At 38.0% G+C, this 72,089-nt stretch overlaps 1 protein-coding gene, 1 long non-coding RNA gene and 1 other non-coding gene across 3 annotated transcripts; all 3 read left to right on the top strand.

The window, feature by feature from the left end:
* Nucleotides 1–12,563: 12,563 nt before the first annotated feature.
* Nucleotides 12,564–12,667, top strand: LOC112713890 (small nucleolar RNA R71). The gene has a single exon (XR_003158849.1). It is a non-coding gene; the product is annotated as a small nucleolar RNA R71 (small nucleolar RNA).
* Nucleotides 12,668–31,629: 18,962 nt separating this feature from the next.
* Nucleotides 31,630–34,862, top strand: LOC112711024 (uncharacterized). The gene is made up of 2 exons (XR_003157167.3): nucleotides 31,630–34,061; nucleotides 34,373–34,862. It is a non-coding gene; the product is annotated as an uncharacterized lncRNA (long non-coding RNA).
* A 2,294-nt stretch (nucleotides 34,863–37,156) lies between these two features.
* Nucleotides 37,157–40,787, top strand: LOC112711023 (putative F-box protein PP2-B12). The gene is made up of 3 exons (XM_025763555.3): nucleotides 37,157–38,362; nucleotides 39,248–39,366; nucleotides 39,880–40,787. The coding sequence occupies exons 1-3, from the start codon at nucleotides 38,078–38,080 to the stop codon at nucleotides 40,400–40,402; spliced, it is 927 nt and encodes a 308-aa protein (XP_025619340.1). The 5' UTR covers nucleotides 37,157–38,077; the 3' UTR covers nucleotides 40,403–40,787.
* Nucleotides 40,788–72,089: the final 31,302 nt, after the last annotated feature.

Genomic DNA, 72,089 nt, shown 5'->3' with positions numbered 1-72,089 from the left:
CCTTCTTCATAGTGAAGCGCGAATGAACATCTTAGATAGGAACAAGCATGTTTGAATGGAAAACAGAAATAATTGCGTTAATTCATCGAGACGCTGCAGAGCTCCTCACCCCCAACAATGGAGTTTAGAGACTCATGCCATCCAAAGGTATATAATTTAGATCTAAAAATGTCATGAGATACAAAATAAGTCTCTAAAAGTTGTTTAAATACTAAACTAGTAACCTAGGTTTACAGAAAATGAGTAAACTAAGATGGATAGTGCAGAAATCCACTTCTGGGGCTCACTTGGTGTGTGCTGGGGCTGAGACTTAAGCTTCTCACGTGCCTGGGCTGTTTTTGGAGTTGAACGCCAGGTTGTAACCTATTTCTGGCGTTGAACTCCAACTTGCTACCTATTTCTGGCGCTGAACGCTAGACTGCAACATGGAACTGGCATTGAACGCCAGTTAACGTCATCTATCTTCACGCAAAGTATGAACTATTATATATTGCTGGAAAGCCCTAGATGTCTACTTTCCAACCCAATTGAGAGCGTGCCAATTGGACTCTTGTAGCTCCAAAAAATTCATTCCGAGTGCAGGGAGGTCAGAATCCAACAGCATCAGCAGTCCTTTTTCAGCCTAACTAATAAAAATCTACTAATAAACATACTAAAAACTAATAAAAATCTACTAAAAATCAACTAAAACATACTAAAATCTACATGAAATTACCCCCAAAAAGTATATAAAATATCTGCTCATCAGGCAACAACACCCTCCTAGATATCATGGACAACGACCATTCTACAATGCATACCAAGCTGATAGATATGGTGGACCCCCTTGTAGCTACCAACAAGCCCCACGCTATGCTCAGAGACCATCATCCCATCATAGCTTCGAACCACTACACTCACAAGCTTCTTTTCGCCATTCACCACCGTATGATCCTTATCCGCCCCAACACTAATCCAATTACTCCCAAGAACCGCCACTCCCCTATGCACCATGTCCATATCCATCAAGCCAAGAATCACAGGTTCGCTTCAAAGAATCAGTAGACCAATTTCATGCAAACCTTCATCAACTGGAGCAAGCAATAAATCAATTATCTTCCAGACGTTCGGACACTCAACAAACTCCCATGGCTTCACGTGGAGAATCTAATGAAGAACGTATCATTAAGAAGACACTAGAAACTCCAGTGGACAGTATAGAGCATAACTTCGTACTAGAACAAGTAGAGGAAGGTGTCATTATAGAAGAAAAAGAGTTGGTTGAAGATTTAGGAGATGTCGAACCTCCGCATGAATCCAGAGTGTTGGAGAATTCCGTCAAGGATGTTACAATTGACGCTAAGGAGGATTTTGCACAGCCTCCAATGCAGGTATCTTATGAAGAACTGGACGGAATAACCCAAGATGCAAGTTTCCTTGAGGACGAAAATCACAAGTCAAGTTCTCCTAGTAATGGACTTGCATCCGCAAATGAATTCTGCGAGATAAAAGAATCTTCCCCAACTGAATACGAAGATGATGCAGAGATAGACTTTTCTCAACCTCCTAATTATGACTCGAGTGATGAGGAAGATATCAAAGACTTTGATCAAGACATGGCTGAATTCGAAGAATTTTGCAAAGAAGTGGAGGAATTCACAAAAGACCATAAGGGAGTAGCGCTTGCAGAACCACTGGAAACACCTATCCCAAGGCCATTACCGCCCAATACAAACTTCAAGTGGGTAAAATCCTTAACTTTCATCTTTACTTTTCCGCTTGAATATGGTTTACTTGAGACAGATGGTCAGCTTAGAGCTCTTTGCGGCTTTAAGAGAAAAAGGGAAATGACTCGCGCTCAGAGCTGGTATGCAAGATTTAATGAGGTTTCACACTTCAATTTGAGGTGCAAGGATTGGTGTCAAGCTCAACTGAAAGGATCTCGGAAGCTATTTGGTCACTACAGTGAGAATTCAGATTACTTATCACCCAGTTGAAAAAATGTAGATCAAGACAAACACGGGTGCAAAAGTAGAGTTTGGGATCTTAGAATCTATTCTGACTTTCAATATCCCGGGAGCCTTGAAGCCTGTTTGAACTCACCTAAGGGCTTTACGTACCTTGTTTGGGACCCCGGAGGCTGTTGGCATTCCCAACATTGGTGGAGATTTCTGGACGAATTCAAACACAAGCCACCATAACAGGAAGCTCATCAAACATCCAACTTAAGGACTTTAACTAAAAGTGCTAGGTGGGAGACAACCTACCATGGTATGATCGTTCCTTCTCCATTTTACTCTGTTTATGAATTTTGATTGAACCTGAAATTTTTGCATGACATTCATTTCAAAAAAAAAATTCACACCACGCGAGCATGCAGGCCACGTGTGGGCGTGGAATGGACATCGGCGTAAAGACCCAGAAAGTTGGGCTGGAATCGTCTGGCTACTGTGCGCTTGGCACAAAATGGCCCACACGTTCGCGTCCCTGACGCGAATGCGTCACTTGCACAACACCCATCCCACGCGAAAGCGTGAGCGACGCGTTCACGTCGCATGGATATTATGGCCCCCTAAATTAAACAGAGAGTTGCGCGAAAACGATGCTGGAACCGTGCGTCTAGCACAACTCACCCTGACGCGTTCGCGTGCCTCACGCGTCCGTGCCACTCATCTTTTCCTAACTTACGCCATCGCGTCAATCACGCGACTGCGTCGTACCCCTTCTTGCCCTACCCGCGCGATCGCCTACTCCACGCGTTCGCGTGGTTTTGAAATCACTTAACCCACCTACGCGAAACCCTACCCCTTCGCGTCACCCAACCCCCTCTACGCTCCCATCCCCTCTTCCCCTCCCCTCCTTCTTCTCCCCCCTCCACTACCTCCCTCCACCGCACCATCCAGAACTGTCGGCACCACCAAGAACTGCCGCCACCACCCAGACCGCAACACCCCCTTTTCTTCTTCCCCTCCCTTCCCTCTCAACCACCTCCTCCACCACTGCCCCAACCCGCGACCACCAACCACCGCGCCGCCACCTCCGCCGCCAAACACCCCTTCCAGCGCCGCCACCCACAACAGCCCCAAACACTCGCCCCCTTTCCCCTCTCCCTCTCTTCCGTTACCCTAGCCCGCCCCTGCTCCACCGCCACACCGCCGTGCTCCCCCCAGCGCCGCCGTATCACCACCACCTTTCCTCTGCCCTATCCCTGGTTCTTACACATACCAAGTTCCGCCGTACACCGGTTTCTTTCTTATTCCTCGTTAGTTGCGTATTTATCAGAATTTGTTCAATTTAGGATAGTTAGAGATGCATGTTTGTAGTGGATTCTAGGTGGTTAGGAAGCTAGGATGTGGTTAGCGGATTTAGGCCTGATAATTGCGTTGTTCTTGTTACCTGTTTATCTATTCTGCAATTTTAATCTGGCTGTAATGCTCATCATGTTCATATGCTGTTCTTCTATGTTTCATGCTGCTATTACACTGTTCTTTCTTGTTCATGTTAATTGTGTCTCTTTGTAGCATTATTTAACTTTTATATGAACTGATTTATCCTGCTATGTATTTCCCGGGAACATCCAATTTTAGCCGGAATGCTACCCAATTTTCTGCAAGTTATTTCCTTTTTTCCATTCATGTATTGGTTTTAGCAAACTTGAATTTTCCACTACTTGGCTACAACCAAACCAATTCATGAATGAACGGGCTGGCATTCTTATTCCATTTGATTCCCTGGTTAATACTTTGCATCATTGATGATTTCAAATTCTCCTTTTCCACTTCCTCAATCTATATGAATTATCATCAATTAACTGCAACCCTTGCTTGAATATGATTGCTTATTCTTTCAATTTGTGGATTTCTTGTTAACTAGGAAACCAATCATCATGCCACTTACTCTAACCTTCTTTTTACTAACTCACTGCTTTCACTTTCTAACTTCCTTTTTCACTTATTAACCATTTTAACCTTCTATCTTCTCTTTTTACCTGCCTACTTTCACTTTTAACGCAGGGCATGATCACTATTTTTCCTTATTAACATGCATTCCACTTATCATGTATTTTGGATTGTCATTTTTCTTTTTTGACTTTTTCATTTGAACACAATCCTGAATGCACTTTATTTGACTCAATTCATGCTTCTCTTGCTCTTTTGCCACTCTGTGCTTATATTGCTATTATCCTATCTGCCTACTTATTTTCTTGCTTCTATTCTTTAATTATATCCTGGACTTTCTACTTTTCAGGATGTCTGACTCTCAAAGCAGAGGTAAGGACAAAGTAACCACTGGCAAAAGGAAAAGAGGTGAATCCTCTATATCCAACCTTGGCATCTTACATGATGATTCCTGGTGAGAGAAGAACTTTACTCCGTAGGAAAAAGCTGATCAGTTGGTACCTGCGGCTGACCCAACTAAATTTGCAAACAAATACTGTGAGCTGAAGTACCCAATTTTTGCCACATCTAGGAACATATACCTGGAAAGGACACTTAAAATTCCAAAAGAACTCAACCAGTACACTTCAGACCAAATTAAACAGAGAGGCTGGTTCTTCCTGGAGAGAAACTTGACTGAGATCAACTCATCCTGGGTTAGAGAATTCTATTGTAACTACTTTTATCATCCCTGGATGCAGTACAGCTCAGATGCAAGCAAGTTCTGGTTACTGAGGAAGCAATTGAAGACATCCTCTAGCTTCCACCTAAATCAGATCAGCCAAATGGTTACCAGAGAGCTGAGGAGGATATGAGACTCATGAGGTTTGACTGGGATGCAGTGAAACAGGCTATCACTCTTGATCCTACTGTCCCATGGGTCATGGGAAAGAGCACAGTGGTACCCAAGGAAATCAGGCTAATTTATCTGAATGATGAGGCTCGACTATGGCAATAGATTCTGAGTAACTACATGATGCCGAGCACTCACGAGACGGAGGTGCCAGCTGCCATGATTACCCTCATCTGGTGTGTGATGATGGGTAAGGACCTATATCTACCCTGCTTCATCCGGCATTACATGGCTAGGGTCTATGTTAGAGGCACCCTCCCCTTTCCATTCCAGATTACTCAGTTGGGTCGCCGAGCTGAGGTACCTTGGGAGGTTGCTGATGAAAAGCCATCTGCCACAGACTGCCGAAAGATCATCCCTCACAGTCGGAAGTTTCAGGCTTTGGGCTACCGACCTCCGTTTCTCACTAACTCTGCTGAGGCAGCTACATCTTCAGCTGTTCCTTCTGCTTCCACTGCCCCAACACCACCCACTACACACCCACCTGCTCCTGAGCCCGTCTATCTTCTGGTGCACCGACTCTTTGACTGCTTAGACCAGATGGAGCGCCGCCACCAGCAGCAATTTGAGAGATCCGAATGTCGCAACAGGCGACGTTTTGAGAAGGCCGAGCGTCGCCACAAGCAACACTATGAGCACCTCAAGCTGATGATCCGAGCCGGTGGCGACATCCTCTCCGAGCCAGACACACCATCAGACACATCTGAGGAGGAGGCGAGCGATCATGAGGAGGAGGTACCTACCCAGGCTGAGCAGGGAGTACCCAAGCATACTGTCCCACATCATGAGGAGCACCACTAGCTACAGACTGCTGATCTAGAGATTTCTCTACGGACAGAGCCTCTGCTTTAGCAGACAGCTCCTTCTACACTCACAGAGACTGCAGACCTTCAGCCTACCACTGAGACACCGGCAGCCCATCCTTTCGGAGATGATACTTCTTCACACCCAGTTTGAGTGAGCATCGAGGACGATGCTATTATTTAAGTGTGGGGAGGTTGCCATCTCTGGCATATTTTTTGGTGAACCACTACAGATTCTTATCTTATTTTGTTCATTTTCTGTATTTTATTTACACATTTTTTCTCTTTTTTTACTTTTCTTGTACTTTTGTATTCTGCACTTTGGGCTGTATATATCTTGGATATTTTAGCTTAATTTTCACCTTAGTTTACTAGATATATATTAAGTGGATTAATTAGTATAGTTTACCCTTTTTAGCATATGATAGTTTGGTTTAATTGAAAAAAATAAAAAGAGTAAGCTAGGAACCGTAGTATATTAAAACAATCCACACACCTTGTATATATAGCATTACACGTTAGTTAGTTAACAACATTTCTTCAAGGAGAAACACTAAGATTTTAAGGGGCACGTTAAAGATTTACATTGAGTTGAATGGAAACTCTTAATTTCTACTTGCATGACATACATAACTGATATGTGATTTATGAGCTTAAGAACACACAGCCCGTGAGTTTTGAGCTTAATTGTATGGTTACATCAAACCATAAATTTTATTCCTGTGTGTTTCGCACTTCTTTTCTATGCTTGCAATCTTTATTTTGTTTTAATCTATATGTCCAATTATAGAGCATAGATACATACCAAGAGATGATTGAGGTCATTATTTGTATTTGTGCCCACTTGTCCCAAATAAACCTACCTTTATGCCATCCTTGTTAGCCCCCTTGAGCTTTTTAATCCCCCTTCATTTTATAACCACATTACGAGCCTTAAGCAGAAAAATAATTTAAAAATCCCAAGTTGAATCCTTGGTTAGCTTAAGATAGATATTGTGTATAATTTAAGTGTGGGAAAACTTTATGGGAATATGGGATGATAGAAAAAAAAGTAGGGATTTACACTAAACAAGATGTTTCAAAAAATTTGGGAAGCATGCTTATGTGAAATCAGAATAATTAAATTACCATGTGCATGAAAAAAAATAATTTTTAGTATTTAAATAAGGGAATACAAAAATTATCCCGAATGCAATTACAAAAAAAAATTAATGCACATGGGACAAAAGTAAAAAATAAAATGCATGAGCATGTAACACAAAAATGGAAAGATTTGGGTAGCTAGGTGAAGAATTATGAAATTATATATGTATATGTTAGGTGAGATCTTAGATTAGTCAAGGATTCACCTTGTTAGCTCACTTAGCCTTATATATACATCCTTACCCTTACTTCAACCCCATTACAACCTAGGAAAAGACCTCATGATTTTTGTATGTCTATATTCAATAATTGTTGATTGATTAGAGGAAAAACAAAGTTTTAGAAAGCATGACTAGAAAAAAGGAGAGTGATTAACCCCAAACACTGAGTGACTAGAGAGTAAACACACAATCCAGTGAGGGTTCAATAGCTCATTCTCATATGTCCATGTTTAATTATTAATTGTCTTGCAAGTTGTGAACTATCTAAACTCAACTCAATTGTAATTGTACTTTAATATGGTTTGGCCCTAATTGTACATACATGATTCTTTGAAGATATGAATTAATTTAACTACATGTATGATTTATATATAGGTGAATAATAACTAGAATTGCATGACTCATTTAGGTAGTTGCATTTAGAATAGATTGCATTGCATATGATTCCACCATTTTGCCTTTACTCTTTTCTCTTGGATTTAGCATGAGGACATGCTATTGTTTAAGTGTGAGGAGGTTGATAAACCACTATTTTATGATATATCTTGTGCTTAAATTGAATGATTTTATCAACTCTTCACCTACTTATTCATATGAATTTGCATGGTTTTACAATTCCTTCCTTAGGATATGATATATGAGAAAACATGTTTTCTATGCTTTAAAATAATCAAATTTAATTATCCTTTATTACCATTCAATGCCGTGATTTGTGTGTTGAGTACTTTTAGGTTTTCTAGGGCAGGAATGACTTAAAGGATGGAAAGGAAACATACAAAAATGGAAAAAAATCACAAATTGGAGTTTTTGGAGAGACTGGAAGCGACGCGTTCGCATGGACGACGCGAACGCGTGCTTAGCGCAAAAGAGAATCGACGCGAGCGCATGGATGATGCGAACGCGTGACCTGCGAAACACAACTAACGCGGCCGCATGACTGACGCGACCGTATGGAAGAGCAAAACTTCAGATGACGCGACCGCGTGACCCACGCAGACGCGTGACGTGTGCGATCTACAGAATTTGCAGAAGTCGGTCCCAGCGACTTCTGGGCCCTTTTTGGTCCAGATCCAAGCCCAAAGAGCACAGATTAAAGCACTATAAATGGAGGAATCCATGCATTCATCAATATACACTAGAGACTGGATACAATACACAACATACATTCATACATAGTTTTAGGATTTAGATGTAGTTTTTAGAGAGAGAGAAGTTCTCTCCTCTCTCTTAGGATTAGGATTAAGACTCCTCTTAAAGGACTTAGGATTATTTTCATCTTATTCAATTACAGATTCAATGTTCCTTTTATTTCTCTTTTCAATCTAATTTATGAAACTTGTCCATGATAGAATTTATATCTTCATTTAATATAATTTGAGGTATTTCAGACCCATGATTGTTTTCTTCTATTTATTATATAAATAATTTAGATTTTCCCCTTTTGATTTTGGTTGATTAATTGGTAACTCCTAAGTTTTCAAACTCATCGTGATTGATAATTGTTATCTTTGCTGATTAATTTAGATTCCTATAACTCTAGTCTTTCCTTAAGGAGTTGACTAGGACTTTAGGTGTTAAATTAATTTGTCCACTTAATTGACCTTCATAGTTAGAGGTTGACTTAGTGGTAGCAGAAATATAATTCTCATCACCATTGATAAGGATAACTAGGATAGGACTTCCAGTTTTCATACCTTGCCAAGAGATTTTTTAGTTATTAATTTATTAATTCCTGCAAGTCATTTCTCTTGTTCAAAACCCGAAAACACTATTTTCCATAACCAGTAGTAAAACACACTTCCTTGTAATTCCTTGAGAAGACAACCCGAGGTTTGAATACTTCGGTTTATAAATTTTATTGGGTTTGTTACTTGTGACAACCAAAATTTTTGTAAGACAGGAATTCTTGTCGGTCTAGAAGCTATACTTACAACAGGGAATTTATTTGTGAAAATTCTAGATCGCGCGAGAATTTTGCTCTTCAAGGCATCTCAGAGATTTCTTGTTGAGGCAGCTCCTCACGCTCTTGTTGAGGTGCATGTGTAGGCTCTCTTGTTTGCTCCATCCTTCTTTTAGTGATGGGCTTGTTCTCCTCAATGGGGATGTCTTCTTCTATGATAATTCCAACTGAATTTCATAGGTGACAGATAAGGTGGGGAAAAGCCAACCTTGCTAAGGTGGAAGGCTTTTCAGCTTTTTTGTACAACTCTTAAGGTATTACCTCATGTATCTCCACCTCACTTCCAATCATGATGTAATGAATCATGGTGGCTCTATCAATGGTCACTTCTGACCGATTGCTAGTAGGGATGATAGAGCATTGGATGAATTCCAACCATCCTTTAGCTATAGGCTTGAGGTCAAGCCTTCTTAGTTGGACAGGCTTGCCTTGAGCATCCCTCTTCCACTGAGCTCCTTTCACTCAAATGTCTGAAAGAACTTGGTCCAGCCTTTGATCAAAATTAATTCTTCTAGTATAAGGATGTGGGTCTCGTTGCATCATTGGCAAATGGAACGCCAACCTCACACTTTCTGGGCTGAAATCCAAGGGTCACCCTCAGACCATGGTGCTCCAATTTTTAGGATGTGGGTTCACACTAGTTTCATGGTTTTTAGTGACCCATGCATTAGTGTAGAACTCTTGCACCATCAAGATTCCAACTTTTGGGATAGCATTGGTTAGGACTTCCCAAGCTCTCTTCTAGATTTCTCTTCGGATCTTTGGGTACTCATTCTTTTTTAGCCTAAAAGGGATTTCAGGAATCACCATTTTCTTTGTGACTACGTCATAGAAGTGGTCTTGATGAGCTTTAGTGACGAATCTCTCCATCTCCCAAGGTTCGGAGGTGGAAGCAACAACTTTTCCTTTCCTCTTTCTAGAGGATTCTTCGACTTTGGGTGCCATAAGTATGAATGGAGAGAAAAAAGTAAGGCTTTTCCAACACCAAACTTAAAAGCTTTGCTCGTCCTCAAGAAAAATATGAAGAAAAGAGTAGAAGAAGAACAGAAGTGGTAGTAGAGAAAAGGGGAAAGGAGAATTCGACCAAGTGAGGCTTTAGTGTATGAAATGTGTGTTGGAGAAGTGGTATGAGGGGTTATTTATAGGGGTAGGATAAGGTAGGGTTCGAATGAACGGGTGGGAATTGGATGGAAAATTTTGAATTTGAAGTGGGTGGGTGTTGGTGGGAGTGATGATGGTTTTGTAAAGAGATGTGGATGTGATTGCTTGAGGGTTTATGGGGAAGAGTGTGTAGAGAAGAGTGAAAATAAGAGAGAAAAGAAGGTGGGGTAGTGGAGATTCTATGGGACCCATTGGTCTTGGGAGGCTAGGGAATTCGAGTTCCCTACCCCGTTGTAGGCGTTAAACGCCTATTGAGGGCCTCCTTCCTGGTGTTCAACGCCAAGTCTGTGCCTCTGTTGGGGCGTTGAATGCCCAGTCTCTGCCCCCTGGCTGGCGTTCAACGCCAGCAATGCTGCTCCTCATGGGCGTTGAATGCCCACTCTGGCCCCTTTGTCGGTTAGCTCCTTACGGAGATGGATAGGTGCTAAGAATTTCGTCCCTTATAGTGAACTTCTTGCCTCTGCTTTCATGGATAAGTTCCACATGTTCTAGAGACAGAATCTTATTCACAGTGTGTGGAATAACTGGGTTGTCAGTGAAGACAACTCTCATGCCAGGTAAGAGGCCTTCAGTGGGGATTTTCTTATCCCTCCAACCCTTGGGCACTTTCTTACTGCCATTCTTATTAGAGCTTGATGATGGTTGCCCCACACCAAACCTAAAATTGGTGTTTGGGGGCTCTATTAGGCTCTGTACTGAGATTAGTGGTTGAAGCACTTTATTTTTGTTAATTCTGTTTCCTTCAACTGAGGTAAAATGAGGTTTATGAACCTTGAACACAAGATAGTCCTCATCTGGTTGCAAGACTAGTTCTTCTCGATCTACATCAATCATTGCTTGGCTGTAGCTAGGAAAGGTCTTCCAAGGATGATGGATTCATTCTCTTCCTACTCAGTATCTAGGATTATGAAATCAGTAGGATGTAAATGTCTTCAACTTTTACCAAGACGTCCTCTACCAGTTCATATATAAGCCTTTTTCATGGACTTGTCTGCCATCTCTAGCGAGATTCTTGCAACTTGTACCTCAAAGATTCACAGCCTCTCTATTACAGAGAGAGGCATGAGGTTTAGGCTTGACCCTATGTCACACATAACCTTATCAAAGGTCATGGTACCTATGGTGCAAGGAATTAAGAAGCGTTTGGGATCCGGCTTCTTCTGAGGTAACTTTTGTTGAACCAAGGCATTGAGTTCCTTGGTTAGCACTGGAGGTTATTCCTCCAAAGTCCCTGTTCCAAATAACTTGGCATTGAGCTTTATCAAAATTCCTAGGTACCGAGCAACTTTCTCTTCCCTAGTTTCCTTATCTTCATCAGAGGAAGAGTACTCTTCAGATTCTATGATCCTTAACCAAGCATTCAAGGGAACTTCAATGGGCTCCTCATGAACCTTGGGTTCTATCAGTTCTTCAATAGGAAAGTTCTTAGTGGGCTTAGGGTTGCCAACTACCCCTATTGTGGCGTTCAACGCCAGGACTTGTGTCTCTTTGGGCGTTGAACGCCCAACTTGTATCCCTTTACTAGCGTTCAATGCCAGCTTTTGTGATGCCTTGAGCATTGAACGCCCAGGAATGACTTCCTTACTGGTGTTCAATGCCAGGAATGGTGCTTCTATTGGCATTAAACACCTAGTAATTGTGTTCAACGCCAGTGATGGTGCTTCCTTGGGCATTGAACGCCCAGTAAGAACCTCCTTACTGGCGTTCAACGCTAGAGTATCCCCTTTGAATTCGGCCTCAGCTTCTACAGTGATGGCCTTGCACTCTTCTCTTGGGTTTACTTCAGTGTTTCTTGGGAGAGTGTTAGGAGGGGTCTCAGGGATTCTCTTACTCAGCTGACCAACTTGTACCTCCAGATTTTTTATAGAGGATCTAGTTTCTGTTATGAAACTGTGAGTGGTCTTAGAGAGTTCAGAGACTATGGTTGCTAAGTCAGAAAGGCTCTGATTAGAAGTCTCCATGTTTTGTTGAGAAGAAGGGAATGGTTTATTATTAAACCTTTCTAGTTTCTTCCACCTTGATTAATGTTGAAGCCTTGTTGAGGCTTCTGTTAATCCTTACATGAGAAGTTAGGATGATTTCTCCATGAAGAATTGTAGGTGTTTCCATAGTGTTATCCCATGTAATTCACCTCTTCCATAGTGGTCTAGATCATAGGCATCTCCATCATAGGAGGTGTCTTGAGTGCTGCCAGCTGCAGCTTGCACTCCAGTCAAATACTGAGAGATCATATTGACCTGTTGAGTCAAGATCTTGTTTTGAGCCAATATGGCATTTAGAGTGTCAACCTCCAAGACTCTTTTCTTCTGAGCTACCCCATTGTTCATATGGTTTCTCTCAGAAATATACATAAATTAGTTGTTTGCAACAATTTCAATGAGTTCCTGTGCCTCTATAGGTGTTTTCTTCAAGTGGAGTGATCCACCAGCAGAATGGTCCAATGACATCTTGGACATCTCAAATAGTCCATCATAGAAGATACCTAGGATAGTCCATTCTGAGAGCATGTCAGGAGGACACCCCTTGATCAGTTGCTTGTATCTTTCCCAAGCTTCATAGAGGGATTCACCCTCTTTTTGTCTGAAGGTTTAAACTTTCACCCTGAGCTTGCTCATCTTTTGAGGTGGAAAGAACTTGGCCAAGAAAGCATTTACCAACTTTTCCCAAGAGTCTAGGCTTTCCTTAGGTTGAGAATCTAACCATATCCTAGCTCTATCCCTAACAGCAAAAGGGAAAAGCATAAGCCTGTAGACCTCAGGATCCACTCCATTGGTCTTAACATTATCACAGATTTGCCTGAATTCATATAGGAATTGATGCATGAAATTTGCAATTATGTTGCATTAGAGAGACTAACTGAGGCTTAAACTCAAAGTTATTTTCTCTAATGGTAGGTACGGAGATACTTCTTCCATAAAAGTCAGAAGTGGGTGCAGTGAAGTCACCAAGAACCTTCCTTGCATCTCCTTCATTATTATGTTCGGCTACCATATCTATGTTTTCAGCTTCTTATTCGAATAGATCTGTGAGGTTTCCTCTGGAGTGTTGTGCTTTAGCTTGTTGTAAATGCTTCATTAGGGTCCTCTCAGGTTCAGGATCAGGATCAAAGAGAGGTTCTTTATCTCTGTTCCTGCTCATAAACAAGAAAAAGAAAGACAAGAAAGAAGAAGAATGAAAATCTCTATGTCACAGTATAGAGAATTCCTTGTGAGATTGATAAACCACTATTTTATGGTTTAAAATGTGTTTAATTGTGTGGTTTTATCATGATCTTTACCCACTTATTCATATAATTAGCATGCATTTATATTTCCTTCCTAAAATTATTACATGATTGAAAACATACTTCTTTGGTCTTAATTTAGCTAATCTTAATCCTCTCTTATTACCATTCGATGCCTTGATCTGTGTATTAAGTGTTTCAGGCTTCATAGGGCAAGAATGGCTTAGAGAATGAAGAAGAAGTGTGCAAAGATGGAAGGAATACAAGGAATTGAGGAGATGACCAGCGAAAAGTCACGCGGTCGCATGGCTCACGCGACCGCGTGAAATAGAAGAAATTAGAGTGACGCGATCGCATGGCTCACACGACCGCGTGGATTGGAAAAGCACAAGTGATGCGGAAGCGTGGACGACGCAAACGCGTGGCAGGGAAAAACGCGAATGACGCGATCGCGTGACGTGCGCGATCTGCAGAATTACAAAAGTCGTTGGCAGAGATTCTGGGCCGCATTTCAACCCAGTTTTTGGCCCAGAAACACAGATTAAAGTCAGGGAACTTGCAGAGATTCAGGAGGCTCTCATAATTCACTTTTTATTATTTTAGATGTAGTTTTTAGAGAGAGAGGTTCTGTCCTCTCTCTTAGGATTAGGATTAGGATTCCTCTTAAAGGATTTAGGATTTATTATTATTCCAACTTACAATTTTCTTCTGAATTCCAAGTTTAATATTTCCTTTACTTATTTTCCCAATTTAATTTATGAACTCTTTTATGTTGAATTTGAATTTATGTTTAAACGTAGTTTGATTGCTTTATTTACATGAATACTTTTAATTTAATTTAGATATTTACCCTTTTGGCTTTGGTTGAGTAATTGGTGACTCTTGAGCTGTCAAATAAAGCAGTGGTTGAAATAGGGAGTTGCTAATTAATTTGAGTTCCAATAACTCTTGCCTTTCCAAAGGAAAGACTAGGACTTTAGGTGTCAAATTAATTAGTCCACTTGACCTTCCTTTGTTTAGCAAAGGTTAACTAAGTGGGATTAAAATCCAATTCTCATCACAATTGATAAGGATAGGACTTCGAGTTCTTATACCTTGCCAAGAGTCTATTTTACAGTTATTTATTTATTTTTACTTGTCATTTAAATATGCTTGTGCCCATTGCCCAAACTCCAAAACCCCAAAACACACTTTTTCATAACAAATAATAAGAACATACCTCCCTGCAATTCCTTGAGAAGAATACCCGAGGATTAAATACTCGGTTATCAATTTTAAAGGGGTTTGTTACTTGTGACAACCAAAACGTTTGCACGAAAGGATTTTTGTTGGTTTAGAAACTATATCTACAATGCGACTATTTTTATAAAATTCTTTACTAGCAAAAATCCTAACGTCAAAATGGCGCCGTTGCCGGAGAATTGCAAACGTGTGCCTTATTATTGGTTATTGTAAATATTTTTTCAAAAAAAAAATTCAGATTTTTATTTTAAAATTTTTATCTTATCTTATCTTATTTTTCAAAATTCAAATCTTTTTCAAAAATTATATCTTTTTTAAAATATTTTCTTTTTATTAATTTTTGTTTTTCTTTTCTCTTACTACTATGAACTCTCACCCCTTTGGCTATGAGTCTGGTTATAATTATGTTTCAGGAAGAGGAAATTACAATGAGAACATGCATCAAGGTTGGAACAATCAAAGATGGGAGGAGCCACAAGGATTTGATCAACCCTCATGGCAACAACCACCTCCAATGGACTACCAACAACCATTCTGTGATGCATATCAAGATGATGGCTATGGTGAGCGCTCTTTTGATTATCAACAACCACCACCATATGCCTATGAACCCCCTCCTCAACATGACTTTAGACCACCATACTCACAAGTCCCTTTTCACCATTCACCTCCATATGACCCTAACCCTCATCCACCATACCAACCACCTTATGAGCCAAATGAACCATACACAAAACCACCACCTTTCCAGCACAACTACTCTCATGAACCACCACATCAATATTCACCATCTCCATATCATTATCAAGATGAACCACCTTCCTATTATGAACCCTCTCTCCCAACCAATGAACCCTCATATCCACCCCAACCTCCAATGAATAACAGACTTCATGTTATTCTTCAAAGGCAAGAAAGGATGAATATGAGTGTGCTAAATTTCGTGGCCGCCTTAGGCGAGTTAGTAAATATATTAGCTTCCCAACGTTCGGACACTCAAGGAACCCCATGGCTTCATGTGGACAATCTAATGAAGAACGTATCATGAAGGAGACATTAGAAACTCCGGAGGACAATGAGGAACATGGCTTTGTATTGGAACAAGTGGAGAAAACTATAATAGTTGCAGAGGAAGAAATGATTGAAGATTTAGGAGATGCAGAACCTCCATGGGAGAGTCCAGTCATAGAATCCCTTTCCAAGACGTTTGAAATTGATGCTGAGGAGGGTGTACAACCTCCAAGGAATATCATAGCTAAAGACTTGGAAGAGATTGATCAAGTGACGGAGATTCAAGAAGAAGACGCACAACCTCCCATGCCCTTGGTAAGTAATGAAGAAGAGATCGAATTGGAAGAAATCTACCAAGAGGAAGAGGTTGACATTAAAGAAGCTTGCAAAGAGGTGGTAGTTATCAGAGAAGAGCACAAGGGAGTGGAGCTTGCAATTTCATTAAAGATACCTCCCCCTAGGTTGCCATCATCCTTCACAACATTCAAGTGGGTAAAATTCATATCCCTTAGCTTTCTAATTCCACTTGAATATGGGCTACTTGAGACGGATGGCCAACTTAGAGCTCATTGTGACATTAAGAGTAAGAGGAAGATGGCCAGTGGCAAGAATTATCCTACAAGGTTCATCATGGTTGGAAGCTCAAAGGTTGGTGTAAAGCTCAACTGAATGGGTCTAGGAAGTTGTTTGGCCGCTTACGTGAGAATTCAGATTGCTTGCCACCTGGATGGAACAATATTGCTCAACCAAAAGACGGGTGCAAAGGCAAGGTCTGGGACCCCGAAATCCATTCTACCAATCACCACTCTTGGGGCCTTGTCACTTGCTTCAACTTACTTAAAAGGCTCTCTGCGCCTAGTTTGGGACCCCGGAGTTTACTGGAGATACAAACATCGGTGGAGATTCCTGGATTAGTTCAAGCACAAGCCACCATAACAGGGAGCTCACCAAATGTCCAACTTAAGGACTTTAACTAAAAGTGCAAGGTGGGAGACAACCCACCATGGTATGATCGTTCCATTTTCATTTTTATTTAGTTTTATTTGTTTTTGAGTTTTATTTTATTTTATTATACTGAACCTGGAGTTTTGCATCACATTCATATTAACACTGCATTTTGCATTTTTTCATATTCAAAAAAAAAAAAACACGCACGCGACGCGGCAGCGTCGCTGACGTGTCCGCGTCACCAGTGTAATGGGAAGAAAAGAAAACGAACAAAAAGTCACGCGAGAGCGTGGCTGGAGGTGCGCCTTTAGCATAATTTGACCCCACGCAACCGCGTCGCTTACGCGACCGCGTCATGTGGAACTTTGGCCTCCCACGCGACCGCGTCACCCACGCGGCCGCGTGCCATGAAAATCGACGTAAAAAAGGTGCATGGCTGAAAGTTGTGCTGGAATTGGGCTGGACTCGTGCTAGAAGCCCAAGCCCTCTCACGCGAACGCGTGCTCCACGCGGCCGTGTCGTCTTTCAAAAATGGCCATCCACGCGATCGCGTCGCCCACGCGACCGCGTCACCTAAATTTTTGGCAAAATGCAATTCAAACAGAGAGTTGTGCGAATGCGAGGCTGCACTCGCGCCACTAGCACAAATCAAGTGACGCGATCGCATGACCCACGCATCCGCGTCACCTGACCTTATTGCGCACCACGCGGCCGCGTCAACTACGCGACCGCGTCGCCAGCGTCGCACACCTTAACCGAATATGCCAAACTATTTTATCTTTTCCTTCCCAATCCTAATTTTTCCACCTTCCTTTCTTACTTACTTCTTCTTCGCTTCTTTCCCTTCTCATTCTTCTTATCTTTCATTTTCTCTTACTTAATTGCATACTTTCATTCATTGCATTATTTTCATTGGTGTTGGAATTTTATTTGGGTCATTGTTTTTCTATATTTTTGTGGATTATTTGACAATTATATATTACTTTTTAAAGGGTTGCTTGCATGTTCAATTTAATACTTTCAACCAGCTTTTTTACCATGCATGCTATGTGCTTGTGAAAACGCCTGTATGGCATTGTACACTATTTTTAAGATTTCTTTTAATCTTCTACTATAAATGCTTGCTTTTCACAAAACCCTTTTTATATTTTATTAATTAAATATAATTGTCATTACAAACGTTATTGTTAGTTTCTTAAGACTAACAATACATTAAAGCTTTTGATGCTTGATCTATGCTACTCATGCCCTTGCCGGCATGCTAATAAACATCTTGCATCCAATACTCCCCATGCCTTGCTATATTTCCATTGATGAACTGATCACATGGAATCGCGACCATGTCTTCCATTCACTATTTTCTTTACTTGCCATGATATTCAATCATACCGCCCTCCTCTTTGCTCTACACCTTTGACTTCATATCCCTTTCTTTTCTCTCTTTTTCAGGCTGGCCACCAGAACGGGTAAGGAGAAAGCTTCTACAACGAGCAACAGCTGAGGTACCACAACACCCGCCCACCCGTACTTCTCAGCATGCACCAAGGATGATGCAATCTTTAAGTGTGGGGAGGTCAATACCGATCTCCACGGGTTAGTTAGCCCCTTCTCAACACAAATTTTTGTTTTTCATTGTTGCATTTGCATGTTTGTTTCTTTTTGTGCATATTTTACCACTTGGTTAAAGTAATATTTTCTTTTTCAAGAAATTTTTATATAGTATTTCACTAATTTAAATAAAATTTTTTGAAAAACTTGTTTGAAAAAATATTATTTTGGAACATAGTTTAGAGCTCGAACACACAAAACCAGTGAGATTTTGAGCCTATTTGATTGGTTGCATTTTATCAACCAATATTTATTTTTGGTGTGTGTTTTTCTCTCTAAAATTGTGATCTTTGTCTTGCTTAATTCTATATTTCCATTATTTGATGTATGCATGCACTTATATGATTGAGGCTTTGTTTCACTGAGCTTACATACCCTTATGGCCTTACCTTTTATTATCCTTTGCAAACCCATGTTGAGCCTATTTTACCCCTTGTTCTTTACTTCAGCTCATCACTAACTCTAAGCGAAAAACAATAATGTCCCTAATTTGAATCCTTGATTACCTTAGACTAGTGAGAATGCTCATGAATTAAGTGTGGGGAAAAGTAGGTTTGGAAACGTTTGGTTTGCAAATTGAGTATGTTAGACTTTGTGTGAAAATATGAAAAATGCTAAGAACATGTTTATGCATTCAAAACCTTAATCATATGCATTAAAAAAAAGCAAGTAATGAAAGGGGACAAAATGTCCCAAAATAAATAAGTGAAGTCAATGCATATGAGCTGTACTCAAAACTTGGAATGCATAAATATGTAGTAAACACAGTTGATGGGAAGTTAGATTTTGTATTTTAATTAAATGGATTGTCTTAAGTTAGGTGGAAAGTTTATGTTAATTAAGGATTCAAATTTTAGTCTACTTGGCCAAATACAATCCTACCTTGACCCTAACCCCATTACAACCCTTAAAAGACCTCTTGATTTGTGTATTGGTGCATTAGATTTTTGTTGATTGTTAGATGAAGAGCAAGCTAGAGAAAGCAAGATTAGTAGAGGATTGAGAGAATTGACCCTAGACACTTGAGAGTTAGAATGATATATACTACTAGTAAGGGTTCAGTGCTTAATTCTATGTTCCCTGCTTTTATAAGCTATCTTCTTCTTGCAAGTTATTTATATTGTATTTTGTGATTTGAATTAGTGAAATCCAGTTCATATTTATTCTTGAAATATTTATTTACTTTTTCACCAAGTAGGTAGAATCATTTTAGCATGTAGTTGCATTCACATTCATAGGTTGCATTACATGAGTCCTGCCTTTTCCTACTCATTTATTTGGTCTCCTTGAGTTTAGCATGAGGACATGCTAATGTTTAAGTGTAGAGAGGATGATAAACCACTATTTTATGGTTTACAATGTGTTTAATTGTGTGGTTTTATCATGATCTTTACCCACTTATTCATATAATTAGCATGAATTTATATTTCCTTCCTAAAATTATTACATGATTGAAAACATACTTCTTTGGTCTTAATTTAGCTAATCTTAATCCTCTCTTATTACCATTCGATGCCTTGATCTGTGTATTAAGTGTTTCAAGATTCATAGGGCAGAAATGGCTTAGAGAATGAAGAAGAAGTGTGCAAAGATGGAAGGAATACAAGGAATTGTGGAGATGACCAGCGAAAAGTCACGCGGTCACATGGCTCACGCGACCGCGTGAAATAGAAGAAATCAGAGTGACGCGATCGCATGGCTCACGCAACTGCGCGGATTGGAAAAGCACAAGTGACGCGGAAGCGTGGACGACGCGAACGCGTGGCAGGGAAAAACGCGAATGACGCGTCCGCATGGATGACGCGATCGCGTGACGTGCGCGATCTGCAGAATTACAAAAGTCGCTGGCAGAGATTCTGGGCCGCATTTCAACCCAGTTTTCGGCCCAGAAACACAGATTAAAGTCAGGGAACTTGCAGAGATTCAGGAGGCTCGCATAATTCACTTTTTATTATTTTAGATGTAGTTTTTAAAGAGAGAGGTTCTCTCCTCTCTCTTAGGATTAGGATTAGGATTCCTCTTAAAGGATTTAGGATTTATTATTATTCCAACTTACAATTTTCTTCTAAATTCCAGGTTTAATATTTCCTTTACTTATTTTTTCAATTTAATTTATGAACTCTTTTATGTTGAATTTGAATTTATGTTTAAACGTAGTTTGATTGCTTTATTTACATGAATACTTTTAATTTAATTTAGATATTTACCCTTTTGGCTTTGGTTGAGTAATTGGTGACTCTTGAGCTGTCAAATAAAGCAGTGGTTGAAATTGGGAGTTGCTAATTAATTTGAGTTCCAATAACTCTAGCCTTTCCAAAGGAAAGACTAGGACTTTAGGTGTCAAATTAATTAGTCCACTTGACCTTCCTTTGTTTAGCAAAGGTTAACTAAGTGGGATTAAAATCCAATTCTCATCACAATTGATAAGGATAGGACTTCCAGTTCTTATACCTTGCCAAGAGTCTATTTTACAGTTATTTATTTATTTTTACTTGTCATTTAAATATGCTTGTGCCCATTGTCCAAACTCCAAAACCCCAAAACACACTTTTTCATAACCAATAATAAGAACATACCTTCCTGCAATTCCTTGAGAAGACGACCCGAGGTTTAAATACTCGGTTATCAATTTTAAAGGGGTTTGTTACTTGTGACAACCAAAACGTTTGCACGAAAGGATTTTTGTTGGTTTAGAAACTATATCTACAACGCGACTATTTTTATAAAATTCTTTACTAGCAAAAATCCTAACGTCAGAGATATCTGAAGAAGAAAGAGAATTGAGGTAGAAGAAGAGATAGAATTCGAATATAGGGGTAAGATATTTCTTTTTGGGTTTCCCACGATACCCAACAAGTTAAGCAATAATTCGTCATTAATTTGAATTCCATTTAAAAGTCTGCAATTGGCCGGCAATGAGTTGCTATACATACGACACAGAATTCGAACCCCAATACTTACTTAAGCGGATGACTAAGTGATCACTTAGATGTGTCAAATTAAAACTATACATATTAATAAGAACTAGAAATATACACACAATCACTTATTATAATATTTAAAATAATAAAAATATAATTTCATACACACAATATAATATTCAAAATAACAAAAAAATAATTTATAATAATTTTTTTTTATTTTTAACATGACTAAATATTATTTTTTTTATATATGTTCTTAAATAATTATTTTATTTTTTATTATCTCATATTTAATTGTCAAATCTACTTATTATAGTCTTTAAGGTATAAATAAATTTTTTAACTAAAGTAATTACAATATATTAATATATCAATAATATATTTTTTTATCTTAAATCATTTTTAAAAAATCACAAATAATTTAAGTTGTATTTAATTAAAAGATTAAGTTTCAATTCAATTAACTAATATAATGAAATTAATTATCATTATCTTTTTGAGTTTATTTATTTATTTATTTTTTATACTAAATCAAATTTAATAATATAATTATTATTATATATTAAGTTTAATAAAATATTTTTTAACATAAAATACAAAAAAATTATTTATATTTTATTTTGAGATAAACATAATATAACAAATGATATATATATATATATATATATATATATATATAAGTATTAGTTTTTTCAAAAAAAAATATTGTGGAGGCAAATATCCCCTTTTTATTGAGTTTGGGTTCGTCCCTGCAAATAGGGACATGATATAATACTTCACATACTGCTTTATAACAAGCGGATTAGTCAATGCTATATCATGTGTCGTGTTAACTAGTAACTACAATCCTAAGAATAACATTATAGCCGACTTTCCTTAGATTTTTCAAAACTGAGACGTAGTAAATTTTTAAAAAACGTGACATATATAAAATTTTTAGAAATGAATTTAGAACCAATATTTTTTTGAAAAGGAAAGCTCAACACAACAAGTAGAGTACAGAAAGTAACAAATAGAAAACCATCGGTCAGAAGAAGTAAGTTATACAAAAAATATTAATTGATATCTCCTGTCATCTTTCGCATTGCTATCAACAACAAAAGGGATCTACACCTATCCACTCCTTATAGTTCATGGAGGACTTGTAGATTATTTTGTCAACCCCTTTTCTTTCATTCTGAAAAATTCGCCTATTCCTTTCTAGCCAAATATTACAGATAATCGTACAGAAACATACCATCCACCTCTCGCACTCCTCCTTACTAGTTGATAACTCAGTCCAACTTGGAAAATGTTCCTTTAGCGTTCCTGGGCACGACTATTGCCTTCCAACAAAAGACAGCAATGCACACCAAACCTGCCAAGAAAATCCACAACCAAGAAACAAGTGGTAACTAGATTCAACACCTTCATTACACAACACATAGGCAATATCTTCCTGGTTAACCACTGCCAGCCGACTCAGCCTCTCCTTCATATTGACCCTTCCAGTCAAGACAAACCAGATGAACAATTTAACTCTAGGTGGGACTAAACCCTTCCAAACTGTCCTAGTAAAGTTGTAACTCGCTATATCCTCCGAAAGCATTTCCAGTTGTACAAAGGAGTTAGTAGAAAATACACCCTGTTCATCAAATTTTCACACAACTCTATCCTTTTTGCCATATACAAGATTAACCTGTCTTAATGTTTCATGCAACTGGTTCACTAAGTCCAACTCCCATTGGAAAAGCACTCGCCTCCATTGGAAGTTCCATCTCCATTCTAACCCGTCCCAGAACCCACAATCCCCTATGACAGATCCCTTTTGGTTTGAAATTGAGAAGAGCCTCGTAAAAAGAACTTTCAAGGTCCCACCACGCAACTATACATCCTCCTAGAACCGAGTTCCTCTCCCATCGCCAATCTTCATAGACAACCCATTAATCATCTTCTGTCTTACTTGTTGATTCTTGAACTGTAGTTGGCATATATCCTTCCATGGCCCCCGGACATGTAGCCCCTGGGATGACAACATCACTTTGGGGTTGAGATTGTTACAAGAGCATACCACCTTCTTCTATAAGGGGCAATCCTCCTTCGAAAAGCGCCACCACCACTTAAAGAGGAGTGCTGTGTTACGAACCATGGCATCCCCGACACCTAATCCCCCTAGCTTTCTGGGAGCCTGCACCACCTCCCACCTGACCATTGCCATACCAAACCTACCATCCTCCTTGTCCTATAGAAACCTTCTCTATAGGAAAATCAGTTTCTCTGCAACATCCTTTGGCATTTTATACAAACTCAAATAATAGACTGGGAGGCTGTTCAAAACAGATTTAATAAGCACCAGCTTACCGAATTTGTTGAGAACATTGGCCTTCCAAATGCTCAGCTTCTCCTCCACTTTTTCTATAATGGGCTTCCAAGTCTTCACCAACCTCGGGTTCGTTCCTAACTGGATCCCCAAGTATTTCACTGAAAGTGAGGCTACCTTACAGCCCATCCCTCTAGACATACACTGTATCCACTGAACATCACAATTAATAGGAATTAAGCTAGACTTATCAAAGTTAATAATCATCCCCGACATAAGCTCAAAACAACGCAGGATCCTCGTGTAATTCTTTATGGTTTCTTCCTCCAGAGGGCAGAACAGAACAGTATCATTCGCAAACTGAAGATGTGACAACTCGACATGATCTCTACCCACCAATAACGGCAAAATTCCCCATTTCTCACCGCCTCCCCAAACATCCTATGTAGAACGTCAGCGACAAGTACAAATAGAAATGGAGACAATGGATCCCCCTGCCACAAACCTCTTTCCATCTTAAATGGCTTAGAAGGCGATCCGTTTATCAACACTAATATAGAACTCGTACTTATGTAGGAGTCAACAATTGAAGAGCTCGTTCTTATGTTTTGTTTATATGACAGATACAAGAAGAGCTACACCCATCTTTCATGAACAAGACAAACGAACCCTCAGGAGATTAAGAAGAGCTGAAAGAGGGAAAAACATTGTTGGAGAGGAGGAGTCAGAAGAAGAATTTTAAGACATGGAGGAACATTCAACCAATCCACCAGGTGGAGTAGCTAACAACAACAACAATCCACCACAGAGGAGAGTTTTGGCCTCCTACACATTTGCAAATCCCAGACATTGTGGAAGCAGCATCTTAACTCCAAATGTCAATGCAAACAATTTTGAACTAAAGCCACAACTTATCACTCTAGTTCAAAATAATTGCTCTTACGGAGGAGGACCACTTGAAGACTCCAATCAACACTTATCTACCTTCTTGAAGATTTGTGACACGGTCAAAACCAATGGTGTGCCTCCTGACAGCTACAAGCTACTGCTCTTTCCATTCTCTCTCAGAGATAAAGCCACTCAGTGGTTGGAATCCTTCCCAAGAGACAGCATCAACAATTGGGATAATTTGGTAACCAAGTTTCTTGCCAAATTCTACCCACCTCAAAGGATCATTAGGTTGAAGACTGAGGTACAAACATTCACACAAATGGAGGCTGAACCCATATATGAGGCATGGGAGAGATACAAAGCTCTAATCAGGAAGTGTCCTCCTGAAATGTTCACTGAGTGGGATAAGCTGCAGAATTTTTATGAAGGCTTAACATTGAAATCCCAGGAAGCATTGGATCACTCAGCTGGAGGCTCTTTGCAACTCATGAAAACTGCAGAGGAAGCCCAGAATCTTATTGATATGGTAGCCAACAACCAGTACTTCTTTGCTCACCAAAGGCAACGTCAACCATCACAAAGGAAAGGAGTGATGGAGTTGGAAGGAGTAGATTCGATCCTAGCTCAAAACAAAATGATGCAACAGCAAATTCAACAACAATTTGAGCAAATGGCCAAAAGGATTGACAATCTCCAAGTTGCAGCAGTCAACACAAGCCAACCATCAACCATTTGGGGGCAAAATAAAGAAATTCAACAGGAGCAACAGCAAGAGCAAGTCCAGTACATGCACAACCAAAATTCTGGATCAAATGAAGTCTATGGTGATACTTACAATCCCTCTTGGAAAAACCATCCCAACCTTAGATGGGGGGACAACCACAACCAAAACCAACAACCATGGCAAAGAAACTCAGCTCAAAACACTCCAAGAAACAACCAAAATCACAACTAGCAGCCAACTAACTAAAACTTTTACAGAAAACCCCAAAATAATTACCCCAACTCTAACCATTATCCACCCAATAACCAACCAACTAACCAAAATATTTACCATCATCCATCAACACCCCAAAACCAACCAATCTCACAAGACTCTCAGAGGATTACTAATCTGGAGATGCTCATAGAGAAGATGATGAAGAACCAATAATTGATAACAAAGAACCAAGAAGCCTCCATGAAGAGCCTAGAAAGGTAGATTGGACAAATCTCCAAGCAGATTTCTATTAAGAGACCTTCAAGCTCACTACCAAGTGACACCATTCCTAATCCAAAAGAGGAGTGCAAGGCAATACAGTTAAGGAGTGGAAAAATCCTGCTGAAAGATGAAGAAGCAACCAAGAAACTTACGGAGAGTGACAAAGAACCAACAGAGAAAGATGGAGCTAACAACAAGGACATAATAAGCAAGAATGTCCCAAAAAAGCTCACAGAAGAGAACAACCAACCACAGAATTTAAAGAAGGGAAAGCAGATCATGGAAGAACCAAATCCAAAACAGCAGCAAGTGGAGAAGAGCCTTACACCTCCACTACCCTATCCACAGAGATTCCAAAAAGAAGCAAAGGATCAACATTTTCACAAATTCCTTGAGACTTTCAAAAAGCTAGAGATCAACATACCCTTGGCTGAGGCATTGGAGCAAATGCCTCTATATGCCAAGTTCTTAAAGGAGCTCATCAATAAGAAAAGGAGTTGGAATGAGAAGGAGACTATAATGCTCAGTGAAGAATGCAGTGCACTAATCAAAAAAGGGCTCCCTCCCAAGCTTGAAGATCCTGGAGGTTTCTTCCTACCTTGCACTATTGGAAGTCTATTCATCAACAAGGGGATGTGTGACTTAGGAGCAAGTATAAATCTAATTCCATCTTCTTTAGTGAAAAAGCTTGGCATAGGAGAGGTGAAACCAATACAGATGTCCTTGGAATTGGTGGACCAATCAGTGGTATATCCTAAAGGGTTGATTGAAAACCTTTTAGTTAAGGTTGACAAGTTCATCTTTGCTGCAGACTTTGTGATCCTAGATTCAGCAGAGAATGAGAATGACTCCATAATACTTGGTCGACCATTTTTGGCCACTGCTAGAGCCATTGTAGATATAGAGCAGGGAGAGCTAACCCTCAGGATGCATGAGGAAAGCATCACCTTGAAAGTGTTTCCAGAATCACACAGTAATGAAGGAACAAGCAAGACAAGTAGTGACTATCTTCCAAGGCAAGCAACCAACAACACAGTAGAACAGAAGAATGAGCAGGTGCAAGGAGGAGAAGGAATTCAAAAAGAAGCTGGGATGATAAACAAAAAGGGAGGTATCACAACTCAAGTCACTGCCAAGGGAGATAGATCAAAAAGAAAGAAAAAGAAGAAAAACAAGAAGAAGGCTTACAAAGGGTGGAAGAGTAAAAAATTCCCAACTGAAGGATTTTCCAAAGGTGATAAAGTGCAACTAGTATATCAACAGCTGGGAACAGAAGATCATTACACTGTCAACCAAGTACTCTCTCTTGAGCACATTGAAATTGAGCATCAAGGCACACAGAGAAAGCTTACAGTGAGAGGGGACAAGTTAAGACATCACCAGCATCAACCACCCTAAAGGAAGTTCAATGTCAAGCTAGTGACAATAAAAGAGCGCTTGTTGGGAGGCAACCCAACCTGAGGTAGTTTTCTTTTCATAGCTTTTTCAATAAAAATGTTGAATAATTGGTATGCATTGCAAGGAGCTAAGTTTGGTGTTGCACACCAAAATAATTTAAGGGAGAATGAAAGATTCTAAGTTTGGTGTTCCACCAAAAATCTCATTTAAAAACACATTCTCACCTCTTGCATAATGCTTGCTCCAAGCAATCAAACAAATTATCCAACTATTTAACTACTTTCTAGCTTTAATTCCATAACCTTTAGCAAGAACACAAGGTTTCACAGATGGTTAACTTGTTGCATCAGAGGCAGTGGCAAGCAATTAAGTTTGGTGTTCCCACACCAAAATAAATCCAAGAGCCACACTCAATTTATGCATACTAACCATGCACTTAAGGGCTTGAGAAGCAAGCAACTTTTGAGAATTATGCAGGACATGAGTCAACAATTGAAGATATTCTGCATCTTAACTCAAAGAGAACACAACTGAAGGAAGAATCAAAGGGCTGCAACTTCAAAGGTTGTATCTAAACTTAATCCTTGCTGCTGTGAAGTGTTTTGAATCTGGAAACCATTGTATGTCCTGCTAAAGTGTTTATCTCGTTGCAAGTAGAATTGTTTGTTAAGAATGCTTATTTGCATAAGTGCTTGTCATTCATCACTTAGCTTTAAATTTTGTTTTGTTTCCCATATGCTTGAATAAAAGAGAATGGTTTGAATTAGAAAGTAAATATCCAATGTTGCATAAGTTAGAATGGAAGTTAATGGTGGTATATGTGTTTGATTAAATGCATAACTCATGAAATAATTGCTGCATAATATAATTTTCATTGAAGTGTGAGCTAGCTTGCTGTCATAAAGGTTCCTATCAGTAAAGAAAAAACCCTTGAGAACAAAAATAAAACAGAAAGAAAAGGAAGTAGAAAAAGCCAATGTGGCAAGAAAAACAAAGAATAAAGGCTAGACACCAATAGCTTGGACCCTAGGACACATGCCTGTAGTGTTCTTGTACTAGGATATGCTTGGACAAGTAAATTCTGAGGGGTATTTCAAAACCCGATCACTTAGATCAACTGATTTGGGATGGCCAATTGAAAGTCCACAATAAAGAGCAACCTAGATACAGAACATTTAGTTATCCAAAAAGATGCTGGGCATCAATGATCCTAGGAGGAAATAGTGAGCCATGTGTCTATGGTGGAAAGATGTTGAGTAAAAATAAAGCCAAAGGCTACTACTGCAACATTTGACACCAAGCCTTCAAAGAATAATAAGCTTGTTAAGCAAAATGAGAAAAGAAAAGTTAGCAAGGGAGCAAGTAAAGAGTAAACCTTATAACAGCAAGTTTAGTAAGCCTTTGAGGAAAAGTGTATATTATGTAACAGCAAACAATAACTGAGTTATCATTGTCTGCATCAAAACTCCATGAATCAAGTTCAGCTATATGCCTAATAAGGATATGTATGCTTTTTTTTCTCATTTCATTTCCTCTTAATTTTGATGCTTGCTTGGGGACAAGCAAGATTTAAGTTTGGTGTTGTGATGACAAGTCATCATATACCCATTTTTCAAGCTAATTTCACTTGTTTCACTAGTCTTTATACACTTTCTTGCACTAGAAGTAAGCAATTTAGAGTGGAATTGCATGTTTTATTTGAATCAAACAACCACCATTTAATTGATGCTAACTTATGAGGTTTAAGCTAAATTTAATTGATTTTTAATTGATTTATAAGCCTTGTGAATTTAGTGATACTTTGATTGGTTGTTTTGATTATTTGAAGGTGAAGAAAAGAAGAAAAGAGGAAGCGTGGCTTAAGAAAGCGTGGCCCAAGGAAAAAAAGAATGTGGCGCATGGAAGGGAGGAAGCTACACTGCCCTCCAGGAGAGCACACTGCCCTCCAAGAGAGCAGCATAATGAACCAAGCTTCCAAAGAAATTTTGCCCTGCCCTCCTCAAGAGCAATATTGGGCTCCATGCAAGGAAAAAATCAAAGGAAATTGTCTCCAAGTGCCACCCACGGGTTTCGAACCCAAGAACAAGGAGGAAAGGAGTAGCGCTCAAGCACAAGGAAAACAAGCAAAAATTGGCTTGCTTTCAATCTCCCAGGATCGAACACGGCACCACGAGGAAGCAAGGAACTAGACATTACTTTGGTGCCAAGAAAACCAAGGAAAAGGAGCAGCATGTGCCTCCACCGAGATTCGAACGTGGGACTTCACCATTGGCAACATTGCCCTGCCCTCCACAAGGGCAGGGCAGCATTTTGTGGTGCATGGCCAGCGCACAAAATTGATGCGCACCAAGGGAGTCTCGGCCAGCAGCAGCACGCACGGGCAGCACTTGGCGCACCATGGCAACTCTGCCCTGCCCTCCACAAGGGCAGGGCAGCATCCTGACGCATCACACACACCAAGCACGCGCGCAATGAAGCCGCATGCACCATTTTCTGCTCTGCCCTCCACAAGGGCAGGACAGCCTCCTGGAAGCCAATTTCTCATGGGCTGAAAATTGGATTAAAAATCCAATTTAATTCATTTCTTCACCAAATCAAAAGCCCATCCAAATTCCAAAATCCAAGAATAGAAAGTGTATAAATAGGAGATAGTTTGATGTAATTAGGACCTTTGACCCTTCTTTTGATTTTTGAATTTTTACATTTTGAAACTTCATTTTCTCTGAGAGCTTTGAACTGAGATTTGAGAGAATCGGGAAGGAGAATTTATCTCTCTTCTTCCTCGTTCTTGCTTGAGCATTTTTTACTTTTCTTGTTTGAATCTTGAGTGTGAAGAATTGAGGAATTTCTGTCTTAATCTCCATTCAAGATCACTTAAATTTCTCTTCTGCATAATTGAGTTCAATTACATTTCCTTTACTGCTTCTTCTTTAATTTCTTGTTAATTGCTTTGTGAGTTTGAATCTGGGAAGGCAATTGAGATCTAGACTTTGATATCTAGTTTCTGGAGTCCTGAGATCCCATTTCCCCTTTTGGTTCTTCTGTGAACCTTTGCTGCAATTTAATTTCCCTTTCTGTTTGAGATCTAACCGAATTCAAATCATCTCTTGCTTTGATAATTGCTGCAATTTAATTTCTCTTGCTTAAATTCTGAATTCCCAGTCCTCAACTCCCTTTTTCCATTCAAGCAATTTATATTTCTTGCACTTTAAGTTACTGCAATTTACATTTCTTGCACTTTAAGTTTCAGTCATTTAATTTCTTGTTCTTTAAGATTCAGCACCTTTACTTTCAGTTCTCTTTAATTTCTGCAATTCATCCCTCTCCCTTTACATTTTCTGCTATTTACTTACTGTTGGATACAAAATCACTCAACCAATATTTGATTCGCTTGACTAAATCAACCACTAAACTAAAATTGCTCAATCCTTCAATCCCTGTGGGATCGACCTCACTCCCGTGAGTTTTATTACTTGATGCGACCCGATACACTTGCCGGTGAGTTTTGTGTTGGATCGTTTTCCACACATTAAGCATCATCTTCACCAATCATTTCCTCAGGATTCACATCCTTGCATGATTCACAATCTCACACCGCTTCTTTAATTTCCTCAGGAGTCAGTTGCACCTCTTAAACCAAAGCATCATCTTCACCAATCATTTCCACCAAGCCGTCCCTGAACCCCACCAAAGTAGACGCTTCCTGATGATACAAATTCTTGTAAAATTCTCTAATCGCAATCTTAATCCGAGCTCTATTCCTTACCAATCTTCCATTAATGAGCGACGCATCAATCCTGTTGTTTCTCCTTCTTGCAGAGGCAAGATTGTGGAAGTACCTTGTATTCTTATCAATGTCCTGCGCATGTCTAGAGCGCGTCATCTGCTTCCAATGTATCTCCTTCCTTACATACCATTTCTCACAGCAAGTCACTAACGCCTTTCTTCTTGCCTCCATTGCTCAATCATAAACACTATCACCTACCATGTCATCAATCTTCTTGATCTCTTCCTCAAACTTCATGATTTTCTTGTCCATGTCCCCAAAGTTATCTTTATGCCATCTTCCCAGAGGAACTGTCATAGCCTTCAATTTATCTATGAACTGTGCCTCACGTAGACCTCTACATTCCTCCTTAACCATTCTCAAAAAACCTTCATGTGTAAACCATGAATCAAGACTTCTGAACGGCCTCGGCCCATCTCTCTGCCTTCTACCTTCCACTATAATAGGGCAATGGTCGGACAAACCCCTAGGACCACCTCGCATCCGAGTCTGGAAAATTTTCAAGCCATTCCAGGCTAACCAAAATCTTATCAATACGGCTGTAGGATCGACCTCTGAACCATGTAAACTTGCGGTATGTAATCGGCAAGTCAACCACACCCATGTCATGTATCCAATTCTTGAAGTCTTCGGCTGACAAGGGTAAGCTATCTGTGCCCCGTCTTTCTTCTACATGTACAATCTCATTAAAGTCTTCCATGAAGCAACAGGGACCTGGCATAGACCAGCTATGTAGCTTAGCTCCTCCCATACAACAAGTTTATCATTTCTAGTATGCGACCCATACACCAAAATAAAAGCACAATTAAAATTATACTTCAATAGCTCCCCTTCAATACACATCTATCTCTCCCCTTTGTGGCTATTTCTTATTTTAAAAAAAAAACATCATCCCATATTAACATCAACCCACGAGATGCACCATTAGATTCAACAAAATCCCATTCCGCACAACTAATTCCCCAAATTTTTTGTATATTAAATTTAGTCACTACCTGTCTTTTAATCTCTACCAGGCCTAACATGTTTAATCTAAAATTTTTTTTCAAGTCCTTTATCATCCTTAGCTTCCCATCCCCCCTCAACCCCCTAATATTCCAACAGCTAAAAATCATTTCAACAAATTATTGCACACATTTTTATAAGTTTTGGGTCTGCTCCGCCTCGCTTTTGCCTTTTGTTTCGCCAACCTTTTTTTCAAAGCTATTTCTTCATTCTGTTGCAGAAGGATCGCTATGATGTCTTCTTCTTCGTCATACAACACTGCTCCTGACTCCGTTGCTAAGTCCCAAGCTTTCTTGTTTTCTAACAGCAGCTCCTCGAATGATAGACACTCATTGTCACTGGCTTCAGCATAACTGGTATGAGATTCATCCTCCAATTCGCCCTCGTCTTCGTCACATACATCTTCTTCATTAGGCTCCACAGAAGCTTTCATACCCGGCCAAGGCTTTCCAGGCAGTTCATCATGTTCACCATTGTGTTCGACATCCTTACCGTGACGTATTTTGGCATTGCCTTCTGCGCCTGCAGCTTCTAGACACCCATCAGCCCCTCTTCCATGATCAGCCACTCTGCCTCCTCCCTCCTCCACCGTGCGTGTCCTTGGTCAAGTCTTGTTATGTCCAGCAGCCCGTGTCAGGACCAGCACGTCACAGCGGGAGATTGGGATGTCCTCGGCTGGCATTCATGCGTTGTCAACCTCGCCGTGCTACCCTGGCCAACTCGGCCTCCTTCTCCCCGGTTAGCTCTAACCCCGTTCTCCCAACAATCGTCCCCTATATTGTTAACTGCCAGGCACACAGGATCTGAACAAGCGGTTGCCAGCCAACCTTCATTAGGGCAGATTCGTGCTTCCCCAGCCTTAGGTATCGCAGCCCCCAATTCTCGGAGATCCCCAGGCGCACAGGCGTCATTGGTTGGTTGGCCGAAACCTAACCTACGTACAGATCTCCAACCTAAAATCTGCTGAACCGACCCAGTATAGATCCGACCCGGGATCTCCCCAGCAGGCCCATGTACACCGTCCGCTCCTCCCGTGTTCTTATCTCCTTCTGGCCATAGTCTTTCAAGGCCCAATGTGTTATTATAGCATCTATAACTATTGAGGGGCTTCCTTATATGTACAACTACATCGCGCATTATTTCTCCCCTTCTTGGCCAAAATATTTACGACCGTAATCCCAAAAAATAGTCATTTCAGAATCCACTTCATCATATCCCACCAAATCTGCCATGCTTTTATTAACACTTTTATTAGATTGATAAGAACTTCGATTGATTGTTCCTTAAATTGTCACAATTCCACTCATTCAAAATTGTTTCTGAATTTACCATTCTAGCCTCATCTTCTACCTCCTCTCGCATCACATCAATAATCACTTCCGCTGCCTGATCTGCACTGCCTGTCAAAATTATTGGTCTTGGCGACGTTATAGCTACATCATCATTTCACTTTGTAGATATGTTCTTCTGGTGTTCGCCGTTATCCTTACCATCCCTCATCATTTCTACCTTGACATCCCCTCTATATGTTTCACAACCTACCTCTTTAATCAATATGTCAAAGCCACTAGTGTCTATTGTAATATGGACCTATTCTTTGATCACATCCATTACACATGTATCAATTTGTACACGGTCGACACTAAAAGAGCTGCACGATTTTGTTGCGTTATCACAGCCAACCATCTCACCATATTGGCTGTTTATTAGCCCGAAAGTATCCGCAAACCATGCATGTAAAGGCACCCCAAAGTACTCTAACCACACCCTTCAAGTTTCGCTTCTCTCCGACTCGTCCCACCTTCATATACTGTAGAACAACTGCAGTAAGTTATTCATGTTAAAGACGTAAGCCTCTTCTACATTCAAAAAACTGTCCAAGATCAACGGTGATTTATAAACACCCATTTCTCACACCTGTATAAGATGGAAAAAATTTATCGCAACCGATTTCTTCAGGAGTCAATATAGGATCACATTTAGAATTAGGGTCGCTCTACTGTACAGATGCAATTCTGTACAGATTTACAGATATACCATCTCCTTATGTCTACTGCCAACACGTGTTTTCTCCCTTGTGCGGCTGGGGCAGGCTTTCAGCTAGGTGTGGCCGTGTGGGTGCTCACGGGTGGGCCGAGTGAGCCAGGTAGTTGCGTGAAATGGAACGGGATTTGTGTGCGCCAGTTCCATTGGTTAGACGTTTGCGTTTTGGGCCTAAGTGGACGCAAAAAAAAAACAATGGATGAAAAAAAAGGCAACTTGGGTCTTCACCTCATGCCTCTCCTCTTAGCAGAGCAAAACCAAGCTCCATCTACGAGGGTCGCCGCTGCTAGTCTGCTCGCTGTCGCTGCTGGTGGCACTTGGGATCTGCGTGTGTTCGTCGTGGTGAAGCTCGCTTCCTAGCTCGCAAATCGCTAGTTGCTTCGTTGCAGCGGTGGAGTCGTTGTCCCCCAGCCCTTCACCCTGGTCAGTGGCGTTATTCCCGCCGTTGCTTGTCATTTATGTTTAGTTATTCTCCGTAAATTATTAGCAGACGCATCTTCATGAGATCAAAACAATTTTTTTGCTTATGTCATTCTAGGTTTGCTAGAGTAGAAATATATAATAACCATAGTATTTTTTCAACATAATTGATTTCTTGTTCTTGGTTATGTCATTGTTTATGTGTGAATAAATAGTTGATGTAAGATTAGTTAAGAACTTAAGATAACCAATCTTTTACTGTTGAAGTCGTTAATTGTGGGATCAAACTGTAGGAATAATTTTTTTTTTTGCAGAAAAAATATGAGTGAAAAGGCAAAGAATTGAATGAATAAGCACTGTAATTACAACATGGACAACTATAGATTTGGATGATGATGCTGGGTTTTGAAAGATTTTATTGCTATGGGTACTGCTAGCAAGGTAGGCATGATAATGAATATATAGTTGTTGAGATGGCACTTCCTGGTATTGTCCATGTAGGTTTTTGTCATCTTTTAGTATGCACTTTGATGGTTCACATGTTCTCCATGAAAATTGATATAAGCTGTTAGTTCTATGTGTTGTATTGTAAATTGCTTGGTTAATTCAGAAAAGAATGTTCTATGCTTGATTGCCTCTGAATTAGAGTAGTTGTAGAGTTGAAGACTTGTTGCACTCTACTAAGTATGGGTAACTTCAAAGACAGTAGACACATGGACATGGTAATTCCAAAATTTTGTTTCATAGGGGACAAGCCATATATATAAATTATAATGAAGCTTGTGAATGAGTTATAATTAGATATTAATTTGTTGTTGATATTATAATAGACAATTTTTTTTCTTTTTTAATTTTTGTGATTAAAATCTGGAAAGGGTTTTTACTCTCACGTTAACGATTGTGCTGAGAATTTTGTTGTGCCTAATATGGTGTATAGGCTATTAGTTTCTGTTTTTAAGTTAGTGAAGAAAAATTAAAATTGGTGAGTTTTGTTAAGAAAAAAAATACATTGAACAATTTTTGTTTTCACTCAAGGAAGAAACAGGTGAATTAAGTTCAGTCAGTTAAGTAGAAGACGAGATGGCAGAATAACTATTGCTGGTTTAGTTAAATGAAAAAAAAATATTTTTTTATTCTTTGCGAAAGTGCCGATGAATTCACTAATGATTTAATGAGTGTTAATATGTTAATTATAAGTTGACCAGTGATATAATGTATTTTTTAATTATAGTAAGTTTCTTTTTGTCACTTACAACATTTTCCTTGATGAATTCTATGTTAAAACAGTTTCGATACACTATCTCATGCCAAGCTTTAATAACTAACTAATAACTTCATATTCTTTATATCTGTTTTGTAAATAGAACTCTTAATTTTTTTTTTCTCTTATTAACTGCTTTTAAAATTCTTTTCCAATGTATATATCTCCAAGTATCCGTAAGAAAATTAAATCATCCTCCAGCTAATACCCTGAAAAATACGCAAAATTTAAATTACAAACAAAAATATTCAACTCGATACAATACTTACAAAATGTTATTTTTAAAATTGGTAGAAAATTAGTTCAATCAAACCGTTTCATGGAGAATTCCAAAATTACTGAAGACGTGATCTGAAACAAGTCCTCTTTATTATTGGATGCTTCCTAAATTACCATTAAGCTGTTATTTTTTGTTATTGTATATGCTAATTATTATTTATACAGTTAAAACATAAGATAATTTTGTTAAAAATTATTTTTATTTTATACTCGCTTATATTTAAATTAATCATACTTTTTTATTATTTATAAGGTTGTTCATTATTTGGTTAATTAATCAAATTAATTTTATATGATAAAATTGGTTATTAACCGATTAAAAAAATTTAAAAATCGGTTAAAAACGGATTTTTCAAATTTAGTTTTGGTTAAGCACTTTTTAATAATATTGGAATAAAAAACTGTTACTTTAGCATTAAAATAAAATTATAAATTCTTTATTATAAAAATGTACTACAATTTTATATACTTATGCCATGATTCCTAAACAATAACTTATTATAATTTGTTAAAATTTGATTATTTTTAAAATATTGGTGATGATATCTATTTTAAATTGTCATTTTAGACTTGTGACTATTTTAATTTTTTTACTTGCGTAGGACCGATTCTATCGGTTCAATCAATAACTTATCTATTAAACCAACAAACTAGTAAACCAGTTATCTGACCGATTCAATCATCGCGTTAGTTCTTACAACTATGATTTAGTCCACTCTACTGACCGGTTTATTGGATTGCAGTTTATCGTTTAATGACTATTGATCATGAATTACGGTTTAAAATTTAGGATTTATAATTTACGGTTCAGCTTACATGGTTTATGGTTCACGGTTCATGAATTAGTGTTACAGTGTCCTCTCACAGTCTCACCTAAAGAAATAGACAAATTAACTGCAATTTAGGCTTTAAGGGTATGATAGGCTTTATTGTTCTCGGTTTTTGGGTTTCAAGACTATGGTTCAGGTTTTTTTGGTTTCGAGTTTTCGGGTACTAGATTCAGGTATGATGTTCCGGAATTAGTGCTACATTGTACCTTCTCAACAAGAAATTTACAAATTAGTCGGTTTTTTGGGTTTTGGATTTACTATTTAGGGTTTACTATTATGGTTTAGTGTGACGATTTACTTTCACCACAACAAACAAACAAGTCAAGTGCATTATTCATGAATCTAACCTTCATTTTGTGTCATTGTCACTCCTTTTACTATTTCATAACTTCCACCCAAAATATCCTGAAGACCAACTGTCAACTGTTTTCTGATTTTACTTCTACTCGTCACCAATACTATTTTCACATTAGAGGCCTACTCACATCTATACTAATCAAAGTAACATTTTCTATTGCCTTCTTTTAATTAAAAATAATACTTAAAATACAAAAAAAAATGTCACCCAAACACTCCACATTGAATTAGGGGTTTAGTATTCAGTAATTATAGCGTCAACCAAAAAAATTTTGACTTTTAGACAAAAATAATATACAAAAATATTAAAATATTTAATCTTAATGTATTTATATTTTTGAATCTTCACGTATATTAGTCACACACACCCAGAGATATATTGTTCATTTGGATGATATGCTCTTTCGTTTTTGGTTTAGGAGTCATATACTCTTCAATGTTATATTTCTCCTACATCATAGTTTTTCTTATCTATAATAGCACCTAAAATAACCAAGGCCTTATGTGAAATGTTTTTGGTCTCCCGACCCAATCATTGCAACAGTATGCTTGGCTCCAACTATCCATTTCGATATTTCCAAAAAAAAAAAAAAAAAACCAATGGAGCTATCCACCCTTCCAGCTTCAGTAGCTCGGCTCTGTATCATTCTACACAAACTACCACGCTGCTCCCAATTACATTGCTCTTGGACATCTGTCACCTCTAAATTCTTCCAATTCGAATATCTGTAAATCTTTATACAATGAAATCTGTACACTATAATTATCCTTAACTTCTATGTCAGAAACGTTAAAAAATACTGCGCCCACCAAGACAGACCGACACAACAATGAATACAAACTAAGGTGGTATAAGCAACGTTATGATGACCCAAAGAAATATCTGGGAGAAAACGTGTGTACCAGTGCGGGTGGTGATAAATTAGAAAAATCATAGATATTTATTCACTCACACAATCATCATCCGGCACCAAATTTCCTTTCCTGCGGGCAAATGTGCCACTGCCACACAAACGATGCCAAGGCAGACTTAACCGCTAAGCTTTCCCTTTCAGCTTTCAATTCAACTCGATAAATAAATAAATATCTCTCTCTAGTCTCTTCCCCAATTCCTATCTAATAATAATATCTGTAACCATAACCACTACCCACCGCTATATACGGACACACCCCACAACCAAAATCAATAACGTTAATAATAACTGGAGCACCCTCTACTCTGCACAGATTCACACCAAAACGCAGCATCCTCTTGGCGTCGTTTAATTATTTAGTTACTATTTGTTGTTGTGATGATGGTGATGGTGATGGTGGGTGAAGGCGTGGGGTTTCAGGACCTACCGGAAGGCTGCATAGCGAACGTTGTGTCGTTGACGACTCCTCGGGACGCGTGCAGCCTTGCGCTGGTGTCGTCTACATTCCGATCCGCCGCTGAATCAGATTCCGTTTGGGATCGCTTCCTTCCCTCCGATTACAACGACATTGTTTCACAGTCCACCTCCTCCTCTTGCCGTTCCAAGAAGCAGCTCTATCTCTCTCTTTGCGAAAATCCGATACTCGTTGATGATGGCAAAAAGGTAATTTCCTTGTATAATGTGATTTGATGAGATCTCTGCTAGTTTGTTCAATCTTGTCTGTTTTGTTGGCTGAGTTCTATTATTATCTAATCTAATATAAAATGTTTCTGTATCGGTCTTCATTTTTATATTATTTTATTTTTAATACTGAAATTACATGCAAATTAGATCCATTCTTAATTTCGTTTAGGTAGTTGATTTCTATATAGTTGAAGGAATATTGTTGAGGAAAAGCTTGTTATGTGACTTACGGGAATAGCATGATTTTGAACAAACCATAATTTTGGGAGTTCAAAAATGGAAGATTGGGAATGTGAAAACACACTCAAATTAACTGAAGAGAAATGTGATTAGCAGCTCTTTTTTTTTTTTTTTTCTTTGAGGCGTGTGGATTGTGAAGTACATCTAAAACTGATTGGATTGATGAAACAAGGTGGAATGTAACGGAATAGAAAAGGGAATTTATTCGGTTCTATTGTTTGGATTGAATAGAAATGAGATGTAGTGGAATGGATAAGGATAAGGATCGAATAGATTCTATGTATCTGATAGCATCTTTTTTCTTGCCTTCCGTTTTGGGAAGAATGAAATGGAATTTTAAATGCTATCTTATTCTCTCATAATTATTATATTCCATTGATGTCTACTTGTATATCTTAAGTGTACAGATTCGTTTTTCTTTTTTAATATTAAAATCTAAAATTTATTACATTCTCTGTTGTTCATTTTTAATGCTAAAAAAAAAAATGTTGATGCATATAGCATTCCTCCCCAATGCCCATACATCCCATCTTATTTCACTCTATTCCATTTAACACTATATACTTTATACATTCAAAAAAACTATATACTTTATTAATTTATGTTTTCAAATGAATGTTTCAGAGCTTTCAACTGGATAAAGCTTATGGGAAGAAATGCTACATGCTATCTCCAAGGATGCTCTCTATAGTATGGGGAGACACTCCCAGGTATTGGAAGTGGACTCCTCTTCCGGAGGCAAGGTAATTTATTTGCTACTTACTAATTATTCTATCTTCCCTGTCTCTATCTTGATAAATTTCAACTAGAAAAGATTACTTGTACCCCTATAAAGACAAGAAATGATATTTGTACTATCTTCTGTGTACACCTCTTTTATACAGAATCTTTATATGGTATACAAGACAAATTTTTTTATCTTGTTTGTTATCAATCACTTTTAATACCAAAAGTAAAAGGTCTGGGAGGTGTACAAAAGAGATGTAATAAAGGCTGGACATACAAGATTCTTCTATAAAATCAAAGGTATCAAGGAAAATCTATTATGTATTTTAAGTGTTACATTAAGTAGATGGTTTTCCTGTTTTTTGAGGAATATCTATTTTTAACAGCCATCATAACCTCATTGTTGTTAATATGGTTTAACAAAAGTAATTGGAACTAATTATGTTAAAAGATTTGTAGTAAAGCACCACATATATTGCACTATTGCAGGTGAGTTTGTGATCATAGTTTGAATTCCAACATAATCGCAGGTTTTCCGAGGTGGCCGAACTTGTGAGTGTGTGCTGGTTGGAAATCAGGGGTTGGATCAATACTCACATGCTATCGCCAGACACATTGTATGGGGCATACCTTGTGTTCAAGCCAAGCTCTGCAGGGGCCTATGGTTTCGAGTACCAATCAATTGAGGTCTCCATTGCAGTTGCTGGAGGCGAAACCCACAAGAGAACCGTGTTCCTTGATCCGGAAAGGGGAAAGAGGCTAAGGTATCAGATCGTCCCTCGTCGGGTAGGGATATTCAACCGAACTCGCATGGTGGCTGCAGCCGGACCACCACAACCACCTAGAGATAACCTTGATGATCAGTATCCAAAGGATCGGAAAGATGGGTGGTTGGAAATGGAATTGGGACAGTTCTTCAGTGAAGGAGGAGAGGACAAGGAGGTGGAGATGGGAGTTTATGAGATCAAGGGTGGTGATTGGAAGGGTGGCCTTCTTGTTCAAGGAATTGAAGTTAGGCCTAAACAATGCGTCCATGCCAATAATACCATATAAATGGAAGAATACAGAAGAGGTGCCTAAACCATGTAGTCTTCATGGTTGTTCATCTTCAAAGCCATGACCAAATTGTTGTCATTTCCAAGTGGTGGTGTCTTTTCTTTGGGTCCAATCTGATGCTTTACCATTTACTAGTACGAGCGAAGGAAGGAATATGTTAGATTCTTAGTAAGATTCTGTATTTACAAATCAGTCGAATTATTTACCTTTTGTAATATGATACACAGTAAAGAAATAACATTTTACAATGGTGGAAACTCAGGTGCAGTCGACTTCATATGAAGTTGATACCTGAGAGCCATTAGATAATTTGACGGATTTGACTAAATTTTCATCTAACGGGTATCAAATATCAACTTCACGTGAAGTTGACTTCACCTGAGTTTTCATCTTTTATAATTTTTATCATTTTAACATTTGTTAATAAATCTCACTCTTCAAGTTAATAAAACTTTTAGATATTAGGGCAGTTGTGTTGATCTATTTTTTTATCCTTGCAAACAAAGCTATTATTTATATTTTATAGGCCTTTGCTATGGTGAATATTTTTTGTTTCTCATTTGATGAACTTAGGTGGCTGAAGCTAGAGTGAGATACTTATTCGTGACATGAGAACAGGTTTTTGTGTTTTGGCAAAAGAGTCAATTAGTCAAGTTTGGTGACTCTATTGTCTGATATAATTAATCTTGATGACATATTTAGCAAGTAATTATTTTTACTCTATCGGTTAGTATGGCCTTGAGGCCCCTTTTTTTGTTAATAATTTTTTCAGTAATTTATCGTGATTCTTTTTTGTTATGGACTGGACCTATATTTTATCTTTCACAACTTTGTCATGGTATGGATTTTATCTTTCACAACTTTGCCATGGTATGTCAAATTTGTTAAGAGGTGAATTGTACGTTTGATTACCGAAAACATAATAAAGTATCTGTAGTATTAGGTAATATAAGATTTAGAGTGTAGTTGATATATTGTCAAAAAATTTACGATGCATGTTCATAGTTGTTAAAATCGGATTGATGACGTCATGCTGATGTCAGCGTGCGGGGTTGGAAAACTTTTTTATGTTAAAATCGGATTGATGACGTCATGCTGATGTCAGCGTGTGGGGTTGGAAAATTTCTTAGAAATGGAATGCAAGAAAAGAGTCGAACTTGACTCTTCTCAAATGAAGAGCAAACTAATTACCACTCCACTAATTTGTTCTTTAAATTTAACTTATGCTTTTTATAATATATATTGTATGTTATATAATATCCTAACTATATATATATATATATATATATATATATATATATATATATATATATATATATATGCTTAATTCAATATTTTTATATTCAATATTTTTTAAATTAAATATTTTTTAATTGAAGTATAAATTAACTAATTTTAAAATAAAAAATAATAATTAACATAAAAATAAAATAAAAACCATTTATTCTAAGAAGAAAAATAAATTTATATATAATTATTTAATTATATAAAGATATTTAGATTTTAAAATTATTTTTTGGATATAATTTATAAATTGTTATTCTTATTGTGTCCAATTAAGATACTATTATAGTATTATGGACTAATTTTATATCTATCTTTCTATTAGTTATTTATAAAATTTGAGACTTAATAATTCTTCACATATTAGTAAAAATATGTATTTTAAATTTTAATGTTAAGTTTTTTACTATTTTATATTTTTTATTTACATAAGCGATTTTACCGGTTGGACCAATAACTCATCGGTTGAACCTATAAACTAATAAACCAGTAACTTGACTAGTTCAATCACCGGTTTATACCATATAAATGGAAGAATATAGAAGAGGAGCCTAAACCATGTAGTCTTCATGGTTGTTCATCTTCAAAGCCACGACCAAATTGTTGTCATTTCCAAGTGGTGGTGTCTTTTCTTTGGGTCCAATATGATGCTTTACCATTTACTAGTACGAGCGAAGGAAGGAATATGTTAGATTCCTAATAAGATTCTGTATTTACAAATCAGCCGAATTATTTACCTTTTGTAATGTGATACACAGTAAAGAAATAACATTTTACAATTTTTATCATTTTAACTTTTCCTAATAAATCTCACTCTTCAAGTTAATAAAACTTTTAGATACTAGGGCAGTTGTGTTGATCTATTTCTGTATCCTTGCAAACAAAGCTATTATTTATATTTTATAGGCCTTTGCTACGGTGAATATTTTTTGTTTCACATCTGATGAACTTAGCTGGCTGAAGCTAGAGTGAGATACTTATTCGTGACGTGGGAACATGCTTTTGTGTCTTGGCAGAAGAGTCAACTTGTCAAGTTTGGTGACTCTATTGTCTGATATAATTAATCTTGATGGCATATTTAGCAAGCAATTATTTTTAGTCAAGCGGTTAGTATGGCCTTGAGGCCCCCCTTTTTTGTGAATAATTTTTTCAGTAATTTATCGTGATTCTTCTTTTGTTATGGATTGGACATAGATTTTATCTTTCACAACTTTGTCATGGTATGGATTTTATCTTTCACAACTTTGCCATGGTATGTCAAATTTGTTAAGAGGTGAATTATACGTTTGATTACCGAAAACATAATAAAGTATCTATAGTATTAGGTAATATAAGATTTAGAGTGTAGTTGATATATTGTCTAAAAATTTACGATGCATGTTCAGGAGGGTATTTCTCTCATTTTAGAGCTAAGGGGCAGATAGTAATCTCGTTCATAGTTGTTAAAATCGGACTAGACCGCCGATTCGACCAGAAAACCAGTAAATTAACCATGTACCGATCCGGTTTAATATACTGACCGTTTAACGAATTAACTGGTTAAAATCGATACGGACCAATTAAACCGACACAAATCGATCAAAACTGGCACAAATTTAAACCGAACCGGTCTGGTCAACAAGCGCAGTCAATGGTCAACCCGCGGGGTTGATGACATCATGCTGATGTCAGCGTGCGGAGCTGGGAAATTTTTTAGAAATGGAATGCAAGGAAGGAGTCGAACTTGGCTCTTCTCAAATGAAGACCAAGCTAACTCCCACTACACTAATTTGTTCTTTTAATTTAGCTTATGCTTTTAATAATATATATTGTATGTTATATAATATCCTAACTTATATATATATATATATATATATATATATATATATATATATTTCAACATTTTTTAAATTAAATATTTTTTAATTAAAGTATAAATTAATTAATTTTAAAATAAAAATAATAATTAACATAAAAATAAAATAAAACTATTTATTCTTAGAAGAAAAATAAATTTATATATAATTATTTAATTATATAAAGATATTTAGACTTTAAAATTATTTTTTAGATATAGTTTATAAATTGTTATTCTTATTGTGTCCAATTAAGATACTATTATAGTATTATGGACTAATTTTATATCTATCTTTCTATTAGTTATTTATAAAATTTGAGACTTAATAATTCTTCACATATTAGTAAAAATATGTATTTTAAATTTTAATGTTAAGTTTTTTACTATTTTATATTTTTTATTTACATAAGCGATTTTACCGGTTGGACCAATAACTCATCGGTTGAACCTATAAACTAATAAACTAGAAACTTGACCGGTTCAATCACCGGTTTATACCATATAAATGGAAGAATATAGAAGAGGAGCCTAAACCATGTAGTCTTCATGGTTGTTCATCTTCAAAGCCATGACCAAATTGTTGTCATTTCCAAGTGGTGGTGTCTTTTCTTTGGTCCAATCTGATGCTTTACGATTTACTAGTACGAGCAAAGGAAGGAATATGTTAGATTCCTAGTAAGATTCTGTATTTACAAATCAGCTGAATTATTTACTTTTTGTAATATGATACACAGTAAAGAAATAACATTTTACAATTTTTATCATTTTAACATTTGCTAATAAATCTCACTCTTCAAGTTAATAAAACTTTTAGATACTAGGGTAGTTGTGTTGATCTTTTCTGTATCCTTACAAACAAAGCTATTATTTATATTTTATAGGCCTTTGCTATGGTGAATATTTTTTTGTTTCTCATGTGATGAACTTAGGTGGCTAAAGCTAGAGTGAGATACTTATTCGTGACATGGGAACAGGTTTTTGTCTCTTGGCAGAAGAGTCAACTAGTCAAGTTTGGTGACTCTATTGTCTGATATAATTAATCTTGATGACATATTTAGCAAGCAAGTATTTTTAGTGTATTGGTTAGTATGGGCTTGAGGCTCCCTTTTTTGTGAATAATTTTTTCAGCAATTTATCGTGATTCTTCTTTTGTTATGGATTGGACCTGGATTTTATCTTTCACAACTTTGCCATGGTATAGATTTTATCTTTCACAACTTTGCCATGGTATGTCAAATTTGTTAAGAGGTGAATTGTACGTTTGATTACCGAAAACATAATAAAGTTTCTATAGTATTAGGTAATATAAGATTTAGAGTGTAGTTGATATATTGTTTAAAAATTTATGATGCATGTTCAGGAGGGTATTTTTGTCATTTTAGAGCTAAGGGGCAGATAGTAATCTCGTCCCTCTTGTTTCATTATTCATCCTCTTCTTTTGTTCATATCCTGTGATCTAGAGCTCCGATTGGCGTGTTGTTCGTAACCACGCAAAACTTTTGTCGAGATCTTTATTTCTATCTAAACAAAGTGGTAAGAAATTTGAAATTCATGCTTCCCTTCTCTGCCCCAATATAATTTCGAGTTTTGGCTTTTGGGAAATTGAGATTCTTCATGATTTTATTGTTTAGAGATAATCTAGCATTGGATTATTATTGGATTTTGTCCCAAATATCATTGAAAAAGGTAAAGATTCTCTAAACCTTTGTGGTTTGTGAAATTTATGAGCCGTAGTATTGATTTTGGGTATATTGCATGGAATTAGGTTGAATTGATGTTGTTTAGAGCTTGAATTTGGCATTGGAGTACTTGGGTTTAAGCACTGGTGGCTGGAGCTTGTTGGAATTGGTTGGAGACTTGAGAAGCTTGTGGAAAAGAAGGTTTTGTGCTTGGAAAAAATCAGCCAAAGTATGATTTTGGTTTCTGCTAGATAATATATAATGTTTTGTGAAACTTAGGGCTAGTTGCCTTAAGATAGGTTTAAATTGTACGTGTTGTTGATTTTAAGGTTTTTGATATGTGGGTAATTGGATGAAGATTTGGATGAGTTATATGAATGAGCTATGTTGTGATGCTATGGAATGAATGATAATTATTGGTTTTTGATAACGTTTGATATTGAAATTGATTATTGATGGGAAAGGTTGGGCCGGAGGCCATGACCGGGTAAGTTGATGAAATGGAATATTTGGTATGAGTGTAATTTTGATGGTAATATTGGAATGGATGGTCGAGATGTGGAATGTTGTTGGATTTGTACCTTTGAATTTAGATGGTTTGGAGTGAGTGATTTTGTTTTGATTGAAATGGAAATTGAATAATTTAGGTGTTGGGATGATTGAGAAGAATTGAGGAGTATTTGATAATGTGTCAGAATATTTGGTTTTAAATTGGGTGTGGTTGGTTTGGTTTGAAAAGATAATTTTGAAACTAGAGGATTTTGGTAAAATCTAATTTTTAACTAACTTCGACGGGTCATAACTTGGTATTCGGACACTCAAATTTTGTGAAACTTGTCTTAAAAGAGTTGGATCTGTATAGTTTATGACGGTTGAAGAATGGAAGGAAAATGATTTCTAAAGAAAAGGTTATGTGCTAAAGGTTTGTGTAAAAAACTAAATTTTCTGCAGTTAGCAGCTTTTTGGAAAAATCCACATTCATGCGTACGGAAAGGCGATGCATACGTGAGAAAATGGCTCTGTCCAATACTCAAGCGTACGCAGAGGGCATGCATACGCGAAAATGGAAAATTTTGGACTCTCGGGTACGCGGTAGGTGGCACGCGAGGCGAGCTTCCCACTATGTTGAATATGTCCGTGTACGCAGAAGGTGGCTCGTGTACGCGAGCCTGGCAATTTTGAAGATCATGCGTACGCGGAAGGCATTCATACGCATGTTCACCCTATTTTACAGGAATTGTATTTTTGTGTATTTAAATGTTCCTCTAGCTTTCTTAACCTTCGTAATGCTTTTTTAAGATCCCCTAGCTAGTGTTTAGGCTTTGGGACGAGCGGGAATGCTTTAGGAGAACTAAAAAGGGGTAATTTCTGTTATGAGTCTAGAGCCAGTGTAATAGAGGGTAGAGGAGTTAGGAATGAGAACTAATGTGTTGAGACATTGAATCGAACAAAGATGGATTAAATGTAATGAGATGTATGATGACGAACAATTATGATTGGAGTTGGATGAAGGTTACTATGATATTAAGAAATAATGATGATTGACTATGACTTGAGATATGATGAGGGTATTAGGATGATGAAAAATGATGATGATTGTTTATGATTTAAGTATGATGAGGATAACCATGACATTGAGAGAGATGATACTGGTTGATGATGATTATGACTAGGAATGAAGTGAAGTAAGATTGAGGAGGAATTTAAGTGAAATCGTAAATTTGGTTTGGAATATGGGATTGAATTCATGCATGGCAAGAGCAGTGGTATCGTCTCACTTGCTTAGTGCAAAAACCATTATGCAGGGATGGTGGTTTTATCCTGTCTGCAGTGAGGATGGAGGTTTTATCCTTCTCAAGTATTGTGTAGCAAGGATAGTGGTGTGATCCCACTTGCATATTGGATTATGTTTAGCAAGGAAAGTGGTATAATCCCACTTTTAGGTTGACTTGTGACTGAAATCTGAACAAGGATGGCAGTGTAATCCCGCTTGTTTGAGGTACCCGGTAAGGACAGTAGTTAAATCCCACTTACAGTGGCCAAAAACTTGGTGCAGAATTTACAATCCACAACTTACCGGCAAGTGCACTGAGTCGTACCAAGTAATAAACTCAGGTGAGTGAGTATCGATCCCACAAGGATTAAGGGATTAAGCAAAAAATAGTCAATTGATTATTCTAGTTAGACAATCAAAATTTAGAGTTTCAATAGCACATAACATAAAAACAAAGAACTAAATAAAAGCAAACTAAAATTGGTTAGGAAAATAATATGATAAAGATAGTTAAGATGTTAGAGATATTTAAATTTTCGGATTTAACATTCAATGTCAACTACCTTGATCATGAAAAGATTATGTTTATGGCAAATCCCAACTGATTAAATTTCTATTCCTAGACAATCCAATCTCCTCTAATACAACCAACCGTTAATTCCTAAGAACCCAAAAGCATATTGCAGTTATATGTCACGTACCACATTAAGTCCAGATAATTGGGAATTATGAGAGATTGGTTTCAAGCTATAATTCTAATGATATATCTTTTTCAAGACACAAATAGAATTCAAGTTGAATTAGAGTTATTTCTCAATAATCACTAATCTGTAGGATGAAGAACGAAACTAATTCTTAAACATAAATCATTGGATTAATCAAGATTAGAAGAACAAATCATTATTAATCCATCAAAGTAAATAGAGCTCCTAACCTTAACAATAGAGGATTAGTTGCCCATATTGTAAAAAATTTCAAATCGTAATCTAATGTAAAACCTAAAACTAATGAAGAATGAAAGACAGAAGAGAGAATGAGTTCTCCCCCTTTGATGTCCGTGGACTAAGACTCCTTAAAAATTCCTAGAATTCAAATTCAAACTAAATCAAAACAAAATAAAATTTAATCAAATCAAATCTTTTCTTAATGACTTTTTGACTAACTAATGATCTTCCTCATAATTTAAGCTTGGTTTCTTCAAATCTTCATTAATTACGAAGATTTCTTGGGTCCGGGGTTGTTGTAGGCGTTCGGCGCCACTTTGGTGGCATTTGCTGCTGCTTTTTACGCAATTCTACAATTCCTTGCTGCTTGTCTGGCGTTAAACGGTGGAGGAGTACCATTTAGCATTGGGAATCCAGAGAAAAAGTATACAATAATATATCGCTGCAAAGCTCTAGAATTTGATTTTCTAATGCCACTAGAACCGCATCAATTGGACCTTTATAACTCAAGTTATGCTTGTTGGAGTGTGCAGAGGTCAGAGTTGACAACATCCACGAATTCTCTTTGCACTTGTCTTCAATTCTTGGTTCCTCCTTGTTCTTTTGCTTCTCTTTTCCTAACATTTCCTACAAGAATCATAAAACCAAGAAAATCAAAGTACTAATAGAATAGCCTTGAAAATCATATAATTATTAACCAAAAGCCACAACTTTTCTATAAGAAATGCTAATGAAAAGTGGTTAAGATGCTCATGCATTAAAGGACGGTGCATGCATCCCGCTTGCGTGTTCCAAGCAAGGATGGTGGTGTAATCCCGCTTGTTTATGGAATCTATAGGTATGAACGGTGGTTAAATCCCGCTTATTTAAGTGATACTTTCACATTTTTAGTATTTTTCTCTTAGAATTTCAATTCAATAAACTAAGAATTATTGCAAGTTAAAGAATTATTTCATGGCAAATTGAGCAATGCTTTGAATTAGTGTGCATTCATTGATTTCAAAGAATTTGAAAGAGAATTGGCAAAGATTAAAGAGAAAAGGAGGCCAGAAATCACTTTGAGCAAGAAAGAGCAAGAAGAGAGAAGCAAACTGAAAGCTTTCTAGACAAAATAAAGAATTTCTTGTATGAAAAACAAGCTTCATGTGCAACGTGGGAGAGAGCAGCGTGCCACACCAATCAATTATACCCTCCCAGGGGCACTAACCTCCTCAATGTGCAACATAGGAGCATTGGCATCCAATGCCAAAACGGAAGCCGTGCGTATGCATGACCCATGTGTACGCACAAGTGGCAGAATATGCTCATTCATGCGTACGCATGACCTATATATACCTATGACCCTCATTTCAACGTCGTACATAACAGAAAAGACATGGGACGTGAAGGCTTTCACGTGAGACATTGGCTATAGTGTGTATGCATAACCCATGTGTACGCATAACAAGAAGATTTTGAGTTATCATGCGTTCGCACGATTACACTTTCGCATGGGACGTGAGTTTTCTCATGTACAATGCAATGGAGCAAACAGAGGCAACAATTGAAGGAAATAAAGGTCACGCTCAATGTGGGTTTGTTCACGTGCAATGTGGAGGAGACAGAGAACAATTTGAATCAAGATTTAGTTTCACGTTGGACATAAATCCTTCACGTGAGACGTAGGATTATGGACACTCTCCAGGGGACTCAAACTAAGCTACTAAGTCTTCAATTATTCATCATTCATGTGGTCAATCAAAGGCTCAACTTAGGCCCACTAATCACAGCATTAATTGAGGATTTACAAGAGGAAAAGATTGAAAGCTTGGCTGGAGGAAAACATTAATTGGCTCTTCTGTTCTTCGGCATTTTAATTTTCATAATTCTTGGATTTCTCTGAAAAACATGAGCAACTAATTCTCTTTGGTTAAGGTTAGGAGCTCTGTTGATTCCTATGGACTAATATTCTAACTTTTCATACCTTTGATTAATGCATTGATACTTTCTTAAGAAAAGGTGTTCGTTCTTCATTCTAAAGGATTTGAATGTGTTGGGAAATAATTCTTCTCTAACTTGAATTCTTTTAACTTCTTGGAAAAGTTGATTAATTGAATTAAGCTTGAAAACCAATTCTCACAACTCTTAAGTTTTGAAACTAGGCTTGATAAGTGACATTGAATCAACTACGGGAGATTATTATGAATTGTATAGCTTATGAATCAGTGAATGTACTTAACTCTTTTCTTAAGTAATTAACTAATAAACTAGCAATTAATTAGGTTAAAGAGAAATCGAATTACCAAGGAATTGAGATTTAATTACTAATGATTTACCATGGAAATATCTTTACATGATCAAGGTGGAAAGTAAAAATTATTAATCTGGACGTCTCAACATCTCTAAAACCTTAGCTCTTTTAATCACATTACCTTTCAACACTCACTATTTGCTTTTGTTACATTGCTGGTTATGTTCAAGCTTTTCAAAAACCTAATTTTGATTGTTTGACTAGATTAATTGATTGACCTTTGGTTGCTTAATCCGTTAATCGTCGTGGGGTCGACACTTACTCACTGTGAGTTTATTACTTGATACGAACTGGTGCACTTGTGATGAGCGGATAATTTATACGCTTTTTGGCATTGTTTTTAGTATGTTTTTAGTATGATCTAGTTAGTTTTAGTATATTTTTATTAGTTTTTAGTTAAAATTCACTTTTCTGGACTTTACTATGAGTTTGTGTGTTTTTCTGTGATTTAAGGTATTTTCTGGCTGAAATTGAGGGACCTGAGCAAAAATCTGATTCAGAGACTAAAAAGGACTGCAGATGCTGTTGGATTCTGACCTCCCTGCACTCGAAGTGGATTTTCTGGAGCTACAGAAGCCCAATTGGCGCGCTCTTAACGGCGTTGGAAAGTAGACATCCTGGGCTTTCCAGCAATATATGATAGTCCATACTTTGCCCAAGATTTGATGGCCCAAACCGGCGTTCAAAGTCACCCTCAAAATTCCCAGCGTTAAACGCCGGAACTGGCACAAGGATGGGAGTTAAACGCCCAAACTGGCATAAAAGCTGGCGTTTAACTCCAAGAAGAGTCTCTACATGAAAATGCTTCAATGCTCATCCCAAGCACACACCAAGTGGGCCCGAAAGTGGATTTTTATGTCATTTACTCATCTTTGTAAACCCTAGACTACTAGTTCTCTATATATAGGACCTTTTACTATTGTATTTTCATCTTTGGATCATTTTAGATCTTTTGATCATCTTTGGACATCTAGTTCTTAGATCACGTTTGGAGGCTGGCCTCACGGCCATGCCTAGACCTTGTTCTTATGTATTTTCAACGGTGGAGTTTCTACACACCATAGATTAAGGTGTGGAGCTCTGCTGTACCTCGAGTATTAATGCAATTACTATTGTTCTTCTATTCAATTCCGCTTGTTCTTGTTCTAAGATATCACTTGTTCTTCAACTTGATGAATGTGATGATCCGTGACACTCATCATCATTCTCACCTATGAACGTGTGCCTGACAACCACCTCCGTTCTACCTTAGATTGGGTGGATATCTCTTGGATTCTTTAACCGGAATCTTCGTGGTATAAGCTAGAATTGATGGCGGCATTCAAGAGAATCCGGAAGGTCTAAACTTTGTCTGTGGTATTCTGAGTAGGATTCAATGATTGAATGACTGTGACGAGCTTCAAACTCCTGAGGGCGGGGCGTTAGTGACAGACGCAAAAGAATCACTGGATTCTATTCCGGCCTGATTGAGAACCGACAGATGGATAGCCATGCCGTGACAGGGTGCGTTGAACATTTCCACTGAGAGGATGGGAGGTAGCCACTGACAACGGTGAAACCCTTGCATACAGCTTGCCATGGAAAGGAGTAAGAAGGATTGGATGAAGACAGTAGGAAAGCAGAGAGACGGAATGGACCAAGCATCTCCATACGCTTATCTGAAATTCCCACCAATGAATTACATAAGTATCTCTATCTTTATCTTTATGTTTTATTCGTATATCATCCATATCCATTTGAGTTTGCCTGACTAAGATTTACAAGGTGACCATAGCTTGCTTCATACCAACAATCTCTGTGGGATCGACCCTTACTCGCGTAAGGTTTATTACTTGGACGACCCAGTACACTTGCTGGTTAGTTGTGCGAAGTTGTGTTTATGCCATGGTATTGAACACCAAGTTTTTGGGTTCATCACCGGGGATTATTTGAGTTGTGAAAAGTATTGATCACAATTTCGTGCACCAAGTTTTTGGCGCCGTTGCCGGGGATTGTTCGAGTATGGACAACTGACGGTTCATCTTGTTGCTTAGATTAGGTATTTTTCAGAATTCTTAAGAATGAATTCTAGAATTTCATGATGATCTGTTGAAATCTGGCTGGCTGTGAAGCCATGTCTAATTTTATTAGACCGAGGTTTCAACTTATCATCACAAGAGCTTGTTGATTTCTATCAATCTTGCTGTTGGAGCAATGATTTGCTAAGGCTTGGCTGGCCATTGGCCATGTCTAGTGTTTTGGACCGGAGCTTTCTTTGAAAGCTTGGCTGGCTATGAAGCCATGTCTAATTCCTGGACCGAAGTCTTAGACTAGCACTGCAATGATTCCTGGAATTCTCATTAAGAATTTTGATATTTTTTTTTCTTTTCCACTTAATTTTCGAAAAAATCAAAAAAATTACAAAATCATAAAATCCAAAAATATTTCTTGTTTGAGTCTAGTGTTTCATGTTAAGTTTGGTGTCAATTGCATGTTTCTGTTCTTTTTGCATTCATGCATGTGTCTTCATTAATCTTCAAGTTGTTCTTGATGATTTCATTGCTCTGATTTTTAAATTCTCTTGACTTGAGTGTTTATGTGTCTCATATGCATTCTCATTTTGTTAGTGTCAGTAGTATACAAACTGCTAAGTTTGGTGTCTTGCATGCATTGTTTATTTGATTTTTGTTGAATTTTTATTCCTTATTATTAAAAATCCAAAAATATTTTTAATTTGTGTCTTTTCAAGTCAATAATACAAAGAATTGAAGATTCAGAACATACTGCAGAGGAATTACACAGAAAAAGCTGGGCGTTCAAAATGCCCAGTGAGGAAGGCAAACTGGCGTTTAAACGCCAACCAGGGTGCCTGGCTGGGCGTTTAACGCCCAAAAGGGTAGTGATTTGGGCGTTAAACGCCAGAATGTGCACCATTCTGGGCGTTTAACGCCAGGATGGCACAAGAAGGAAGATTTTGTTTTTAATGCAATTTTTTTCAAGTTTTCAAAATCTTTTCAATCAAATCTTTTTCAAAATCAATTTCTTTCCATTTTCAAAGATACTTGCTAACAATTAATGAGTTGATTCAACAATTCAAGTATGTTGCCTTTTCTGTTGAGAAAGGTTTAATGTTTGAATCATATCTTTTCTTGTTAGCCAAGTCATTAATTTTTAAAATCAAATCTTTTTTTTAATTGTTTTTCAAATTATATCTTTTCAATCATATCTTCTTAATCACATCTTTTTTCAAAATAGTTTTCAATCAAATCTTTTTTATTTCTAATTTCAAAATCTTTTTCAAAAATCACTTGATTTCTTTTCCACTCTTGGTTTTCGAAAATCAATTAGTGTTTTTCAAAATATTTTTAAATCTTTTACTTAAATTTCGAAAATTTCTTCCCCTCTTTTCACATCCTTCTATTTATGAACTAACACTCTCCCTCAATGAACAATTCGAACTCCATCTCTCTTGATAAGTTCGAATTCTTCTATTTCTGCCTTCTATTTTTCTTTTCCTCTGACACCTCAAGGAATCTCTATACTGTGACATAGAGGATTCCATATTTTCTTGTTCTCTTCTCTTTCATATGAGCATGAGCAAAGACAAAAGCATTCTTGTTGAGGCTGACCCTGAACCTGAAAGGACCTTGAAGCGAAAACTAAGAGAAGCTAAGGCACAATTCTCTGTAGAGGACCTAACAGAAATCTTCAAAGAAGAAGAACACATGGCAGCCGAAAACAACAACAATGCCAACAATGCAAGGAAGGTGCTGGGTGACTTTACTGCACCTACTCCCGACTTCTATGGGAAAAGCATCTCTATCCCTGCCATTGGAGCAAACAACTTTGAGCTTAAGCCTCAATTAGTTTCTCTAATGCAACAGAATTGCAAGTTCCATGGACTTCCATTGGAAGATCCTCATCAGTTCTTAGCTGAGTTCTTGCAAATCTGTGACACTGTCAAGACTAATGGGGTTGACCCTGAGGTCTACAGACTTATGCTATTCCCTTTTGCTGTAAGAGACAGAGCTAGGACATGGTTGGACTCACAACCTAAAGAAAGCCTGAACTCTTGGGAAAAGCTAATCAATGCCTTCTTGGCAAAGTTCTTTCCACCTCAAAAATTGAGTAAGCTTAGAGTGGAAGTCCAAACCTTCAGACAGAAGGAAGGAGAATCCCTCTATGAAGCTTGGGAAAGATACAAACAATTAATCAGAACGTGTCCCTCTGATATGCTTTCTGAATGGAGCATCATAGGTATTTTCTATGATGGTCTGTCTGAACTGTCCAAGATGTCTTTGGATAGCTCTGCTGGAGGATCTCTTCATCTGAAGAAGACGCCTACAGAAGCTCAAGAGCTGATTGAAATGGTTGCAAATAACCAATTCATGTACACTTCTGAAAGGAATCCTGTAAACAATGGGACTAATCAGAAGAAAGGAGTTCTTGAGATTGACACTCTAAATGCCATATTGGCTCAGAACAAAATATTGACTCAGCAAGTCAATTTGATTTCTCAAAGTCTGTCTGGAATGCAAAATGCACCAGGTAGTACTAAGGAGGCTTCATCTGAAGAAGAAGCTTATGATCCTGAGAACCCTTCAATGGAAGAGGTGAATTACATGGGAGAACCCTATGGAAACACCTATAATCCTTCATGGAGAAATCATCTAAATCTCTCATGGAAGGATCAACAGAGACCTCAACAAGGTTTCAACAATAGTAATGGTGGAAGAAACAGGTTTAGCAATGGCAAGCCTTTTCCATCATCTCCTCAGCAACAGACAGAGAGTTCTAAGTAGAACACCTCTGACTTAGCAACCATGGTCTCTGATCTAATCAAAACCACTCAAAGTTTCATGACTGAAACAAGGTCCTCCATTAGAAACTTGGAGGCACAAGTGGGTCAGCTGAGCAAGAAAATTACTGAACTCCCTCCTAGTACTCTTCCAAGCAATACAGAAGAAAATCCAAAAGGAGAGTGCAAGGCCATCAACATGGCCGAATTTGGAGAGGAAGGAGAGGCAGTGAACGCCACTGAGGAAGACCTCAATGGATGTCCACTGACCTCCAATGAGTTCCCCAATGAGGAACCATGGGAATCTGAGGCTCAAAATGAGACCATAGAGATTCCATTGAACTTACTTCTGCCATTCATGAGCTCTGATGAGTATTCTTCCTCTGAAGAGGATGAGTATGTCACTAAAGAGCAAGTTGCTAAATACCTTGGAGCAATCATGAAGCTAAATGACAAGTTATTTGGAAATGAGACTTGGGAGGATGAACCCCCTTTGCTCACCAAAGAACTGGATGACTTGTCTAGGCAAAAACTGCCTCAAAAGAGACAGGATCCTGGGAAGTTTTCAATACCTTGTACCATAGGCACCATAACCTTCAAGAAGGCCTTGTGTGACTTGGGGTCAAGTGTAAACCTCATGCCTCTCTCTGTAATGGAGAAGCTAGGGATCTTTGAGGTGCAAGCTGCAAAAATCTCACTAGAGATGGCAGACAACTCAAGAAAACAAGCTTATGGACTTGTAGAGGATGTTCTGGTAAAAGTTGAAGACCATTACATCCCTGCTGATTTCATAGTCCTAGAGACTGGGAAGTGCATGGATGAATCCATCATCCTTGGCAGACCCTTCCTAGCCACAGCAAAGGCTGTGATTAATGTTGATAGAGGAGAATTGATCATTCAAGTGAATGAAGAATCCTTTGTGTTTAAGGCTCAAGGATATCCCTCTGTCACCATGGAGAGGAAGCATGAAGAGCTTCTCTCAAAACAGAGCCAAACAGAGCCCCCACAGTCAAACTCTAAGTTTTGTGTTGGGAGGCCTCAACCAACTTCTAAGTTTGGTGTTGAACCCCCACATTCAAACTCTAAGTTTGGTGTTGGGAGGTTCCAACATTGCTCTGAGTATCTGTGAGGCTCCATGAGAGCCCTCTATCAAGCTACTGACATTAAAGAAGCGCTTGTTGGGAGGCAACCCAATGTTATATTTTATCTATTTTCCTTTGTTATTTTATGTTTTCTGTAGGTTGATGATCATGAGAAGTCACAAAATCAATTGAAAAAGCAAAAACAGAATAAAAAAACAGAAAAAAAAATAGCATACCCTGGAGGAAGAACCTGCTGGCGTTTAAACGCCAGTAAGGCTAGCAGATGGGCGTTTAACGCCCAGTCTGGCACCATTCTGGGCGTTTAACGCCAGAAAGGGGCACCAGACTGGCGTTAAACGCCAGAAAAGGGCAAGAACTCGGCGTTAAACGCCAGAAATGGGCACCAGCCCGGCGTTTAACGCCAGAATTGGCACAAAGAGCAATTTTGCTCGCCAGTTGGTGCAGGGATGACTTTTCCTTGACACCTCAGGATCTGTGGACCCCACAGGATCCCCACCTACCCCACCACTCTCTCTCTTCTTCACCCATTCACCAATCACCTCAACACCTCTTCCCCAAAAACCCTCCCCCTATCAAATCCTATCTTTCTCTTCACCACTCACATCCATCCTTCATAAAACCCCACCTACCCCACCATTCAAATTTAAACCACTTTCCCACCCAAACCCACCCATACATGACCGAACCCTACCCCTCTTCCCACTCCTATATAAACCCATCTTCACTCCTTCATTTTCACACAACATAAACACTACTCCTTTCCCCTTTGGCCGAACCACAAAGCCATTTCCATCTCCTCTATTTCTTCTTCTTCTACTCTCTTCTTTCTTCTTTTGCTCGAGGACGAGCAAACCTTTTAAATTTGGTGTGGTAAAAGCATTGCTTTTTGTTTTTCCATAACCATTTATGGCATCCAAGGCCGGAGAAACCTCTAGAAAGAGGAAAGGGAAGGCAAAAGCTTTCACCTCCGAGTCATCGAAGATGGAGAGATTCATCTCAAGGGTGCATCAAGACCACTTCTATGAAGTTGTGGCCTTGAAGAAGGTGATCCCCGAGGTCCCTTTTTCACTCAAAAAGAGTGAATATCCGGAGATCCGACATAAGATCCGAAGAAGAGGTTGGGAAGCTCTTACCAACCCCATTCAACAAGTCGGAATCTTAATGGTTCAAGAGTTCTATGCCAATGCATGGATCACCAAGAACCATGATCAAAGTGTGAACCCGGATCCAAAGAATTGGCTTACTATGGTTCGGGGGAAATACTTGGATTTTAGTCCGAAAAATGTAAGGTTGGCATTCAACTTGCCCATGATGCAAGGAGATGAACATGCTTACACTAGAAGGGTCAACTTTGATCAAATGTTGGACCAAGTCCTCACATGCATTTGTGAAGAGGGCGCCCAATGGAAGAGAGATTCAAGAGGAAAGCCGGTTCAATTGAGAAGGCATGACCTCAAACCCATGGCTAGAGGATGGTTGGAGTTTATCCAACGCTCAATCATTCCAACTAGCAACCGGTCCGAAGTTACTATAGACTGGGCTATCATGATTCATAGCATCATGATTGGAGAAGAAATAGAAGTTCATGAGGTTATATCCCAAGAATTCTATAAGGTGGCGGACAAGTCCTCTACCTTGGCAAGGTTAGCCTTTCCTCATCTCATTTGTCACCTCTGTTATTCAGTTGGAGTTGACATAGAGGGAGACATCCCCATTGATGAGGACAAGCCCATCACTAAGAAGAGGATGGAGCAAACAAGAGACCCCTCTCATCATCAAATCCCTGAGATGCCTCAAGGGATGCACTTTCCTCCACAAAACTATTGGGAGCAACTAAACACCTCCCTAGGAGAATTGAGTTCCAACATGGGACAACTAAGGGTGGAGCACCAAGAACATTCCATTCTCCTCCATGAAATTAGAGAAGATCAAAGAATCATGAGAGAGGAGCAACAAAGACAAGGAAGAGACATTGAGGAGCTCAAGCACTCCATAGGATCTTCAAGAGGAAGAACAAGCCACCATCACTAAGGTGGACCCGTTCTTTAATTTCCTTGTTCTTTATTTTTCTGTTTTTCGAAAATTATGCTTATGTCTATCTATGTTTGTGTCTTGTGATCATTAGTGTCTTAGTGTCTATGCCTTAAAGTTATGAATGTCCTATGAATCCATCACCTCTCTTAAAAAAAAAATTCTTAATTGAAAAAGAAAAGAATTGTATGAATTTTGAATTTTATAACAGTTTAATTATTTTGATGTGGTGGCAATACTTTTGTTTTCTGAATGTATGCTTAAACAGTGCATATGTCTTTTGAATTTGTGGTTCATGAATGTTGGCTCTTGAAAGAATGATGAAAAAGGAGAAATGTTACTGAGGATCTGAAAAATCATAAAAATGATTCTTGAAGCAAGAAAAAGCAGTGAATACAAAAAAAAAATTTCGAAAAAAAAGAAAGAAAGAGAAAAAGAAAGAAAAAGAAAGAAAAAGAAAGAAATAAAGTTGTGATCCAAGGCAAAAAGAGTGTGCTTAAGAACCCTGGACACCTCTAGTTGGGGACTCTAGCAAAGCTGAGTCACAATCTGAAAAGGTTCACCCAATTATGTGTCTGTGGCATGTATGTATCCGGTGGTAATACTGGAAGACAAAGTGCTTTGGGCCACGGCCAAGACTCAATAAGTAGCTGTGTTCAGGAATCATCATACTTAACTAGGAGAATCAATAACACTATCTGGATTCTGAGTTCCTAAAGAAGCCAATCATTCTGAATGTCAAAGGATAGAGTGAGATGCCAAAACTATTCAGAGGCAAAAAGCTAAAAGCACCGCTCATCTAATTAATACTGATCTTCATAGATGTTTTTGGAATTCATTGCATATTCTCTTCTTTTTATCTTATTTTATTTTCAGTTGCTTGAGGACAAGCAACAATTTAAGTTTGGTGTTGTGATGAGCGGATAATTTATACGCTTTTTGGCATTGTTTTTAGTATGTTTTTAGTATGATCTAGTTAGTTTTTAGTATATTTTTATTAGTTTTTAGTTAAAATTCACTTTTCTGGACTTTACTATGAGTTTGTGTATTTTTCTGTGATTTCAGGTATTTTCTGGCTGAAATTGAGGGACCTGAGCAAAAATCTGATTCAGAGACTAAAAAGGACTGCAGATGCTGTTGGATTCTGACCTCCCTGCACTCGAAGTGGATTTTCTGGAGCTACAGAAGCCCAATTGGCGCGCTCTCAACGGCGTTGGAAAGTAGACATCCTGGGCTTTCCAGCAATATTTGATAGTCCATACTTTGCCCAAGATTTGATGGCCCAAACTGGCGTTCAAAGTCACCCTCAGAATTCCCAGCGTTAAATGCCGGAACTGGCACAAGGATGGGAGTTAAACGCCCAAACTGGCATAAAAGCTGGCGTTTAACTCCAAGAAGAGTCTCTACACGAAAATGCTTCAATGCTCAGCCCAAGCACACACCAAGTGGGCCCGGAAGTGGATTTTTATGTCATTTATTCATCTTTGTAAACCCTAGACTACTAGTTCTCTATATATAGGACCTTTTACTATTGTATTTTCATCTTTGGATCATTTTAGATCTTTTGATCATCTTTGGACATCTAGTTCTTAGATCACGTTTGGAGGCTGGCCTCACGGCCATGCCTAGACCTTGTTCTTATGTATTTTCAACGGTGGAGTTTCTACACACCATAGATTAAGGTGTGGAGCTCTGCTGTACCTCGAGTATTAATGCAATTACTATTGTTCTTCTATTCAATTCCGCTTCTTCTTGTTCTAAGATATCACTTGTTCTTCAACTTGATGAATGTGATGATCTGTGACACTCATCATCATTCTCACCTATGAACGTGTGCCTGACAACCACCTCCGTTCTACCTTAGATTGGGTGGATATCTCTTGGATTCTTTAACCGGAATCTTCGTGGTATAAGCTAGAATTGATGGCGGCATTCAAGAGAATCCGGAAGGTCTAAACTTTTTCTGTGGTATTCTGAGTAGGATTCAATGATTGAATGACTGTGACGAGCTTCAAACTCCTGAGGGCGGGGCGTTAGTGACAGACGCAAAAGAATTACTGGATTCTATTCCGGCCTGATTGAGAACCGATAGATGGATAGCCGTGCCGTGACAGGGTGCGTTGAACATTTCCACTGAGAGGATGGGAGGTAGTCACTGACAACGGTGAAACCCTTGCATACAGCTTGCCATGGAAAGGAGTAAGAAGGATTGGATGAAGACAGTAGGAAAGCAGAGAGATGGAAGGGACCAAGCATCTCCATACGCTTATCTGAAATTCCCACCAATGAATTACATAAGTATCTCTATCTTTATCTTTATGTTTTATTCGTATATCACCCATATCCATTTGAGTTTGCCTGACTAAGATTTACAAGGTGACCACAGCTTGCTTCATACTAACAATCTCTGTGGGATCGACCCTTACTCGCGTAAGGTTTATTACTTGGACGACCTAGTACACTTGCTAGTTAGTTGTGCGAAGTTGTGTTTATGCCATAGTATTGAACACCAAGTTTTTGGGTTCATCACCGGGGATTATTTGAGTTGTGAAAAGTATTGATCACAATTTCGTGCACCAACTTGCCGGTAGTATTCAGGTGTAAAATTTGTATCAAGCTTTTGGCGGTATTGCCAGGGATTAATTCTGATTAACAAACTACCGGTTAGTTGATTACCTAGATTAGACACTTTTTCCTTTTGTTATATTTATTTAATTGCTTTTAGTTCTTTATTTCCTTTTGTTAGTTAACTGCTTGTGTTACCACCTCACTAGAAATTTCCTCAATTGTGACAAGAGGAATTCTCATTTTTTTCTTGATGATTGTGTTTTTACAGAGTTTTTTTAAAGAAGAATGGAGTTTACATCACCCTTTGGTCAAGAAAATTGTATGGGATACTTCCCACCACCAAAAAATGATTCATGTTACTATCCTAATTGTGGTTGGAAATGTTTAGAACAAAAAGTGAGGGAGTATAAGCAAGTAAACCATATAGGATACTATCCAGGGCCACAACATGATTCACATTCCTATAAGTTAAGCAACTATTCAAATTGTGGTTGGGAAGGTCGAAATCATAGACAATTCAATGCTCTATATCCCATTCATCAAGAGCCATCATCTTTTGATAGTACCTTGGACAACCTACAACAAACAGTTGATGCATTTATACAAAATTGTTCAACCTCACCTCCTAATTTTTTAAATTAAAATCCTTCACCACTTGAATATGTCTCGGCATAAAAATCCTTTCAAAACCCACAAAATCTCCTAAAATCTTCTCTAGAGCTTGCTTTAGAATAACTTGCCCAAGGCACCAATAGCTTCATTCAAGAGTCTAGAGCAAATAGAAAAAAACAAGAAGGCTAAAAAAGGAACTTAGACGTGCAAATGTGACAAATGGTACAACATCTTGTTAAGAAACATATCAATGTCTTTCCTAGGCTAAGGGAAGAATGTAAGGCTATAAGCTTGAAGAGTGGAGCAATGCTTAGAAAAGAGAATGATGATCAAATAGAGGCTACAAAGGAGGAGTTAGAAGAACAAAAACTAGATAAAGAGGCCCCTGTACCAAGTGAAATTCCAACGAAGAAGGAGGTTGTGGAGGCATACGAACCTAGAATTTCATATCCACAGAGGCCACAAGAAGTGGCAAAAGAACAGGAAAAATCCCTCCCAAAAGAGGCAATGGAAAATCATGCAAAAGAAAAAAAGAAAAGCAACCAAACGAGCCCACACTCCAATGAATCAAGGAGGTGTAGGGTGATTGATTTAATTGAACCATCAATCCAAGAAGTTCTTGATGAAGGGGACACTCTAACCATTACACAATACCCAAGTCCTGAAACTAAGGAGGTGAAGGAAAGCAAGGAAAGCACTCAAGGAAGGATTGTGACCAATAAACAAAAGACAATATCCATGAAAAAGAGAAGGTCAACAAAAAGCAATCTAATCCCTACCCCAACAAGCAAGGTGAATCAAGCTAATAACAATAAAAGAAAGCTTGTTAGGAGAAAATCAAATCTAGGGACTCCAATTTTCTCTTCTTCTGCCTTAAAGTCATTTCTTTTAACCAACTGGAAGAAGAGGAAGAAAATTCAAGAACCAACCATCAAGCTAGTGATGTTAAAAAAGTGCTTGTTGGGAGGTAACACAATGTTTGGTATTTTCTTTTCATTTGTCTTTTTGCTTTATTTAAGGTTGCTATGTGTTTCATGGATTAAGTTTGGTGTGCCACACCAACAGGATGTTTGCATTTCACTGGGTACTTGGCCTAGTTTCATATTGATTGTGTCACACTAAGTTTGGTGTTACCACACTTCACCTATGCAAGGTCCGCCCCCCATGCAAGCACATTAGCAACCTATTTATTTTACTTTGCTTTAGCTTTCATTTAGTGTTATTTTAATTTGGTTTGTTTTATTTGATTAAGCTTTTACATTACTTGATTGTCTTTACTTGATCATCATGTTTATCCCTATTTCCATCATCACTATTTTCTTCTTTGTTGCTTGAGGACCAGCAACCATTCTAAGTTTGGTGTTGGAGTCTATGCTCTACATAGCCTTAGAGAAGATGAAGGAAACAATGATGATTAAGGTGGTATCATTTCCTTTAAGTTTCTAGCTTTCAATTCCTTTATTTGCTTCCTATCTTGTTGTTCCATTTTTCATGCTTTCTTATCTTGTCATGCTTGCTGAACTTACTACTTGTGAAGTCCTCTAAGCACTCTAATCACATGAAAAAGAGTTGCTTAGATGAAGCAAAGTTAGATTTAACAAAATAAAAGTCCTCTGATGATAAATGGTGGTGCATTAAGTGTAATGATCATTGATTGAGCTAAAAGGGTTGATGTTCTTGTATGAAAATGAAGGATGATTCCTTATGAGCATGAGGCTTAAAGAGGTATTATTAAATTTTTGACCAAAAGAAAAGAATCCTTGAAGCTGAATTGAAAAAGAAAAAAAAGAAAGAGAGAAAATAAACAACAAAGAAAAATCAAAATAAAGATCAAAGGTTGCAAGGTTCTGAGCATCAATGGTTAAGGAGTCCAGTTATGTGTCTGTGGTGTGATTGTCCAAGGATAGGGCTCAGACAATGAGATCTGAGTGGTGCTTCATCACTCAGTAACTTGAACCAATTGGTTCGGGATTATTGATTAAAAGACCACCATCAAGAGTTTCCTTGAGACAAAGCATTTAGAAGCCCAAAGAGGCTCTGAACATCGATGGTTGGGAACTTAAAATCTTTAACTATATGCTTTTGGTACGAACGTATCAAAGAGTGGCTCAGGTAATTAGATCCAAGGGGTGCGTTATCACCTGGTAACTTGGGCCAATTGGCCCAGGATTATCGATCGAATGTCCACTATCAAGAGTTGGCTTAAAAGAATCAAACAAAGGATTGAAAGAGGATTAAAGGATCAATCAAAGATTAAAAGAAGGATCTTATAATAATATTCGAGCCTTAGCTCCTAAGGATTGAAAGAGCAAAACCCATCGGCTTAGAATTTCTTCTCGGTTAGAGGAAAATAACTTCGTTGCAAGTATAGTTCCAAACCAACAAGTAATGCTCAATCAAAGTTTAATTTTTGGTTGTCACAAGTCCAACCCAATAAAAATAACCGAGAGTATTAGTCCTGGGTCGTTCTCCCTAGGAATCACAATCAAGTGCTCAATTATTGGTATGAGATTAAAGGGGGTTGGGTTGATAAAACAAGAAATTAAAAAGGCAAGAAATGTAACTTAAACAACTAAAGAAAGCAATTACTAAAGAGAGACATTCATGGCAAGGATTGAGAATATAGGCTTTCTATCCTAGACATTAATTATCATACAATGATTAACAAGAGCTAATCCTGTTTCGTCATTTCCAACATTGGAAGAAGGTACAATGTTATCTTTAGCATAGGGAGAAAGTCAAATAAGACTAGTTAATCTCAATCTAAAAGTCCTAATCAACTTACTAATTGAATTAACAAGAGATTAGAGTCAACGGAAATAATTTTAACTAGCAACTCTAGATTACCAACATGAGTTGGGAATTAATAACTCCAGATTTCCTAATTTCTCTTTCCAAGCCAAGAATGCTCAAAATGCTACTCTAACATCCAACCAAGCATTTTGTCAAACACTTGGATGGCATAAAAGAAAAGCATGGTAAGTTGTAAGAAATATAAATTCTTCAACTATCTAATGCAAGGAAATAACAACAATAGCTCAATAAAACATCAATAACATGAAAATATAACATTGCATTAAATGAAAACCAAATCCAACAAGAAGGCATCAACATAAAAGAGGCATAAAAAGGGAAATTAACAAGAGAATTAAGAAGAACAAAGATGTAAAAACAAGAAATTATAAAGAAAACTAGATGAAAACAAGAAATTAATCCTAGATCTAAGAGGAAAATTAACCTAAGCACCCTAATTCTAGAGAGAAGAGGTCTCTCTAGGAAACTACCAAAAGCCTGATCCTAGCTAATCTAATTGCTCACCCTTTGTTCAATCTTCAATTCTACATGAAATAATCTCATAAATGAGTTAGATTTGGGTCTGGAAAGCTCAGAAATTATCCCTAGCATATTCACTTTAATGAGGTCAGGTGATCAGCGCCACGCGTGCGCGTGGTCGACGCGTGCGTGTCGCTGGCAAATTTCCTCCTCACGTGTACACATGGGTGACGTGTGTGCATGGCTGGTAGCACGAATCCTTATACTTTCGTACTATTGTACCAGCAAGTGCAATGCGTCGTCCAAGTAATACCTAAGCGATTCAAGGTCGATCACACGAGGATTGTGGTTTGAAGCAAGCTATCGTTATCTTGCAGGTCTTAGTTAGGCAGATCAGAAGGTTGTTGGATTGATGCAAGGGCAATTAATAATAATGTTGTATATGAAAGGAATAAAGCAAAAGAGGTAGAAAATATTGATAGGAATAGGGTTAAGGATTGGAGTTGCTTTGTCTTTCTAAATGAACTCTGGTACTACTGTCTTCTTTGCTTGTGAATGATCTTCTTCTATGGCGGGCTGTATGTGATCAAAGCCATTGCCCGTGGTCATTGATCTCCTCTGCTGCAAATCAAATGCCATTGCCTATGATCATTCAATTTGAAGGAGGATGAAGCTCTGGCAGTTCATTCTCTTGGCGATCCTACTCAAAACGGCAAAGACAAGGTCGAATCTTCTGGATAAGAGAACGCTGCTTCTTTGGATTCTAGCCTATACCACGGAGACCCTAATATCCCTGAAAATTGGCTAAACTGGTATATCAAGAAGTCCCCAACGAAGTCGTGGATTAACCGTATGAGAGATGTATAAACATAGTTGTTGGCTCGTGCTTTCCTGCCAAGTATTTAGACGAACCAAAGTAGACGTGGGTGTTTGTCAAGTACGTCCGTCTTAATGTGATGAATAGAGCTAATTTGTCAAATCATCATATTCACCACGATGAAGATCGGTTATACATCTTAGAGATATATCAAATACGGATTGAAGAAGAAACAATAATACTTTTATTAATTCATAGAACTCAGCAGGGCTCCTCCCCTCAACGTAGGAGGTATAGAAACTCACACTGAAGTAAAAAAAAAACAATGTAAAACGAAAACAGGGCTGAATGGTTTGCATGATGTCTATAGATTCTGTAAAATACACCTTAAATACTAAACAAATGACTAGTAAGGGTAAAACAGTCTATTTAGTGCTAAAATCCACTTTTGGGGCCCACTTGGTGAGTGTTTGGACTGAGCTTTGATGAGATTCACGTGCTATGAGGTCTCTTGGGTGTGGAATTCTAGCTAGGGGGTCCTCTTTGGGCGTTTGTACATTAGTCTCTGCTCTTTTGGGCGCTAGACGCCAGGAAGGGGGAAGGAAGCTAGCGTTGGACGCCAGTTTCGGGCCTTCTAATTCGAAGCCAAGTATAAACTATTATATATTTCTGGAAAGCTCTGGAAGTCATCTTTCTATGAGCGCTCCATTTGGACTTCTGTAGCTCCAAAAAAGCTCTTTCGAGTGCAGGTAGGTCAGATCTGGACAGCATGTGCAGTGCTTTCTTTGTCTCTGAATCACACTTTTGCTTTAGCTCCTCAATATCAGCCAGAAAATACCTGAAATTGTACAAAAACACAAAAACTCATAGTAGAATCTAAAAATGTGAATTTGACACTAAAACCTATAAAAACTCAATATAAAGTAAACAAAAACTACTAAAAACTATATGAAAGTGATGCCAAAAGTATATAAAATATTCGCTCATCAGTGGCCATGAATGTCCTCTTCACGCGCACGCGTCACTTCAATCCTCCAAATTCTCATTTCCTTATAAATTCTCCACTTTGCATGCTTTCTTCTTTACTTCTTCCATCCAATCCCAACGTTATAAGCCTGAAATCACTCAACAAACATATCAAGGCATCAAATAGAATTAAAGTGAATTAAAATTAGCAATTTAAAGGTCTAAAAATCATGTTTTTAACTCTTAAGCAAAAATTAGGGAGAATTACAAAACCATGCTATTTCATTGAATAAATGTGAGATAAGTTGACAAAATCCCCCAAATTAAGCACAAGATAAACCACAAAAAATTGGGGTTTATCAAACCTCCCCACACTTAAACTAAGCATGTCCTCATGCTAAACTCAAGAAAGAGACTAAGGGTATCAACATTTATTCAATGAAAACTATCTAAATGCACTCTATCTACATGCAATCTATCTACATGAATGCAACTACTTGGTCAAAATAAATCAATTTCCAAGAAAGCATATATGAACACAAGGGCTAAAGGTATAAACAGCCAAGTCAAATCAACAATTGAATTGAGTTATTAAAAAGAATTTACAAACTTGCAAGAAAACAGATGATCATAGGTGAAACATGTAGTTGAGCAATTGAACCCTCACCGGATGTGTATCCGCTCTAGTTGCTCAAGTGTATAGGGTTGATTCACTCAATTCTCCCCTAATCATGCTTTTCAAAATTTGTTTTTCATCTAACAATCAATAATTATTCAATGCATGCATACAAATATCATGAGAACTTATCCATGGGTTGTAATGGGGCTAGGGTCAAGATAGGATTGTATTTGGTTAGGTGGACTAGAATTTGAATCTTTGATTAACTTAAACTTTCCACCTAACCTATGACAACCTATACAATTTAAATCAAACCTAACTACCCATTCTTCACTTTTTCACACACTCATGCATTCTTTTCAATTCGCATTCCATATGCATTGATTATTATTAAACTTTACTTTGGGGCATTTTGTCCCCTTTTTATTGTTTTCTTTTTCTTCCTTTTTCTTTTCCAATTTTTTTCTTTATATATATATATATGTGTGTGTGTGTGTGTGTGTGTTTTTTTTTTCTTTTTATTTCTCTTTTATTATTTTTTTCTTTTTTTTCAAACTAGAATATATACAAGAGCATCAATGCATATGATTTAAATATTTAATGTAGGAGTATGTACCCAATTCCCAAGATCTCAACAAAAATATAAAAACACACTTTTATCTCACCCAATGTTCCCAAACTTCCCATAATTAAATGATAACCACTCTCACTAGCCTAAGCTAATTAAAGATCCAAACAAGGGACATTTATTGTTTTCTACTTTAAGGCTAGTAATGTGCTAAAATTAAGAACAAATGGGTTTAGCATAGGCTCAAAGTTGGCTAACAATAGAAGATAAAAGGGTAAGTCCATTTGGGTAAGTGAGCTCAATAAAGTGAAGGCCTCAATCATATAAATACATTCATACACAAAATAATGGGCATAAAGAATCAAACAAATCAAAGATTACAATCATAGAAAGAGAATAATCACACGAGAATGAAAATAGTGGTTATATGATGTAAGCACACAATTAGGCTTAAAACTCACATGCTTATGTGTTCTTAGCTAAAAAACATGTTCCACAATATATAGTTCAAGCAAGTTCTATGAAAAATTTTTTAGTCAAATCAATTGGGGTGCCCTATAGATAAATTTCTTGAAAAAATTTCATTATTTTGACTAAGTTTATTATGTATATATATGCAAAATAAGAAAATGCAACTAGAAATTCTAAAAGACCTAAAAGTGAAATGCAAAAGTATTGGGGTTAGAAATTTGTCACCTAAAAACACCGATTGTTCAGACGACCTCCCCACACTTAAATGTTTGCATCATCCTCGGTGCATGCAAAGATGAGCACGGGGGTACGACAACTTTTCGGATTGCCACCTTTAGCTGGTGGATCAACCGGCTGCTGCGTATTCCTTCTTCCGCTTCCGTTTTAGCTTATGATGACTCACCCACAAAAAATAGAAAATAGCAGAGTAAGATGAGAAAATGCAAAAGCAAGGAAGCATATATTGTTGGAATGAGGTAAGAACAACTAGAATGGAGTGAGTGAATTAGTGCAACATTAAGGAAGAGTAGTGTGTGAGTTCTAAGTTTGTGCACGGTTTATAACACACACTAACATAGAAGCTATGTCACGATTACACAAAAAGAAGTAAGCACTTCACTCATTCTAGTGTGCTTAAAATACTTCAAAGAAAACTTGTAGGTTAAGACAACCAAACAAGCAATGAAGAAGCATAAAAGCATTCAAGCAATTAATCAAGCAATTGTGAATTGGATAATAAATGGACATTGATTGATGTGCAAGTAACTTAGTGAACCAGGTGAAATATAGAGCGCACACATCAAGCAATGACACATATTGAAGTTTATTTGCAACACCTAAGTGACATAAGGGTGGAAGACATGGGTACTATGGAACTTAGAAAAAGGAATAGAAATTACATAGCAAGCATGGTCCACAAAGCTTTAAAGAGCTAAAAACTATGTCACTAGGTAAGCTTCCAATCCAATTTCACAATTACACAATCTCAATGCATGAAATAGGTGATGTAAATAAAAATTAATCTTAGACAAGCATCACTTAACAAAAAATGCATCGACTACAAACAATTGCCTAATGGTGCACGAAATTGCAATCACACTTTTGCAATTCCGCACAACTAACCAGCAAGTGCACTGGGTCGTCCAAGTAATACCTTACGTGAGTAAGGGTCGATCCCACGGAGATTGTCGGCTTGAAGCAAGCTATGGTTATCTTGTAAATCTTAGTCAGGATATCAGAAATTATCAGGAGTGATTGTGAAAAGCAAGAGAACATGAAATAAGTACTTGTTTTGTAGTAATGGAGAATAGGTTGAGGTTTTGGAGATGCTCTGTCTTCTGAATCTCTGCTTTCCTACTGTCTTCTTCTTCAAGCACGCAAGGCTCCTTCCATGGCAAGCTGTATGCAAGGGTTTCACCGTTGTCAGTGGCTACCTCCCATCTTCTCAGTGGAAATGTTCAACGCACCCTGTCACGGCACGGCTATCCATCTGTCGGTTCTCAATCAGGCCGGAATAGAATCCAGTGATTCTTTTGCGTCTGTCACTAACGCCCCGCCCTCAGGAGTTTGAAGCTCGTCACAGTCATTCAATCATTGAATCCTACTCAGAATACCACAGACAAGGTTTAGACCTTCCGGATTCTCTTGAATGCCGCCATCAGTTCTAGCTTATACCACGAAGATTCTGATTAAAGAATCCAAGAGATATCTACTTAATCTAAAGTAGAACGGAGGTGGTTGTCAGGCACACGTTCATAGTTGAGAATGATGATGAGTGTCACGGATCATCACATTCATCCGGTTTAAGAACAAGTAATATCTTAGAATGGAAGCAAGCATGATTGAATAAGAAACAGTAGTAATTGCATTAACCATCAAGACACAGCAGAGCTCCTCACCCCCAACCATGGGGTTTAGAGACTCATGCCGTGGAAGGTACACAAAGAAACGTGTAAAGTGTCATGAGGTACAGATACAATGTCAAAAGATCCTATTAATAGTGAACTAGTAACCTAGGGTATACAGAAATGAGTAAATGACATAAAAATCCACTTCTGGGCCCACTTGGTGTGTGCTTGGGCTGAGCATTGAAGCATTTTCGTGTAGAGACTCTTTCTGGAGTTAAACACCAGCTTTGGTGCCAGTTTGGGCGTTTAACTCCAATTTTTATGCCAGTTCCGGCGTTTAACGCTGGAAATTCTGAGGGTGACTTTGAACGCCGGTTTGGGCCATCAAATCTTGGGCAAAGTATGGACTATCATATATTTCTGGAAAGCCCAGGATGTCTACTTTCCAACGCCGTTGAGATCGCGCCAATTGGGCTTCTGTAGATGAGCGGGACTAGTAGCTTTTTGCTTCCGAACAGTTTTGGCACCTCACTCTATCCTTTGAAGTTCAGAATGATTGGCATCTATAGGAACTCAGAACTCAGATAGTGTTATTGATTCTCCTAGTTAAGTATAATGATTCTCGAACATAGCTAGTATATGAGTCTTGGCTGTGGCCCAAAGCACTCTGTCTTCCAGTATTACCACCGGATACATATATGCCACAGACACATAATTTGGTGAACCTTTTCAGATTGTGACTCAGCTTTGCTAGAGTCCCCAATTAGAGGTGTCCAGGGTTCTTAAGCACACTCTTTCTGCCTTGGATCATAACTTTATTTCTTTCTTTTTTTCTTTTTCTCTTTCTTTTCTTTCGCTCTTTTTTTTTTACTGCTTTTTCTTGCTTCAAGAATCAATTTGATGATTTTTCAGATCCTCAATAACAGTTCTCCTTTTCCATCATTCTTTCAAGAGCCAACAATTTTAATATTCTTAAAACAACAAATTCAAAAGACATATGCACTGTTCAAGCATTCATTCAGGAAAACAAAAAGTATTGTCACCACATCAAACTAATTCAACTAGTTTCAAGGATAAATTCGAAATCCTATACTTCTTGTTGTTTTGTGATTAAAGCATTTTTCATTTAAGAGAGGTGATGGATTCATAAGACATTCATAGCTTTAAGGCATAGACACTAAGATACTAATGATCATGTAATAAGACACAAACATGGATAAACATAAGCATAAAGATTCGAAAAATAGAAAATAAAGAACAAGGAGATTAAAGAACGGGTCCACCTTAGTGATGGCGGCTTGTTCTTCCTCTTGAAGATCTTATGGAGTGCTTGAGCTCCTCAATGTCTCTTCCTTGCCTTTGTTGCTCCTCTCTCATGATTCTATGATCTTCTTTAATTTCATGGAGGAGGACGGAATGTTCTTGGTGCTCCACCCTTAGTTGTCCCATGTTGGAACTCAATTCTCCTAGGGAGGTGTTGATTTGCTCCCAATAGTTTTGTGGAGGAAAGTGCATCCCTTGAGATGAATCTCTCCATCTCCATGGCTCGGAGGTGGAAGCTTTTGCCTTCCCCTTCCTCCTTCTAGAGGTTTCTCCGGCCTTAGGTGCCATAAATAGTTATGGAGAAACAAAAAGCAACGCTTTTACCACACTAAACTTAGAAGGTTTGCTCGTCCTCGAGCAAAAGAAGAAAGAAGAGAGAGTGATGGGGTAGGTGGGGATCCTGTGGGGTTCACAGATCCTGAGGTGTCAAGGATAATTCATCCCTGCACCAAGTGGCAAGCGAAAATGCTCCTCCTGCCAATCCTGGCGTTAAACGCCGGGCTGGTGCCCATTTCTGGCGTTTAACGCCAGCTTGGTGCCCATCCTTGGCGTTTAACGCCAGTCTGGTGCCCTTTTCTGGCGTTAAACGCCCAGAATGGTGCCAGACTGGGCGTTAAACGCCCATTTGCTGCCCTTACTGGCGTTTAAACACCAGCAAGTTTTCCTCCAGGGTGTGCTGTTTTTCTTTCTGTTTTTCATTCTGTTTCTGCTTTTTCAATTGATTTTGTGACTTTCCATGATCATCAACCTATAGAAAACATAAAATAACAAAGGAAAAATAATAAATATAACATTGGGTTGCCTCCCAACAAGCGCTTCTTTAATGTCAGTAGCTTGTCAGTGGGCTCTCATGGAGCCTCACAGATGTTCAGAGCAATGTTGGAACCTCCCAACACCAAAC

This window comes from Arachis hypogaea, chromosome 9 (genome assembly GCF_003086295.3).
Source record: "Arachis hypogaea cultivar Tifrunner chromosome 9, arahy.Tifrunner.gnm2.J5K5, whole genome shotgun sequence".
NCBI lineage: Eukaryota > Viridiplantae > Streptophyta > Magnoliopsida > Fabales > Fabaceae > Arachis > Arachis hypogaea.
The sequence above is the reverse complement of the archived record's forward strand: the minus strand, read 5'-3'. Positions and strand labels throughout refer to the sequence as shown.

Coding starts and splice junctions, on each gene's coding strand:
- LOC112711023 (XM_025763555.3), top strand. CDS start 38,078: ATGATGGTGATGGTGATGGTGGGTGAAGGCGTGGGGTTTCAGGACCTA. Junction 38,363..39,247: donor TCGTTGATGATGGCAAAAAG/GTAATTTCCTTG, acceptor TGAATGTTTCAG/AGCTTTCAACTGGATAAAGC. Junction 39,367..39,879: donor ACTCCTCTTCCGGAGGCAAG/GTAATTTATTTG, acceptor ACATAATCGCAG/GTTTTCCGAGGTGGCCGAAC.